This window comes from Mytilus californianus, unplaced genomic scaffold (genome assembly GCF_021869535.1).
Source record: "Mytilus californianus isolate M0D057914Y unplaced genomic scaffold, xbMytCali1.0.p SCAF_8, whole genome shotgun sequence".
Taxonomy (NCBI): domain Eukaryota; kingdom Metazoa; phylum Mollusca; class Bivalvia; order Mytilida; family Mytilidae; genus Mytilus; species Mytilus californianus.
The window spans coordinates 89273175-89345263 of NW_026262734.1; the positions used below are offsets into that span (position 1 = coordinate 89273175).

At 31.8% G+C, this 72089-nt stretch overlaps 1 protein-coding gene across 4 annotated transcripts; it reads left to right on the top strand.

The window, feature by feature from the left end:
• The first annotated feature begins 13882 nt into the window (after window positions 1–13882).
• Window positions 13883–49438, top strand: LOC127711184 (uncharacterized). 4 transcript variants are annotated; one of them, XM_052217149.1, is made up of 5 exons: window positions 13883–14188; window positions 14877–14942; window positions 46517–46609; window positions 47497–47628; window positions 48851–49438. In XM_052217149.1, exons 1-5 carry the CDS (start codon window positions 13886–13888, stop codon window positions 49169–49171), a joined length of 915 nt encoding a protein of 304 aa, XP_052073109.1. In that variant the 5' UTR covers window positions 13883–13885; the 3' UTR covers window positions 49172–49438. The 4 variants fall into 4 exon arrangements, with proteins under 4 accessions (XP_052073109.1, XP_052073110.1, XP_052073112.1 ...); XM_052217150.1 differs by lacking the exons at window positions 46517–46609; window positions 47497–47628; window positions 48851–49438 and adding exons at window positions 16401–16493; window positions 18795–18923; window positions 20144–22779; XM_052217151.1 differs by lacking the exons at window positions 13883–14188; window positions 14877–14942 and adding exons at window positions 42206–42515; window positions 44769–44834 and having other exon boundaries at window positions 48851–49437.
• Window positions 49439–72089: the final 22651 nt, after the last annotated feature.

A 72089-nucleotide genomic window follows, 5' to 3' on the forward strand; every position in this document is an offset into this window, starting at 1 on the left:
TTTGTACTTTTACAATTAACATTGCAAAATATGGTGTATTTCGTATCAGTCGAGTGACTTTTGAAAGTCTGGGTGTGCAGTATTTGCTTGCAAGTCAGACATCGTGTGTTCTCACAACCCAACAACCGATGTCTGACTTGCAAGCAAATACTGCACACCCAGACTTTCTAAAGTCATTCGACTGATACGACATACACCATATTTTGCAATGTTAATTGTAAAAGTACAAACACCAAGTATCTTCTTCAGTGTAAATGTGGCAAACAGTATATTGGCGAGACAGAACAACCATTTCACAAACTTATGAATGGTCATCGTAGTGACTATGACTGTAAGTCAGACCTCCCTCTCAGTCGACATTTGAGATCTCCTGGTCACTCTAAGGCAGATCTGAACCGACTGACTATCAGTATCATTGACCGCAACGCTTCATGGTCCAGAGAGGAGAGAGTACCAAATGGGATCAACGAAAAGAGGTAGTTAAAATCAAGCAGTACTAGATGTGTTAATTCATTTTGAAATAAATAACTACGCACTCCCGCCGGTTGTAAATACTTAATTTGTATCTAGTTCACAAGATTATAGGATACTAAAACTGTAAACTTTCCATTTTTTGTTTTTAATTGATTTGGATGAAGTTCAAGATTATTGAATTGTAACTTTAAATTTCTACAAACGTTGCTCGGTGTTTAATTTGTATGATGGTCAAGAGTTTTTGAAAATTATCATAGCTAGTGACATCATTTTACAGCAGGCTGCTCATACTGATGAAGGATATTTTTTATCTGAAATATTTATTGAATTTTGTATTTTTTGTTTCATTTTTCTGTATCATTGTTTTTGTGTTGTTGTACACTTTTTTAAGGCGTATATATATATATATATATATATTATATATATATATATATATATATATATATACAAGTCTAAATTGAAAACAACGTTCAAACCTATATATAAAAAGTGCCTAGAAAATCAACCTAACAATGTTAGAGTAGATTCGATTCTCCCCCACCGGGGCTGGAACCTGTACTTTTTACTTCATACTTCTACGACAACACTGCCTAGCATTGCGCAGACGCCTTATCCCCTCCTCTAACTATAGCTGATAAAAATCAGCTTTCTTTTTGGGAGGTGTTACCTTCTCGTAGGAATTAAACAAGGACATCTAGACGCAATACACAAAGTATTTTTAAGTGTACAGAAATGATCATCTACTCTTCTCATCAGTATAATTACAGGATGCTGCTCTTTTTTTAGAAGCATATAATCACTGTAAATTTATATGTGTGTATGTCTGCCTATGTGTAGTGACAACTGTAAATTATACCTTGTCCATCGGATTTCTTATAATTAAGAAATACCAGGCGTTTGACTATTTATACAGTGCCAAAAAAATAAACCTTAAAATGTTAGCATGGTTAGAGTAGATTTGATTCTTTACTTCCTCCCGACCGGGCCTGGAACCTGTACTTTTAACTTCATACTTATTGCGCAGACGCCTCATCCCCTCCTGTAACTCTAGCTGATAATAATCAGCTTTCGTTTCGGGAGGTGCTACCTACTTGTAGGAATTAAACAAGGACATCTAGACGCAATACACAAAGTATTTTTAGGTGTTCAGAGATGATCATCTACTCATCTGTTCAGTATAATTACAGGATGCTGTTCCATTTTTTGAAGCATATAATCACTGTAAATTTATATATATGTATGTCTGTATGTGTAGTGACAACTGTAAATTATACCTTGTCCATCGGATTTCTTATGATTAAGAAATACCAGGCGTTAGAATCTTTACAAAGTGGCTAGAAAATCAACCTAACAATGTAAGATTAGATATGATTCTTTACTGTATATATATATAAATATAAACAAGTCTAAATTGAAAACAACGATCAAACCTATGATTGCGTGGATAAAAACCGCAATTTTTATACGTGTGCATGCAAAACAAATTTCTTGATAGAGAGGTCTAAATACAGCACAAACAACATTTTCCAAAAGACCAAAAAAGTGAAAAAGTATATTTTAACAAAGCGCATTTGACTAACGGGTCGAAAACCGATGTTCTTAAACCCTGCTGACTGCCATTGACGATTGCCAAATAAACAGATCACAAGATGTTACAAAATGGATCTTTTAAAATTATTAATTTAATACCAAGCAGAAAACAATAAACTAGCGGAAAAGATGGTATACCGCAAACAAAAGGTGCAAAAATTAGTACACCATATCCGGATTTCGACAATTAATGTCTCTTCAGTGATGTTAGGGATCGAAACGGTATTTGGAAGGCCATATAATGTACCTCAATTTAGGATAGACTCTTGAATTTTGAAGAGTCGAAATATTAGAAATAGGATGAATGGATCATATAAACCCGAAGGAAAATATAATACAAGCCCAAACTAAAAAATATAAACAAGTCTAAATTGAAAACAACGTTCAACCTATGATTGCGTTGGATAAATATATATATATATAACATATATATTTATATCCGATAAAAAATTTCTAATTAAATTAAAAAATTGAAAAAAAATCTATTGAATTAAAAATTGGAAAATATTTTTTGATGACTGCTTTATACTATGGAACAAAGATGAAAAAAAACTTCTAATTTTCAAGACAATAATTACATGTATTAATAACGTAAACGCAAAAATTTAGTTTATGATGGAACACAGTAAAAATAAGTTACCATTCTTAGATATACTAGTAATTAAAAACAATTGCCGCATTAAGATGGACATATATTACAAACCAACAGATTCAAAACAATATTTATTATTCAATGCATGCCATCCGAACCCTACAAGAACGAATATACCTTTTAATTTAGCAAAACGAATTTGTACCATATTATCGGATAATTATACACGAAATATCCGTTGAACAGAATTACCTCAATTACTTAAAGATAGAAATTATCTGAAGGTTCCGAATTCCGTTTTAAACAAGGTAAAATATCTCAAATTAAATCTGATTTTACGTGCGCTTCTGAATCCCTTCTATGCATAATGACATGTACTGGTTGTGGAGAAGATTACATAGGCCAAACAGGACTGTCACTTCGAAAGAGAATGAACGTTCACGCACAACAAATTAGCATACATAATTATAGACACATACCACTAAGTGGACACTTAGATACTTGTGCTAGCAGGAACACCATCAAACAATTTTATCAGTGTGCTGATGGAACGATACAGAGAATCAACAAAGAGACATTTTTCATACATAAATATAAACCAAATTTAAACCGATAATTATATTTTCTAAATAACGGACATATTTTAATATTATAACGTCTGCATAGGGATTGCATAACAATTTATTTCAACGTTACCTCCATTGTTGCGAAGTGTGATTGTAACATGACGTTACCACTAACAACGTTATTTTGAAAGATTGTATATATGTTTACCATGAATATCTTCTGTGAGGAGTGAAACCGGTAGGAACAATGTAAACAATGTAGACAATGTAAACGATTTTTAATACAACGATAAATATGCATTTTCTTCTTTTTTATTTTATTGCCAAACATCCAAAATTATCCAAGATCTTTCCCAAACCTCCTGTCTTAGCTTTTCGGAGATCACCAAGTCTGTAAGACTTATTTGTGAGAGCTGATGTCTCCTCTAATACAAGCTCTTCAACTGCAGGTTGGTGCAAATCGTATGGTAACAGACGATGTCTGACTTGCCAACAAATACTGAACACTCAAACATTTACTTGCCACTCCACTGGGTCCGTATACACTATATATTGCAATGTAACTTGAAAAACTCAGAATGTTGTATACCTTCTTCAGTGTTGATGTGGCATGCAGTATATTGGCGAGACAGAACAACCATTTCACAAACTTATGAATGGTCATCGTAGTGACTATGACTGTAAGTCAGACCTCCCTCTCAGTCGACATTTGAGATTTCCTCGTCACTCTAAGGCAGATCTGAACCGACTGACTATCATTATCATTGACCACAACGCTTCATGGTCCAGAGAGGAGAGAGTCACTCGGGAAAGATTGTGGATCCGAAAGTTGAAAACGTTAGCACCAAATGGGATCAACGAAAAGAGGTAGTTAAAATCAAGCAGTACTAGATGTGTTAATTCATTTTGAAATATATAACTACGCACTCCCGCCGGTTGTAAATACTTAATTTGTATCTAGTTCACAAGATTATAGAATACTAAAACTGTCAACTTTCCATCTTTTGTTTTTAATTAATTTGAATGAAGTTCAAGATTATTGAATTGTAACTTTAAATTTCTACAAACGTTGCTCGGTGTTTAATTTGTATGGTGGTCAATATTTTTTGAAAATTATCATAGCTAGTGACATCATTTTACAGCAGGCTGCTCATACTGATGAAGGATATTTGTTATCCGAAATATTTATTGAATTTTGTTTTTTTTGTTTCATTTTTTCTGTATCATTGTTTTTGTGTTGTTGTACACTTTTTTAAGGCGAATATATATATATATATATATATACACAAGTCTAAATTGAAAACAACGTTCAAACCTATGATTGCGTAGGATAAAAACCGCAATTTTTATACGTGTGCATGCAAAACAAATTTCTTGGTAGAGGGGTCTAAATACAGTACAAACAACATTTTCCAAAAGACCAAATGAGTGAAAAAGTATATTTTAACAAAACGCATTTGACTAGCAGGTCGAACAACTGATGTCCTAAACCCTGCTGACTGCCATTGGCGATTGTCAAATAAACGGATCACAAGATGTTACAAAATAGATCTTATTTTTAATAATTTATTACCAAACAGAAAACAATAAACTTGCGGAAACGATGGTATACCGCAAACACGAGGTGCACAAACTTGTACACCATATCCGGATATCGACAATTAATGTCTCTTCAGTGATGTTAGGAATCGAAACGGTATTTGGAAGGCCATATGAATTTCCTCAATTTAGGATAGACTCTTTTCTTTTGAAAGAGTCAAAATAGGATGAACGGATTATATAAACCCGAAGGCAAATATAATACAAGCCCAAACGAAAAAATATAAACAAGTCTAAATTGAAAACAACGTTCAAACCTATGATTGCGTAGATAAAAACCGCAATTTTTATACGTGTGCATGCAAAACAAATTTCTTGATAGAGGGGTCTAAATACAGCGCAAACAACATTTTTCAAAAGACCAAAACAGTGAAAAAGTATATTTTAACAAAATGCATTTGACTAACGGGTCGAACAACAGATGTTCTTAAACCCTGCTGACTGCCATTGGCGATTGCCAAATAAACGGATCACAAGATGTTACAAAATGGATCTTTTAAAATTATTAATTTAATACCAAACAGAAAACAATTAAATATGCCTGTAATCAGATAAACACGTTACCTCAAATACACAATTTAGAAATTTAGACTTCGTTTTTTGTTAACATAGATAATGACGTCACAAATAAATTGCATAATAACATGACCAACATCGGAGGCGATTCCATATTTCAGCTTGCTTTTCAATAGAAATAGTGAAAACAAAATTTCATCAAGTAACTCTCGCAGACTGTAAATGACCCGACACCGATATTGCAAATGATTTTGCACATGAGGGCGGATATGACTCTTCCATTGAATTTGCATGGGATGCAAATATTGGTCAAGATACAGGGCGGTTACTTGCCACGGGCAAAAATATTACTTAAGCAAATTTGCGCTTATTATTTATGCAAAATTAATTTGTTGACTTCAGGATTGGGTGTTCTTTTGTGTTTCATCAAAGAAGCATTAAATTGTACTTTTTATATATACCCTAATTAAAAAATTAAATTAAATACGCAACCCCGTCTTGAAATCCAATTTTTTGTACAGGAAGAGTGAAAAGCTTTTTGCACGATACCTACCTATTGCAAGACGAAACTCAACTCACCTGATAATTAACGGATAGTTTTGAAAAAAAAATGATTAAAAACACGCCGATGTGTCTGTCTTCTCCAATTCCATGTAGAAATAAGTATGAACTAAACCAAACATGCCTTCAATAAGATAATAACGTTACCTCAAACACACAATTTGGAAATTTCGACTGCATTTCCTTGTTAACATAGATAATGACGTCACAAATAAATTGCATAATAACATGACCAACATCAGAGGCGATTCTGTATTTCAGCTTACTTTTCAATATCAAATTGTTGAAAAAAAAAAATGGAAAACCTGCTTATTTTTATGTTCAGGCCTCAATTAATAAGACAACGACATATGATTTTTTTACTTAATGTTTATAGTTACAATAAACATGATATATGATTTATGAAATGACTTTGCACAAGTAAAACAAAAAATGATTTCCTAAGTAATATGAATCAGAATTATTTTATTAATTTAATTTGTAAAAAAAAAAAGTATGAATGTTATACATGGCAAGCTAACGACCTGGGCAACGTACACTCACTGGTCCTATCACGATCGACAATTTAACCAATTGGTAGGGTTGGTCAGCTCAGCAGTGGTAGATTGTATACATCTATACAATCGCAGATATTTCCGGTCAGAAATGAACAATAAATCAGATGCCTCGTGTAAAGAAAGTGACACCGGCTTTGGATTTCAAAGAAATCGAATTCTTCAAACAAATCTTTAAAATGTCTGTAAATTCAATACGCTAGTACTCATTGTTTTCTTGTGGCAGTCCAAATCTGCTGTCCGTCATCCATATCCTCCCACTTTGCAATTCTTACCCATTGAATTTTTTGTTAATTTATAACATGAAAAATTACACTTGCATGCCGGCCCTTCGTGAAGTTTTTGTACTTTTAGGAGATGTTTAAAAAATAAACATGAAACTTGTCTAGGTAATATATATTCTATAATATTTTAAACACGCACGCTTTTAACAAAACTTGTATTTTATTCGGGAAGGAAACATGCTCGCACGTGTTATTCACTACCATTTTTTCTATCGGTTTAAGACACCCTGTTTTAAAGATAAATATATGTTTAAGTTACCTTGGTTGTTCATAAATACAAAACATTAATTGTTACACCATTAATAAAAAGAAATTGTAAGCGAAACGAGGAAGTAAAGGTGAATTTTTAGGATATGTAATATATCCCTATATGGACCATCATAATAAACGAATAAGTAATGATGACTTCTCTCCCAAAAGTGCTTCCGATCTAAGTAATTTGAAAACCCATCGAAATCAAAGTTTAAATTCGTTCGTCTGTCGTAAAACGGATCACGGATGAATCGTTATCACATAAATTACATTGTTGATATATCTTTTAAATAGTTTGATGTTTTTTTAAATCCATAATTACAATTTTATATTATATGTTTTGTAAACAACATATAGTTATCAATACCAATAAAACATGATGATGAACTGCACTGTAAAACCTGTTAAATATATTTTTTAACTCTATCTGTAACTATCTTAATAAAAATGTGGGTTGCTAAATTTTAAAGTCGGTAAACCAGCAATTTTGTCTGGGCGCAGTTTCATTCAAATCATTATAACTAATTGCTGAATAACGACTAGATTTGAATGACAAGAATCTGTGTAAATAGAATTACAACTAAAATTAATCATGCCAAAAAACTCATTATTCCTACGATAAAATGAAAAAGTCATTGGAGTCAAATTCTCAATCAAATTGTTTTAGAAAAAAATCACAACAATACAAGACGTCTCATTAGTTTGTATTAAATAAGTCTAGTTGATGCTTCGTCAACTTTCGTCAGCTTAATTTCACTCCCATTTGATATTAATTCCTGTAACTACAAATTTTACTACACCAGATTCGCACTTTGACAATTAGTTTCTCCTCAGTAATGTCCGAGACAAAAATATTTGAAAATCCAAAAATAATACAGTGGTTGAACAGCTGATCAAACCAAAAAGTACCTGCAGTATAGCGAAATCCAGACAACGTATCGTTATAACATCAAATTTCAATCAAACAATGTCTGTATTTTCATGCCAGTACCAAAGTACTGTCTACTGGACTTGCGATACCCTCGGGGATTTACAGTCCATCAGAAAAGTTATCAACCCAGTGGTAGTAATAACATTAACGATACGATTTTACTGCACCAGATGCACATTTTGACAATTAATGTCTTTGCAGTGATGCTCGAGGCAGATATATTTAGAAATGAATAATTTATTAACTAAGCACTATGCTGTCAAGTTATGCTACAAAAATCTGTTTGATTAATGCTACTATTTATATGGAAAGATTTTTCAAAACAATAGACCTTAAGAAGTCGTATTGCTCACCTGTTTTTATCAAACTAAACAAAGGAGTGCCAATCTGCCTAAGAATAAGGCAGTGGTGAAAACATGACAAACAAAAACCAACTCAAGTTGACATTAATTTATGTTAAAAATGAATACTAGTGCACGAATATAACATTCGTTTCCTTTTCCTGTTCTGGTAATTCAAGATATTATTTGGTTGAAATGCACTGAAAATTAACTAAGGGGAATTAACTCCGTAAATTGCTATTATTGTAACCAAAATTCATCTAGAGATTACTCAAGTTACCAGACACGCAGAAACGAAAGACCTACCATTTCTAACTCAGGATGAGGGTAACTTTTTTTCGACCATGTTTTGATTTTTTTCAAAATTGCCTGATTCTTACAAAGACTGGTACTTAATAATATTTCATTTATTTGCAAAACAAAAACAACATAAACTCAGATGGCAATATGTACTTTACTGAATTCAGTCAAAAAAGAGGCAAACAATTGCTTTAATTAAGCTGTTAAAAGATATATTGGAATTTTGGTGTTTTTGCAATTACCTTAGGTATATAGCAATCCAACACAACTTACGATCATGGTACATTGTCTATCCGTTTTGCTTTGACACTGCCGTACAATAATTGAGTTTGAACCAAAGATTCCCTAGGTTTAAATCATCTGGTTTACCGGGGTAGTTATGATGAATAAAATCATTTTAACCAGAATTTGTAACGCCTTTTCCTCTATCGATACCTTCAATGGAATCCAAGTGGTCTTCTATTACTTTTTGAAGTTGAAACACAATCAAATCATTTCTGTAAATTTTGAAGAGCTGCTCATACGGTGTTATAAAACAGAAATGTGTGCTGCCTCTTCAGAGTTGTTTTTAAACCGACAAGAGTGTACATCGTATATAGTATTGTATTTTAGCCTACTTTTATTGGGAGTGATGTGGGTTATGCAGTTTTAGAAAACTATCCATCACTGTAATAGTGCCTGCTGTAATAGTCACCGTTTTAATATCGTAGAATGTAATATAGTCCACTGAAATATCGTCCGTTGTCATATCGGTCCACTGTAATAGTCTCCACTGTAATATCCTCTACTCTAATAGTCTCCTCTGTAATATTCCCTGCTATAATAGTCTCCACTCTAATATCATTCAGTGTAATATCCTTAACTGTAATATCAAATGTTGTAATAGTCTCAACTGTAATATCCTTTACTGTAATAGTTTCCACTGTAATACCGTCCGCTGTTATTTGTCTACTGTAATATCATCCACTGTAACATCCTCTACTGTAATATCCTTCACTGCAATATCCTTTACTGTAATAGCGCCTGTTGTAATAGTCGCCGTTGTAATATCGTAGGCTGTAATATAGTCCACTGAAATATCGTCCGCTGTCATATCGTCCACTGTAATATCGTCCATTGTAATAGTCTCAACTGTAATATCCTTTACTGTAGTAGTTTCCACTGTACTATCGTCCGCTGTAATGTTGTCTATTGTAACATCCACCACTGTAACATCCTCTACTGTAATAGTCTCCACTGTTATATCCTTCACTATAATATTGTCCGCTGTAATATTCTCTGCTGTAATAGTCGCCACTGTTTTATCCTTCACTGTTATATTCTCCGCTATAATACTAGTAGCCTCCAGTGTTATAGTCTCCCCGATTTCTAGAAAATTACAGATAAGAGTTTCCTGAAGTTTGTGGTGTGAACGGGCTTTACCATGTGAGTCGTTTTCAAATGTTTGACTCATCAACTTTCAGTTTACCAATACCTATATTTTCTACACATAATGGTCATGCATGAAATTCATTTAATCGTCACATTATTCTAGGGAATTACAAAAAAGAGCTTCTTCAAATTTATTGTCAGGCTTCATGTGGAAATGCTGTACCCTGTGATATGTTTTCACATTCATTGCGCATCAACCTCATGTTAACCAAATTCCTAAAGCGAGCAGTTTACTTGTTGCTTTTAATTGTATGAACAATATCGCACGCTTCGTCAACGTATAACTTGAAACATCTTGTACACCATCGTTATCGCCATTTCGTTCGAAAAACTGCATTCAAATTGTCAAAAAATGAAAAAAAGTATTTACATTTAACTATTTTTGCGAATACCACTCAACGCTCTAGATTGGGACTTGGTGCAATTAAAAAGCTAATAATGTGCAATTTGAACTTATTCCATTTTATTCAAAAAAATAACCGTATTGTTATATATTTTAATTGCATAAATGATTCCAGTTTAACAAATATTTTTGATAGAATTATGACTATCTTTCGAACAAGATGACGTTTGTCTTCAATTTTATAATGATGTTGGACTGCTTTTCTATAACTGTTTTTCTAATTCCTTAAAGTGCATGAAATACATGTCCAGACTAATGTCCGTTAGGCAAACAAAATTCAATAAATATCATGGCTTTTCGGGGCTACATGTACAATGCATATACTACAGTTGAAAATAGAAGTTTAAAAACATTGACATAGAATATGACCAGGTTATGAATATTAAGCCAGCGTTTACACGCTCTGTTGTTTCTCTTTTATTTATGAATAATTTTGTATTATGGTGACTTTGAGAACGAATATAAATATTTTGTTTATGACATTTATTCACTGAATAATTAAAGAACTAACAATAAGAAATTATTTTTTATTTGAAAAGCACCCTGTTCTTTAACATATGAATATATCTACAAACCTTGTTTGTGAACGCTGTAGCAACAGTGCATTGGTAACAATTTTGTTAATATTTAGATAAAAAAAAAGAGGGGGGACTATTTCGACTCATTTTGTAAATTTTAAAGTATAAAGTGTTGTCTTCTACAAGGGCTTATGGGGTTTGTAATTGAAAGACTTATTTCAATCATATTTGAATCGCACTCGCGTGGTCTGAAACTAGTCTTGTAAAATCGTAACTAACTTAACATCATTTTTCCTACATAATGATAAGTTAATATTATACATGCTCAGTAGTTCATTATTATTTTCTTAAGAAAAATAATGAGATATTTTTTTTTACGAAGGTTTTGTCAATATCAACTACTAGTAATAGATTCAGGTTTTGAGGAACTGCACCTGATGAGAAACTGTCGAGTTGGTTTGAATAATGGAAATGTGCAGCAATAACTAAGGAAATATTAACATTTTTTACGAAGAAAAAGTCAAGTATTTTCAATTATATATAAACCTTGTTTGTAAACGCTGTAGCAACAATGATTTGTAACAATTTTATTAATATTAAAACAAACACTGGTACTATTTTGACTCAATTTGTCAATTTTGAACTTCAACGGCTTTAGTTTTTCGTAATTGAAAGAATAATCTTAATCATAGTTTAATCGAATCGCACTCGTGTGGTGTAAAATAGTCATGTATGAATCGTTATCACTTTAACATCTTTTTTCTACATAATGTTAAGTTTATATCACAGTAGTTCCTTGTTTGTTAAAAACAAAAAATGTAAAATATCTTATTTTTGAATGTTTTTGTCAAAACAATCATACAGATTCAGTTTTGAGGAACTAAACCGTAAAACCTGACAAGGAACTGTTCAACCAGTTTGAATAATGGAAATATGTATCAATAACTGAGGAAATACTAACATTTTGTACAAGGAAAAAGATGTTTGTATTTTTAAGTATTACTCTTTAATTGTCTATTGATGAACACAAAACAATATTTTAAATAAAATAACATAAATTTACATTTCAACAGAAGATATACGTTATCCAAAGTATAAAACACAATATCTTTTTCTAGATTAAAGGACTAAATAACATCTTTTTTTAAGACTAGCAGTCTTTGCGAATAGGTAAGCATGGATAGAAATTATTACTTTAATTTATTGGCAGAGACAACGTTTGTTTAAGAAAGAAAATGATGATTAAGCCGAGGCTACGATAATGGCATAATATAAATTGTATTTTTTTCAGATAACTTTCAAGTCAAATTCTCCGCAATATCTGCAATGAACGGCATATGCCTTTATAATAAAAATCGTCAAGATGTAGCAAATAGGTACACTAACTGAATACCTTGGGTTCTTCCAAACGTATGAAATAGAAATATTGTTGAAATAAATTTAGAACCAGATAAGTTATAAAATGCATACTAGCATTCGTAAAAAAAATGGTTACTGCTTTAATTTCTGTGTCACTTAGACATGTACAACATCTCACGTTATGGATCTTTTTTAAGATCTACATAGTTTAATGCACGTCGAACTCAGGAGTTGCTTTGGTTAAATATTTTAAGTTCTGAATCCTTAGCCTTGTGTAAGCTTTAGTATCGACACAAGGTTAGCTATGCTCAATTTATTTTTAAAACTGAAATATATGTTCTACATTACCGATATATTACATTTCCTATTGCGTCTATAGATAGTCTGTAGATCTGACAGTGGCAGTTGAGCTTCACGTTTCATTCCGATCAATCTACTTTGCAAAACTAATATATTATATTTGATAATCAAATTTGCTCATGTCCATAATATGCCCGAAGTATTAGCCACTGGACATTATGCTAATAACAGTGATATTGAATAATTCTATAGCGATATCTATTAAGATTATTGAATTTCATGAAATTTACTTTAATAGACATCATCATTCCACCTTCAAATTGCTGTTTACAACTTCCCGAAAAGGGTTCGATGTGAATTCCGGTTAGGGGATTTTTTTCGAACAAAATATTATTGTTCACATGTTGCTTATCTATGTTTTTTCACGTTTATACCTCTAAAATTATTTGACGGGGTTCGTGTTATTCAGTTTTAAGTGGTTTATGTACTGTAGTGAACTTGTTTGTCTTTACGTCGTCTTTTTTTGGTTTGCCATGACGTTGTCAGTTTCTCTCGACATGAGTTTTGAATGTCTTCTTGATATCTTCCGCCTCTTGTTGAGCAATATATAAGGTGACCGCATACATGTATATACATTTATAAATAAGGAGACATGGCATAGTTCTCTATGAAACAACTATCCACCTGTGAGCAAATGAATCGGAATTAAAGACCAAAATACAGGTTTCATCAATGAGCAAATCTCATACCGTGAAGTCAGCTAATAAAAATACCGACTTGACAAAATGGATTAGTATTCAATTGAGAAAGAAAGACCTGGTTAGTTTTAAAACAATAACAGAAAATCCAACTGTATAAACAACAATGACAACTACCTCATTACAGGCTCATGACGCTAGCGATTGTGCTTTTACTTTAATTACATTCAACAATAATGTTCAAAACTATACGAATAGAAAAATAAGGTATACATTTGGAAATGGTTAAATTCATTGATTACAATGAAGAACTAAACTCTGTATAACTGATACTGTCCACTGTCGTCAACAAAAGACATGTTCCTTAACTATATGTCAGTATGATCAGGTTATAATCGTATAAAATACATTTAAAACTGATAAGAAATAAAAGGCATGAATAGTTATATGCATTGATTACAATAACATAAGGACTAAAAAAAAACCCTTTACTGATAATGCATACTGTGTCAACAAAAGACATGTGACTTGACTAGATGTCAGTATGATCATGTAACATCCGTATCTAATACAAGTTTGCTACATACATGTAGTTTTTATCATGTGCAGAGTAAAGATGAATCATAATGAGCATATTGATCCTACTGCAACTGATACAGTTCCACCAAATTTCCATCTGTCGCTGGGTGTTGACAAGCTCAAGATGTTTGCTGGAATACAACTTGGTATTGGTATTGCCTGTATGATTGTGTGTACCGTTGGACTAATCACAAATATGAACAGAAATGATTCGTGTTGTTATGATTATTCGTGCTCGGATCAATATTCATATAATTCCGATTATAGTCCGAACCGCAAATGCAGAGGTCGTACAACAATTATGATTTTATATGTGACCTGTTTATGCCTTTCTCTCTGGGTAGGTATAATTGGAACTATATAATCCGTCTTCATGCTGCGTTAGTAAAATCAATTTGTGACGGGTTAAACCAAGGTTTAGCGTAGTTCAAGTTTAAAGCACAGTACAGTTATCTCCTAAATATTCCTAATTTTACCAATGTAAGCGTTTGTGCAATGATTTTGAAAAATATGACCGTTACATTAAAGTAGACAGCAAAGATGACCAGCAAGTCAAGATCTACGAATAAGTCTAATGACTGCTATTATTTATCATCTCCATGGAGATATTGTAATTTCATTTTTAATTTAACCGATTACTTTTTTGTTGTTACTATTTCCTCTAAAGCACAATAAAGAAGGAAACAAATTAAACACCAAAGATGATCAGATACATTGTAAACCTAACATTTGTTTCTGTGATCTTGAAAAATATTCTTCGTATATAGAAACTTAACAAAAAACTTTAATATCTGATCTGAAAACAAATACCTGCAGATACATGTCAAAGTAACCAAAGATGTCTCATTACTTTTAAATAGACTATGCTACTCTGTTTGTATTTGGTAAGTTACGGTTTTTACCTTTTTACACTGTACGAGACAAAGAAAGTTTCAAAGCAATAACAATAAACAGGAAATTGTTTCGTTATCAAATTTTTCACAATTTTACCTAGTGAGTATACGTACAAATGCATATTTTTATTTCAGTATTTGTTAACAGGAATGATTCCACTTTGTATGACAGACTCCCGGAAACCCAGATGGAAATGTTTGGTATATATATGTTCTAAAGTCAGAATATATGCTTCTTGTAATTGTTGTTTACATTGGATTCTATTCCGATAATATCTAATAACAAATATAGTGTACTCAATTGTCTAAAGAACCCGGATGAGCTTTTGAAAACGTTTACGTAACTAGGATTATTTTATTTATATCAAATATAAAGCAATACTCAGTAAACCCTATTGACGGTTTGGAAAAAGTAAAAAAAAAAAAAAAAAAAAAAACCGAACTCCAAGGAAAATTCAAAACTGAGAGTGCCTTAACACATGGCAAAATCAAAAGCTTAAACTGATCAAACGAATGGAAAACAATCGTTATATTCCTAACTTGTTACAGGCATTTTCTGATGTAGAGAATGGTGCTTTAAACCTGGTTTTGTAGCTAACAGTTGCATAAAATTACATTATGTGTGACTTAAACAAACAGACATTATAGGCAAAAATGACAAAAAATATGGATTCTGCAGTGAAAATTGTACATGTATATAAACTCATCATAGATACCAGAATTGCAATGTTGTATTTGCGCCAGACGCGCGTTTCGTCTACAAAAGACTCACCAGTGACGCTCGAATAAAAAAAAGTTAAAAAGGCCAAATAAAGTACGAAGTTGAAGAGCATTGAGGACCAAAAATTCCTAAACGTTTTGCCAAATACAGCTACGGTAATCTATTCCTGAGGTAGAAAAGCCTTAGTACTTCAAAAATTCAAAGTATACGATACTATTAATCCCTATAAAACAAACAACCATGTCAACAAAGAGAACAAAAACAACAATCATTGATTCTCGTTAGACAATTTAACAATTGAATAATATTTTCTTCTGAAATTTTTATCTCTGATAAGTTTTAAACCACTAGTTTTATGATGGGACTCATTGCAAAGGTTTGGTTGTTACCGGGCTTCTGGGAATCAGTGGCTGTATATAAAACCTTTTAGACTTTTGTAGACCAAAAACATCATGTTAAGGTCATTGATATATGAAATTAATGATTGGGTATGTTCTTTGTTTACGTGCCGGCCTAATGTTTGTGTCAATTGAAAACTACTTTCAAATCTTAAGTTTAAATTATGTCATCGAACAATCTTCTATCACGTAGCACCATTTTTTTTTTTTTTTTTTTTTTTTTTTTTTTTTTGTATTTTTTTTTTTTTGTTTGTATTTTTTTGTTTGTTTCGTTTGTTGTGAATCATATTTGTAAGGAATGTTTAAGAGATTCCATATTGGACTACTATAAATTTCCTGCAAACAGTTTCCTTAAATATTACAGTGATTTCTCTTCTGTTATCTTTTCTAAATAAAGTATACAGATCACATACAAACAATGGTAATGTATGTATTCGAATTTCTCTTGGAGTTTCATTTGTATTGAATTGGTGCCACTTGATGCACAAAAAGTATGCATGCTATTTCTGATTATTATGTCAAGATATGTATATTCTCTAGAAAATAACGTTTTTGGTGTTCAGCATTATATCTGCAGTAGTGTTTTCTCCGGCGATGTTGAGTATTGGACTTCTCAGTATTTTTATCGTCACTGTAAGTAACTTAATATTGATACCACAAATAATAAGTGACATTTTTCTTGGAGCGGAAAACTAACCTTATAAAGTAAATAAACGTATCACTTATCCGAGAAATAAATAAAACTAACATCTATTAACATGCCTCTTAAACTAACAATCAGTTGGACCAATTATATGAGCGCAAAAAGTCTATGCTGTTACCTGAACTTGAATGACGTTCTATAACCGAAATAAAAGTAAATTTTAAAAGTAAACAGGCAATTAGAATTGATTCATTGAATGCATACAACAAAACTCATATGATTCAATATGACGGGAATACTTGATCATTTCGATATGTCTAAACAGTGTTTTTGTCGTCATTTATGTGGTGTTGTATAAACAAAACTATGTACCCTATAGTACAAATAGCTTAAGATCAAACGGCAAATAGGAGTGATACAGATGGTATCAATAAAGAAGCATGTTCTTGTCATTATAGGACCGAGTTTATATTTCTTTTAAAAAAATTGAGAACAGAAATGGGGAATGTGGCAAAGAGACACTAAACCGACCAGAGAGCAAAAACCAGCCAGAGGCCACTAATGGGTCTTCAACATAGAGAGAAAATACTGGACCTGGAGACGGGCTTCAGTTGGCCCCTCAACTAAAATGTATACTGGTCCAGCAAAAATAGACGTTACACTAAACTCCAAAACATATAAATGAACCAAAATTGAAAAAAAAGGCAAGAGGTTCCTGACTTGGGACATCCGTAAAACATGCGGTTTGGATCAACATATATTGTGAAATCTTAACCCTCCCGCTTCACCTCTAGCAAAAGTTGAATCATAATGAGCATATTGATCCTACTGCAACTGATACAGTTCCACCAAATTTCCATCTGTCGCTGGGTGTTGACAAGCTCAAGATGTTTGCTGGAATACAACTTGGTATTGGTATTGCCTGTATGATTGTGTGTACCGTTGGACTAATCACAAATATGAACAGAAATGATTCGTGTTGTTATGATTATTCGTGCTCGGATGAATATTCATATAATTCCGATTATAGTCCGAACCGCAAATGCAGAGGTCGTACAACAATTATGATTTTATATGTGACCTGTTTATGCCTTTCTCTCTGGGTAGGTATAATTGGAACTATATAATCCGTCTTCATGCTGCGTTAGTAAAATCAATTTGTGACGGGTTAAACCAAGGTTTAGCGTAGTTCAAGTTTAAAGCACAGTACAGTTATCTCCTAAATATTCCTAATTTTACATATAAATGAACCAAAATTGAAAAAAAAGGCAAGAGGTTCCTGACTTGGGACATCCGTAAAACATGCGGTTTGGATCAACATATATTGTGAAATCTTAACCCTCCCGCTTCACCTCTAGCAAAAGTTGAATAAACAAACACACAGCAACACGACAGTAAAACTCAATTAATAGAAGTCCGACTCCGAAATTAGAAAAGGCAACAGAAGAAACTAAGCAAAATGACAATAATCATCATTGATTCACAAATGCATTACTTTTCTTATCTTTGTGGTAAGTAGCTTTTAAAAAATAAAAAAAAAAAAACCTCATCAAAGTTATACGTCGTACAATTTTTTTCATAAACTCGTCATTGATACATGTACCAGAATTAAGATATTATACACCAGAAATACAAAAAGACTCATCAATGACGCTCAAATCCAAAAATCATAAGGACTAACAAAGAACGAAGTTGATGAGTATTTAGGAACTAAAATTTCAAATTGTAACTTACTGATTCAAAATCAAATGAATTGCTTCTATACTAACATTTAGAACATATTTATAGGGATATTAAGTTTGTAGTTAAATGAGTAAATATTTACGGTATTCCCTGTTTTATTTGTTTACCAAACCACATAGTTAGAAAAAGGGATATTGAATTCACAATGTCCGTCCATTTTTTTACTAAACTTATTTAAACCATTTAAACGAATTGCAACGTAGTTTGCCATGCAATTAGACAGTGATAGTTGGAACGAATGATCATTCATATTTGTCAGCCCCGGCTTTGCATATTTTGTTTGATATGTTGAATTAACTTAAAATGGTCTGTCACCCAATCTTCCGGTATTTTTAAACCACATCTATATATGGTCATCAGATTGTCTATGATTTGTTATAACGGGTAAAAAAAAATTTCGGATCTTTCCGACAAATACCTCCTTTTTTCAGACATTTTGAAGAACAAGTGGTTGTAAGTGTAGGGTAACTCAACTAGCATTCTGATTATCTTTGTGAGTTGTAAACAGTTTCTGTTGAATACTGTAATGTGTATGTTTTATCTTTTAGTTGGAAAACAACGGAGATATATTAACAGTGTCAGCAATCATCGACGCATGCGCCGTTATAGAAATGATAGTAGCCATTACGTCAGCCACATATTGTTGTTGCTGTTCACAAATGTTACCAGGCAATCAAGTCAGTAAAATTCATCTTTTTCGTCAATTTTCATGTAGGGTTTGGACAAAATTTACTGTTGATTTTTGCCCTGTCCTTTGCATTAAAACTAAACTTTATTATTACTTTTTTACATTTAGGCAATGGCCAACACTTTCTTTTTCATTTTTATTTGTGATAATGATTAAGTCTAAATATAAACAAAATGTGTGTTATAATTACTTATTCAAGACAAATGTATGAAAATTCGATAAAACAGAAGCTGCATACACCTAGCCAAAAATCAATCGTTTCTTTGTATGTGTGTAACATACATTAGTTATTTGAATTTTATACCCGTCGACGGTTGACATATGATTATATTTCTTGATTTTGTAGAGAGATATCTTAAACTGAGACATTTCTATTTGTCTTAAATGCAAATTAAAAACAAAAGTTGGTTTAGAAACACAGTTCCTAATTTGTTTAATTCTGATTTACGAATAACGACAAGAAAAGGAGAGTAGATTTACACGTTTTGTCTATTTCTTGTTATTTTGTCGGTAAACACCATAATTATAAATTTAGCCAACTTGTGAATAATTAAACATAAATCAGAAGGAGGGAGAAACATTTAACCCTGATTGTGAAATCGACCTATTATAATTTTACCAAAAATAAAATATTCCATTTCCAACGTTGACGCTTATCTTGGGAGTAATATGTATACTACAAGTAAAGTCCAGTTGATGCATTAAATATTTAATCTTAAAATTTAAATGATAAGTCTCGTACTAAATCAGAATTGAAACATAAGTTTCCGTTATTTGTTAGTCAGACTTAAACTTTATATTAATGGATTGATGAGTAAAAAGGGATGTACACCGCTTGTTTAAAATAAACGGACAAAGATTTGGTTTATACAATGGAAGTTCACTTGATGCAGTAAAATTTGTACCGGTAATGCTATTGTACGATTGTACGATGAAAACATGACATAATCATGTTAAAATCTGTTTTTATAAAGTTTAGCTTTATAATTCTAAATCATATAATTCATATATGCAAATGCGTTAATTACAAAGAGAGACGCAAGAATGTCAATACAATATCTTTTCTTCATAAATAAAGGAAATTATATTTTGTGTTTCTACATTAATAGGGAAATAAGTATCTTTTGTCATATCGATATTGCAACTCAGTTTGAATCTAGTTTTAGTCACCTCCGGGACATTTACTATAAATTTTGTTTTATTTTACAGCAAGATGTTGTCATTTTCAACCCTATACAAGAACGAGTAATACATGCCGTGACACAGTTCCAAGGACCACCTGTTAATCAATACGGTGTATTAATTCCACAAGGGTACCAGCAGCAACATTTCACGCCGAACACACATGTACAAATAATGACCCAGCAGTCTCCAGGTCATGTGTTGCCGCCAGGGATGCAAGGACCGCAAATTCAACATCATAACGGAATGGCAAACGTTAACTTAAGTCAGCAGCCAGCGTATATGCAGCCGACATTAGGATTACAACCAAATCAAGAGGTCGACAGTCAGCAGCAACATTAACATGTTTGACTAGCATAATAAAAACTATAGATTTCTTATTAATACTGAAATTGCTATTTATTTGGGGACATGTTACATTTTCATTTAACTTTTTACTATTTTGTTTTTACTTATATTCATACATGTACCTTAATATTTCATGCATACTATTTTTTAACAATGTTTAATGTAACAAAAAAATAATATCAACAGTTAATTAAATATATTGTTAGTTGTAATTATGGCACGAAGAAATAGTTCGTCAAACGTTCAGTTATATTTTTCACTGCTTTTTGGTCTTAAATACAAAATACGAACGATGTACAAAAACGTTAATTAGTTTTTTCGTCAAAACATTTCCGTTGACATTTGCTTTTTGATATTGTCTCCTTGTGTTTGACATATGTACAAGTATTCTTAATCAACTAAGATATTGACCATGCATTTTAATATCTGGTTGTCATCCTTTTACGCAGCACAACTGCATATATTGGTTTATATTCAAGCCTGTTTTTTTGCCGAATTGTTATGGATTTTAAGGTTCGAGAGCTGGTATGGTTGCAATTAAATACTCTGGCGATTAATAGACGGGCCATAAAAATAAACAACGCGGCAACATAAAATAGAAATAGTTTGTTAACCACATCAAAACTTGATTCCTTTCAGATATTTCTAGATTATTACACAGTATTTACGCTATGAGTCCTTGTGTCAATTCAAAACTTTCATACCGGATGAAGACTTTAGCAAATGGAAGACGCCATGTAAAGATTTATTTATCTCATATTAAGCCTATGAAATTTAAAACAGACAATGGAATAAACAGTTGAATGTAGACATCTAAGTTATTCATTTTGCTTGCCTTTTATTCGTTTTAGGTTTTACGTTCTGGAATATATGTTTTGTATTTCTAACGTTCCAATAGTTCCTCAAGAAATCACATGAGGCTTTCTCCGACAATCATCAAATATGTATTGTTTCTAGAAAGGACGTCAAATATATATTTTTTTCACGTGAGGGCAAATTTTGCTCCTTCATTGAAATTGCATGGGATGCCAATGTTGACTCGATTAAGGCCAGTTATTTTACCTGGGCAGATTAATGACTTAGGCAAATCTGTTTTTGACGTATTCTTTACTGAATGTTTTGTAAAAAAATATGTCGTAAAAAGTAATTCATAACAGATCTTTATTAGCTGTGTATTTTTCAAGTGTCATTCAAATGTGTCCTGAAATTTAACTGCCTACAAATGTTGACAAAGGTAACGCATGGTAACAGGTCTTATTCCGATTAAATGTTAAACCAATTGGTAGAGGGTTTCCGTTCGACAGTGAATACAATCGCAGCTACATCGGGTCAGAATTGAACAATAAATCAGGTACTGGGTGTAGAGAAAGTTGCCCCAGCTTTGGCAATTAACTCGGACGTTTTCAATGAATCTTAAAGGTGTCTGTAAATCCAGTATATTTTTTAGTGGCAGTCTTAATCAGCCGACCATCTCCAACATCCGCTCACTAACATGTTTAACCCCGCAACATTCTGTTTGTATATGCCTGACCCAAGTCAGGAGCCTGTAATTCAGTGGTTGTCGTTTTTTGCTATGTTACATATTTGTTTTTCGTTCATTATTTTATACATTAATTAGGCCGTTAGTTTTCTCGTTTGTTTTACATTTGTCATTTCCGGGCCTTTTATAGATGACAATGCGGTATGGGATTTGCTTATTGTTGGAGGCCGTACAGTGACCTATAGTTGTTAATGTCTCTCTTGTGAAGAGTTGTCTCATTGGCATTCATACCACGTCTTCTTGTTTTATATACAACTTGACTAGGTAATAAGCACATGTTTTAAAGCTTTACATACACTTTTTTTTAACCTGTTTGATAACGAAGTCAAACAAGAGCTAAACGAAGTTTTACCATTTTCGAGAAAAACAAAACTGATATTTATAAAGAGGAAATCCGGAAAAGCCAGGAATGTGTAAATAATGTTTTAAATGCATGTCGGTCTCATTGGAACTTATAGCACATCTTCTTATATTTATGTAACATAATGTTTGTATCTTACTATAAAAAAGCAGAAAAAGCACTTGCTCTGAAAAAATATGAAACAAGGTATTTGTATCAATTTTATAGACAATTAAAAAAAAGGCTGCCGAGTATTATTTCGAATGAGTTTGTTCATTTTTGACTATAACATTTTGTCTTTTACAAGGGTTTATATGGTTCTTAAAAGAATGAATAATCACAATCATAGTTTGAATCGCACTCATGTGGTGTAAAATTAGTCATGTATGAATCGTTATCACGTCAACATCTTTTCTCCATATATAATATTTATCTTGCTACTTGATCATGTTGATTGTTGAAAATAAAAATAATTGAATATATAAATTTTAAAGTTTTTGTTAATACTAACTACAGTTTTAGGTTTTGAGGAACTACACGGTAAAAACTGATGAGGAACTGTTAAACAAGTTTCAATAATGGAAACAATTATGAATTACTGAGGAAATATTAACATTTTGTACAAGGAAAAAAGAGGTGCATTTGTAACTAGTACTCTTTAACTATCTATTAATAAACACACAACGATATATTAAATAAAATAACATCAAATTTACATGTCAACAGAATTTGAAGTTATAAGTTATTCAAAATATAAAACACAATATCCTTTTCTGGATTTACAGGATTAAAAAAATCAATTGTCAAAACTAGCAATCTCTGCGATCAGGTAAGCATGTATATAATTTATTGTTTTCTTAAATTTACTGCCATATAGTTACAAAATGTAGATTATGTGTCTTGTATGGAACGTCACAGCTGTCTTATGTGGTACTCTGATATTACGTTATGTTGTTTTATTATTCCTTGATGATATTTTGTCTTTACATAATATGGTTTTGACATTACGTAATGATGTTATGATATAACTCAATATGATTTGATTTGTTTTGATTTTTGGTGTTTAAACGCCACTTTTAAGCACCGCTTTTGGGCTATTTCGTGGCGGCCAGTTTTTATTGGTGGAGGAAGCCGGAGTTCCCGGAGAATACAACCGACCTTCGATAGGAAGATTGGAGACGAGTGCACCCTCACGAGCGGGATTCGAACTCACAGCCTCAGTGTTGACTAGCTAGTGATTACAGTAGTAACTACTTAGACCACTCGGCCACCGAGGACCCCTTAACTGAATATGGAATTGTCATTACTTAATGATATTTCGATATTAAATGATATAGTTTCGTATTGACTTGATATAGTTTTGTCATTACTTAATATGGTTTTGTCATTTTTCGATGTGGTTTCACAATTATTTAATGTAAGCAATGTGGTTTTAACATCACTTGATGTGTATGTGGCTTAACGTAATGTAGTTATTTCATTACATGATATGGTTTTGTTATTTCGTAATGATGATTTGCCAATTCTTTATATGGCTTTAACATTAAGAGTTAGAATTCAAGGCATAATTAGAATTAAAGTTCGAGTTAGCATTGAGTTTCGTGTTTAACTTCGAGTTTGAGTCACATTTGAAGGCAGAGTTCGAGTTACAATTCGACTTTAACTTTGAATTTGAGTCACCTTTTGAGGTAGATTTCGAGTTAGACTTCGAGTAAGACTTCGAATTTGAGTCTGATTTAGATTAAGATTTCGAGTTGAAATACGAACTAAATGTTAGTTCGTATTTAAATTTTCTATTGATGATCGAGAGCTTTTACTCGGGCTTCCGAAAAGAGGGCTTAGGGGTATGCGCACAAAAAATAAACAATGTTACAGTATAATAAACACAACATAGAAATCGAAATAAAGTTAGAAGATGTGGTATGGTTGTCAATAAGACAACAATCCATGAGAGTTTAAATGCAGTATATGTAAGCCAGTATATGCAACCGTACGGCCTTCAATACACCGTATAGCCGGCTATAAAAGGCCACCACGTGAAAATGTTAAACAATTCAAACGAGAAAAGTAACGCCTAATTTATAATAAAACAATTTACGAAAAACAAATATGACAAACATAAACCAACGACTACCATTAGACTACAGTCTCCTGACTTAGGACAGGCACATAAAGAATTAAGCGGAGTTAAACATTTCAGTGAGCGCTCAGCCCAAACCCTAACCTGGGACAATAGTAAAACAGCACAACATAAGAAAAAACTGTAATAATCAGTTGCAATTGGTTTGATTCGATAGATCGGTATAACTGGCCAATATGAATTCATCAAAATCCGGGGGTGATCCCGGGTGCTCCGGAAGGGTAAACATATCCTGTTCAATGTGTGGCACCCGTCGTGTTATTCGTGATAGTAAAAACCGAGTGATATGTCTAATTCGGTTGGTCACATCCGAGAAAAAGGGGACGGGATTGTGTTAACTACAATTGGAACATATCCGTCGTCACCTGTGAAACAGATATTCCAATAAGTTTTTTTTTTCGATTAATGCGAGGTAAATCAGAGAATGCAATTTATAAAAATAAAATATTGATATTTGTATATGTTCAAATGATCATACACGCTAAAAAAATCGGAGTATTCTTATTTTAAAGAATTGTTACTTTGTCGCTTAGTCCGATCCCCCTGTTTCCCTTGTTGCAGTCAACATTACATTTTTAAACTGACAGCAACAATCTCAAGCGAGACAGAGGGTTCCGTGGTATTCTTCACGAATTAATTATAAGACTGCTTCCATTTGAGAGTTAAGTAGAAAAAAAAAACGACCGGACCAAGTGGTGTGAGGATATCCCCCTTATATCCGGAATATTAATATTTTTTTAATACTTTTTTTCTTATTTTTGTCTGCCGTTCCCCTTTTTCATACCAAATAACTCAAAACAACAAATCGAACTTTAATTTGACCTTTAACTCAATGGATAGCGACACTCATCCGAAGCACATTAAACATATGAAATCGGTTTAAAAATATAAATAGTTGTTCCCAAATGGTCACGTGGTTTTACCCCCATCAAGTAATGTGATAACCACATCAAAGAATGGAACAAACACATCATGCAGTGTGAAATCTTCCAATTTTGAAACATCATTATGTAATGTTAAAGCCATATAAAGAGTTGGCAAATCATCATTACGAAATAACAAAACCACATCATGTAATGAAACAACTACAAGATAATTCAATTAAAATATAATCATATATACATTACGTTAAGCCATATACACATCAAGTGACACAACCACATTAAATAATTGTGAAATATCGAGTAATGACAAAACCATATTAAGTAATGACAAAACTATATCAAGTCAATACAAAACCATTTCATGTAATATCGAAATATTATTAAGTAATGACTATTCCATATTGAGTTATATCATAACATCATTAAGTAATGTCAAAACCATGTTATGTAAAGACAAAATATCATCAAGTCATATAAAACAACATAACGTAATATCAGAGTACCACATAAGACAGCAGTGGCGTTCCAAAGTCTTGCGCCGAGGCTACGATGATGACATGATATAAATTGTAATTTGTATGCTCCTACTGCAGCGTACGTCCCAAATGTAGTTTCCGTTCTCTCAATTTAGTTTGCCTCAATCAACTGTTATGAAACTAATACACAATGCTTTTTACAATAAAACACAGATCAAGTTTGAATTTGGGTACCGTCAATTTTACAATTCTGGAATCTTATTCCTTTATAACGTTATATGCAGATGGTGGCATCATCCGTGTTTCATGGGCACATTCGCCATTAATCAATTACTATAGATTTCAGGTAAAATTCTCCGCAATATCTGCATTGAACAGCAAACATGTATTCTAGCTTTTGGGCTCGCTTGAAACTCGAGGTGATAAAGTCAGTATCAAAAAATAAAATGCCATCATTCCTTTTATACGCAATTTGTTTTTTACAATATTTGTTTTGGTTGAGAATATGAACTAAAAGGATTTTATTAGTATAACAACCTTTACGAGTATAAAACGTTGTGATAGTTGTTCGGGTGTATGAATGACGTCACGGATTAACTTAATCACGCCACGTTGTTGCACTGATATTTGACGTCATTGCCTTATATATTCTAATGTCAAGTCTTGTTCATGATCTTAACGAACATAAGGCAGTAAGATCAAAGGCGAAATAAAGAAATTTCCGATAATTATTCCAAACATATGAACAAACAGTATGGATAAAATAATTTTAGATCCAGATTAGTTTTGAAATGCCTATTCGTTGAAAACAAAACGTGGTTGCTGCTTTGATTTCTCTGTATGTACAATATCTAACGTTATGAATTCTTTTTAAGATTTTCATATTCTAATTCACGACGAAATCATGAGTTTCTTTCAAATTGGTAATATGTTTTAAGTTGGCAGATTATGAATCCATAGTTTTGAAACTCGAATATATGTTCTATGTTTCCGAAAAAGTACCTTTCCTATTTCTTCCAAAGTGGTCTGTAGACCTGCCAGTGGCAGTTAACCTTTTCGATTTGTTCTGGTTAATCCATTTTGTAAAACCAACCAATTTGTTCATATCCTGAATATATATGAAACATTAGCCACAATACAACAAACACAAAGTATGAAATTTAATCATATACTAGTAGATAAATATATATAGAAATATTTATATATTGCGATTATTGAAAATCATAAAATTTACTTTTTATAGATGACATCATTCTATCATTGAACCACTGTTTACAACATTCCCGATTAGGGTTCGACCATTGAATTCTGGTTGAGAGATTTTTTACAAACACACTATCACTGTTCACTTATTACTAATATCTCGAGCAATTTTTAATCTCAATTTTGACCTCTCCCCTCCCCCGGGTTCGTGTTATTCAGTTTTAGGTTTTTGAAGTACTGTTTTGTGATCTTTTCCTCGTATTTCGTTTTTTATCCCTTTGGCATTGTCAGTTTTTTTCGACGTAGGAGTTTTAAATGTCTCCTTGGTATCTTCCGCCTCTTTTTTTAGCAATATTCAATTAACCGCATTAATTTATAAACTAGTACATATACAATTAAAGTGTTTTATTATTGCCAACTATCCACCAATAATCACATGACGCAGACGTTTGAAATTATAAGTCACAGAATTGGGAACACTATTACCGTATAGTAAACAATAAAACAAAAACACCGACATCACAAAATGGAAAAGTGAAACTAATGGCATGATTATTGATAAAATGAAAACGGAAAACGGAACTGTATACTAGACAACAACAACAACTACTTCATTACAAACTATTGATGCTGGATTTGTTCCTGCTGATTGAAAACAAAACGAACATCATACCATCAACAAGGGAAATGTTGTGCTAATAACTGTGCCTTCACTTTAATTGAACTCAGCAGAAAACTATACGATGAGATTTATAAGGCATGAATGGTTATATGCATTCATTAAAATGTGGAACTAAACTCAACTTTACTTATACTGCATACTGTCGTCAACAAAAGACATGTTCCTTAACTGTATGTTAATAAGATTATGTACGAGTCGTATATAATACAATTTTGCTAAATAAATGATTTGAATTTTATTTTTATCATGTACAGAATAAAATGAACCCTAATGAGCATATTCATGCTACCACAACTGATACAGATCAACCTAATCTCCATTTGGCACTGGGTGTTAGAAAGCTGAAGGTATTTGCTGGAATACAGATTGGACTTGGTGTTGCCTGTATTACTGCGTGTACCGTTGGAATTATCACAAGTTTGAACAGAAATGTTTCCTGTTGTTATGATTATCCGTGCTCGAATGATGACGAATTGTTTTACGATTCCAAATATGATTCTGGCCGCATATGCAGTGATCAAAGAGCAATTTTTATTTTAAATGGGACCTGTATATGCCTTTCTCTCTGGGTAGGTATAATTCTAAAAAAATAAAAAAAAGAACACGTTATAAATTGCATACGGCCGAAGCAATTTACCGGATTTACCTTCATCAGGATCGTTACTTATAGAATAACTAATCGAAGAATTCAAATAGAGAAAAGTATTCAACGAGTGATCAAACAACACATTAATTCACGAATGCGCGTATCGCATGAGTTAATTATCAGTGTTGCTCGGTCACGAGTTGAATATTTTTCGATATTTGAATTCTTTATTCTTTTAATTACATTGGCAAATGGATATTTTTTATGAAATTAATGTAGAAAATGTAAGGAACTATATCTTTTCCTACGCATTCACAATTTGTTTTTATCCGACGTTATCGACGTCTTGACAACTCCTGTTGTTGTATGACGTCAGAAGTGTGAAATAACCACTTTTATTTCACATGTGAAATTATCGGTTTTTATTTCACTGGCAAATCAATGTATTTTATTGCAACCAATGTAATAATATATAATTCCAGCTGTGTGATGCTTAGGTAAATTCATTTTGTGACGGTTAAAACCAACGTTGTACGTACGTCTAGCTTAAAAACCAATACAGTTTTCGCCTAAATATACATTTTTGTTTCCAATGTAAGTGTCTCTGCATTAATCATGTTAATCTTGAAAAATATGATCGACAGATACAAGTAGGGACAGCAAAGATGGTTAGACAGGAGTCAAGATCTACGAATAAGTCAAAGATAGAAATTGTTAATCATCTACTAGAAAATATTACCCTTAAAGTATGCAAGTTTTTCAGAAAAATTGAAAATATTCTAAGCTTGCGTAGAATTTGACCCTTATTGCCCCTACTCTTTTAGCCATTTGTTTTGGCTATTTCTCTTAAGCACAATTAAGACCGCAAACTGTAAACAGAAAAGATGATCAGTAAGACGAAATATTTCAGTTACTGTGATCGTAAGGTCTGTACTTGATAAATAGAAACTAGTCAGTACACTTTTATATATTTTTGGCATACCAACACCGGCAGCTAAAAGTTTTAGTTAACAACGATGTTAAACTACTCTTTAATAACTATCTTACTCTATATTTGGTAAGTCGTGGTTTTTACCTTGAACACTATGCGGTACAAAGAAAGTTAAAAAGCATAACAATAGACAGGAACGTGTATTCCTGATCAAACTTGGTCACACTACAAAAACATGCATTTATTTTTTATTTCAGTATCTGTTTACAGGAATGTTTCTACTTTGTATGACAGATTCCCGAAAACCCAGATGGAAATGTTTGGTATGTCTATGTTCTAGAGATAACAGTACTTTTTTGTTTTAAGGATGTTCGGTACTCTTGTATTTGACTTTTTGTCAGATATTCGGAATCTTCTAGTTTTATCCATGTTAGTGCCAATAAAAATTTTGCCAACTAACCCTCACTTTTTTTTTCATAATTTTATTATATATTGTTTAAAAACCCATTTTTGAAAATCTTATATAATCCTTGTTATTTTTTCCCAGTATTTGAAAGAAAAAAGGTGCCAATGTTTAATACATGAATAGTCTGGAGAGAAACATTTCCCGCCAAATTTTCAATGGCTTATATCTCGAAAACAAGCTCACGGACCCTTCATTTTTTTCTGCTTTTTTAGTTCATTTGAGTATATACTATCAATTTATAACAGTCTTATAAAAAGCTTGTTATTTTTAAACAGAGTAGCGAACATCCTTAAATATTTAAATATTGTTAATATTGGATTATATTTCGAAAATCAGAGACTGTATATAAAACTTTTAAAATTTATACCGTATGTAGGAAAACTAGTACTACTCAAATCAATGAGTATTGTAAAACACATTTCCTGACAATACATTCATGTTTATGTAATATTGGTATATGAAGTTATTGATTATGTATGAATTTTGTATACGCGCTGCCGTAATGATTGTGTTCACCTAATAATTGAAAACTAGTATCATCTTTTAATGAATTTCAAAATAGAAACACGTTTTTTTATATTTCCGTTCGTTTTAAATCTCATTGTTATCTAATTGCTCGTGTCCATGTATGTTCCATTGTCGTTTGTTTTTGTTGCACTTCAGTGTGTCTGTTGTTTCGTTGTTTCCTCGTATAAATGATGTGTTTCCCTCGGTTTTAGTTTGTGACCCAGATTTGTTTTCTCTCAACCGATTTATGACTTTTGAACAGCGGTTTACTACTGTTGCCTTTATTTTAACAATTATTTCAGGGAATTGATATTGAACAACCATATTTTTGCTTTAGTTTTGCCGTTATTTGTGTTCTGCTACTTATTTTAAATACAGTATATAGATTACATACAGGAAAAAAGTTTTACAAGTATTCGAATTTCTTATGGGGTTCAGTTGTTATGAATTGATGCAAATAACACCCAAAATGCATGCATGATTTCTTATAACTACGTCAAGATATATATATATATATTCTAGAAAATAACGTTTCTTGTGTTCAGTATTATATCTGCAGTAGTATTTTGTCCAGCGATGTTGAGTATTGGACTACTCAGTGTTTTCATCATCAATGTAAGTAACTAAATATTGATATTCACAAACAATCAGTGACATTTTTCTAGCAACAGAAACACTTTCTAGCGAACATAAATGTTTACTGCCATTCCGTGAAAAAACGAAAATTTTAAACTAACCTCTATAAACTTGCCTCTAAACATTACAACTAATTGGACCAAGTATATCAGCCAATGAGTCTACGATGTTGTGTTTTTTTTTTTGTGGTAAAAACGTTCTATTACGGAAATGTAGGTATTTTGTCTGCGTAAATAACACTGCAATGAATAAGTGAATGAAATTATTTCACTTAATGCATCAATTTCATATAATTCAATATCAAAGGAAAACTTAATTATTCAGAAATGTTTGATAATTTGTTATCTGTCGTCCGATTTATGTCGTATTGTAAAACCCCATGTAGTACAAATATTTAAAACCGCTTTGCAAATAGGAGCTACACTTGTGTTAGCAAAAAAGCATATTTTTGCACTGTAGGACTGATTTCATATTTCTAACAAACGCATTAATTTGTGTGGTACTAAGTAACTTTGATAGGGTTTCAAAAAATGAATTAAGCAAAATATAGTCATATATGGTCAACTGCTTGACCAGGATTTGCTATAACGGGTAAGCAGTATTCAGATCTGTCAGACAGATTCTTCCTGTTTTCCAATACTTTGAAGAACGAGTGGGTGTATATGTAGAGTTACAACACGTACATTTTAGGTATCTATGTGAATTGTTATCATTTTCTGTCGAATACTAAATTTCAGTGATGTGTATGCTTGTTTTTTAGTTGGAAAATGACGGAGATATAATAACAGTTTCAGCAATCATCGATACATGCGCCGTTATAGAAATGATAGTAGCCATTATGGCAGCTACATATTGTTGTTGCTGTTCAGAAATGTTACCAGGCAATCAAGTCAGTAAAGTTTATCTTTTTTATCAATTTCACTGTTGACCGATTTTTTTATTGTCCTTTGTAAATAGATTTAAGAGGATGTGGTATACGTGCTAATGAGACAACTCTCCATCCAAGTCTCAATTTATAAAAGTAAACCATTATAGGTCAAAGTATGGTCTTCAACAAGGAGCCTTGGCTCACACCGAACAGCAAGCTATAAAGGGCCCAAAAATGACTAGTGTAATACCATTCAAACGGGAAAACAAACGGTCTAATCTATATAAAAAACATTTATGACCTACATCAAAAAACGACAGCTACTGAACATCATATTCATGACTTAGGACAGGTGCAAACAATTGCAGCGGGTTTAAACGTTTTAATATGAACCGAGCTTTACCCTTATCTGAAACAATAGTGTAACATCACAACATAGAATGAAACACTATAAAACATCAATTGAAATGGCTTAACTCAATCAAAAGACATATTAACACAAGTGAACATACACTGAACAAATAAAGTTGATCTATGATACAATGTAAATACAAAATCGATAAAATAAGGGATGAATAATTAAATTCACAGTATTTTACCGCTGTGAAATGTTAAACAATTTCAGAAAAACAACAATAACCTTGTACAAAAATCCGCCTTTTACAATAATATACACAGGTAAATGAAAATAATTTTGTTGTTAGGTATACAGTTTAAATGGAGAAAGAAAATATTTTTACAAAATAAATAATTTTGATGTTCATAGTACGAAGAAGTGAATGTTCTTTTATAACTAAACTTTAATTTAACTTTGTTCAACGTTTAACATTTAGGTCATGGCCAACGCTTTTTTTCATTTTATTTGTTAATGTTAACGTCTTAATAGAACTGTCTTACAATTTAACGAAAGGCACGTACGCTTGACGAATCATACGTAAGACCCGTCTGAGGGATACTTTATTTTGAATATTCTTAAAATGTAACATATTTCTGTAATCTTAATCAAGGCTGTTATGGGACTAAGATGGCGTTTCGTCTCAAGCAATGTTTGTCCAGGAAGGACTAAAACACTGTGTACAACATCATACATGTGTCAACCCTGATGACGTGCTATGTAAAAAATAATTAAAAAAAATGGATGAAGGAGATAGATAACTCAATAAAATTTGCTAAACACAGACTCGTCAGAAGAAGAAAATGTTCCTCAAAAATTAAGCTCACCCCCACCCCCCTCCCGCACCTGATTTCTTTTTTATTTCATGAAAATTTAATTTTACATATTTTCATTAACTAACCTACAAAAAAAAGGATTTCAAATGTATCGGCCTATCCGTCCCATCACAAAACAAATAATAAACGAAATAATTTTCCTAAATTGTTAATTTTGAAACCTCTTAAAATAGTAAAATCGTAAAGATTACACCCATAAGTTATTACAGGGCTCGTTTAATCATCCATATATTCAAATGTGTATATAAATGAAAAAATCAAGATCCATAAATATTTGATCTAATACCAGAGCTCTAGGGCGGATATTGAATTGGGGTGCACCCGATCTATCTCTACTCGGCTGAATTATTCCTAGCCTTAGTTTATTGTAGCATACTCATTATAAAATAAAAATAATTGTAAATTTTGTCGTTAAATTAAGAGTACTATGATACTGCAGGAATTTCAATAAAATGTAAATGGTTTCAACCAGAGATGTATTGTTTTAACATTTAAAAAAGCATGCGTAAACTCTTCCCGCTCAAATGTGTGTAATCGTTGTTTAAACATAAGAAACGTATCGGACGTAAGTGTATATTAAACAAGTTAGCTTTCCTTCCAAATATTAAATAGATATAAGAAGATGTGGCATGCCTCTTTTATTCCCGATATGCTTATATTTTAAAAGATACATTACATTCAGAATAGATGAACGTTTATTCGGATAAAACATAGACTTTAAATGTTTTCATACTAATGTAATACATGCTCCCTTTATGTTCGTTAGTACATTTCGTAAATATGTAAGAAAGTTCTAATAGAAACAAATGTGTGTTATTATCACTTATCAAAGGCAATGTATGAACCTTCGATGAAACAGAAGCTGCTTAAGGTAGCACGGTAGTATTTGCATTCCAGAACTTAGGTTGCTCTTTTTTGTACCCTACTTAAGTCAATGTATCTGAACAGTGTGATTGGACTAAAAATACAGTATCAACTGAACATACTTTCCCAAACTGAGGGATGAATCAGGTGTAGAAAAATATGAAATAATTTTACATACAGGTAAAATGAATTTTTGAGAATTTTTGAGAATTTTGTATTCACTGCATGATAAAAGACCTAAAAGCACTTAGGTTTTCAAAGATATCAAAAGAGGTAAACGGTCATGATACATATTCAAATTCATTTCTGAATAGTATAAGGAAAGTACTTCAGTTAACTGTTTATATAGAATTTTTGGCAGTGTTAGAAAGTGGTGAAAATTCTAAAAAGGCTATCATTATCCCTTATGGGCCAGGAAATACTACCGTTCTCCTCAAACCTAAGTAATATTAACTGTTTCCTTTTATTTGCGCAACATACATTTTAATTTTATACCTGTCGACGGATATGAATATTGTCTTCGTTTTGTAGAGATTAAAAACTTAGCCTGAGACTTTGTTATTTATCTTGAATGCAAAATTAAAAAAGAATAGATTATTTAGAAATGCAGTTCCAATTTTGATTAACTCTGATTTGTGAATAATAAAAAAAAAAAAAAGGTTTACGTTTTGTCTGTGTCTTTTACTTTTATGTTTAATCCAAAGACTATTTTATGAATAAATGAATCCAAATATTATTTTATGAACAAAATCCAGGAACCATTTATGAATAAACGAATACAAAGATTATTTTATGAATAAAAAATCGAAAAGAGAAAGAAACTTTTAATTCTGATTGTGAAGTCGCCCTAACTAATTTACCAAAAACAAAATATTATATTTCCAATGCTGAAGCTAACCAGGTAAGATTATGCATACACAAATAAAGTACAGTTGATGTATTAAATATTTCATCTAAAAAGATCGATAATTTTAGTTCAAATAAAGAATTAAAAGTTTTAGCTATTTGTCAGTAATGAAAAAAACTTATTTTTTATGTAATCAGGATACAAATAAGCTATTTGTCAGTCATGATAAAAACAAATTGTATTTAGGGTAAACATTAGTTATTTGTTTGTCATGATAGGAGGTGCTTTTTATGTATTCAGGGTAAAAAGGAAAGAACATCCCGTTTTCAAAATAAACATAAAAAAATCAATTATTTAAATGAATAGAAATAAGAAGATGTGGCATGAGCGCCAATGAGCTAACTCCCCATTCAAGTCACAATGTGTAAAAGGTTAACCGTTGTAGGTGAAAGTATTGCTTTCAACACGAAGCCTTGGCTCACAACGAACAGCAAGCTATAAAGGGCCCAACAAATGACTAGATAAGTGTAAAACTATTCGAACGGTCTGATTTATAAAAAAAACAAAGAAACGAGAAACACTGATGAACCACATCAACAAACGACAACAACTGAACATCGTGTTTCTGACTTGGGAATTGTGCAAACAAATTCAGCGAGTTCAAACGTTTTAACAGGCAACAACCTTCCATCTAACCTGAATGCAACATCACAACATAGAAAGACACACTATAAATTATATATGTGAATACAAAATTATTAAAAGATGGGGGGGATGTAAAACAATATCATAAAGATAACTATAACCTTGAACAAAAGGACTTTTAATAAAATAACGTAAACAGAATAGTTTTGTTGCAAGGAAGTTGATGGAGTACGGGAACATTGTTTACAAAATAAATAGATTTGTTGTTCATAGTACGAAGACAGAAGTGACAATTTATCGTCATACTAAATACTGATGAAAGGTAATATATTAAAAATAGTGAGACGAGATATAACCACAAAAATGTGTAAACATTGAATAAAACAATGCATTACAATTCAAATCAACAGGTCAAATTAACACGAAAGTACGATTTGATAGTACTCGCAGTTACTGAAAGCTGGTTAAAAATAAAAAAAAAAGATAATTAATAATTAAAAAAATCATACATCAGAAGTTCACTTGGTGCAATTAAATTGTTAACCGTAATTAATGTTATTATAAGGAGGGGGAATCCTAATTAACAATGTTAAAATCATTTTGTGATAGACCTGAGCATTTCAATTTAAGTCATCTAAATCAAATATGCAAATGCGTTTATAAAGAGGTGGGATGCAAGAAAATTTAAAACAAATGTATATTCTTCATATATAAACTAAGTTAATTGTATTTTGCGTTTCTAATTTAAATAGGTAAATACGTATCTTTTGTCACATCGATATTGCAACTAAATTTAAACCAAGATTCAGGCATCTTAGGGGCATTAACGAAAAATTGTGTATTTTGTTTTGCAGCAAGATGTTGTCATTTTTAACCCAATACAAGTACGTGTTATACATACCGTGACACAGTTACAAGGACCACCTGTTAATCAACACGGAGTATTAAATCCACAAGGGTACCAGCAGCAATATTTCATACCGAACACACATGTACAGTTAATGACCGAGCAGCCTACTGGTCAAGTGTTGGTACCAGTGATTCAAGTACCACAAGGTCAACAACATAACGGAATGGCAAATGTTAACTTATGTCAACAGCTAGGGTAGATGCAGCCGAATTTTGGGCATCAACCAAATCAAGTCGTCGACAGACAGCAACAAATTTAACAAAAATAAAATAAAAATAGATATCTTGTATTATATACTAAAATTGTCATATATTTTGGAAAATGTTATATTCTCATTTTACTTTTTACAATTTTTCTACATTTACCTATATATATTCATACCTTACCATTTTATGAATACATAAATGACTGATTAATATAACAAACAAAAAAATTAAGTAAGCAGGTAGATAAATGTTGTTTTGATTTGTTTTTATGACCCAAAGAAACAGTACATTATTTTAGGATTAAACTCCTTTTTAAAGAAATATATTGAAGACAAATTAGACTCATTCACTCACAAATATGATTGAGAGTGACTTGGTCCAGTTTATTCACCGATAAATTACTCTTACATGCGTTTTATCCTTATGTTTTTAAAATTTGAGATAAGGAATTTAATTTCCCCACTCGTAAGCTCTATCACACGTAAATTCCATAATTGTGTCATTGAATTGGCTTGGTGCAGGAATTTATTTTTGTCATAAAAAATATACTCCAGGAATCTGCTATCTGCTAAAAAATAAACTACAAAAATATCTTCAAATGAATATGTTGTGTTTATTGTGTAGTTTAACAATAAACGCGAAGTTGTATCAATATTTTAAACGTCCAGCTGGTTTTTTGTGTTAAAGTCGCCGCTCTCTTGTTTACATTGGTAACGAAAAATAGTTCCGTCAACGTCGTCTATCAAAATACAATATTTTCAAGATCCACTGCCGGACGCAGTCTCGACCAATCATATAAACGTATTCCGTATTATGCAAATTATATAGGAATTATATTTGTATGTGTTTTCATAAACAGCCTTCTTGTGTTTGACTTCAGCACGAAGATACATGTTTAACTTAGTTATTGATTATGAATTTATTTCAGTATCCGCTTTTAATCCTTTTTATGCAATACAACTACGTGCATTGGTTAATCATCACGCCAAGTTTAATTGCCAAATTCTGATGGATTTCAAGGTTAGAGAGTGTTTATGGTTACAATTAAACAACCTGAAAAAAGCTGTTAACAGAGTTTTGAATATGGATCAAATGACTGTCACTGGACGTCAGATAAACAGTCAATCAATACAAAAGAACCTATCGAATTGATAATATGTTAATCAAATTGATAAATTATTATATCAAAATAATAATGTGTTATATCAAATTACTAATTTGTTATATCGTGGAATTAATTTTTCATATTGTCGAAATGTACTTTTATATTATTTATTTATGTATTTCTCTGTCTTGAGGGTTCTTGCATTTATATTCCTGTCATGTAATGTTGTCAATTTAGCAATATGTTGTATATTGCTATAGGGCGCGAGGTTTGACTAGCAACACAACCAGATTCAACCCATCATTTTTTTCTTAAAATGTCCTGTACCAAGTCAGGAAAATGGCAGCTGCTATCTTATAGTTCGTTTATGTGTGTGTTGCATTGTCGTTTGTTTTTTGTTGCACTTCAGTGTTTCTATTGTTTCGTTGTTTTCCTCTTATAATTGATGTGTTTCCCTCGGTTTTAGTTTGTAATCCGGATTTGTTTTCTCTCAATCGATTTATGACTTTTGAACAGCGGTATACTACTGTTGCCTTTATTTATATTAAAATATTAGTTTGTTACATCAAATAATCAATGTGTTATATATCAAATTCGAAAAGGTAAATAAGCATGGCCTTAAAAGGCTTCCGTAGGATACGTTTTTGTTTTGTTTGAACGCTCCACTGTTGTCTTCGGTTTTATAAACGACATTCAGAGTAACTTTTTGTCAAGTACGTCTGCATATTGTTCATAACTCTCTGAACCGGAAAAGGTACGATATCAATTTTTCATGTGAGGGCTAGTTTGGTTATTTGCAAAAATGTTTGATAAAGAATTATTCATTACAGATATTGAGTAAATGTGTATTTTTCTAGTGGCATTCAAATTATTCAAACTGTTTAATGGCCTTCAAATATACTCATTTCTTTTTCACCCGTAAATTTTTTGTATATTTTCAAAGATATGTACTTGATCTAGTTCTCATTATTCACGGCAAGAAGATTGTAGCCTTCAACATGTTCAAGAGTATTTAACTTTCTTTAAACTGGTACTTATATTTCTCGTCTGTTAAATGTTGACGTAGTTAACGCATAGCCACATGTTTATCCCGATTTAACCAATTGGTAGAGGTTGTCCGTTCGACAGGGTGGAATGAATATAATCGCAGCTGCTTTTGGTCAGAATTGAATAATAAATCAGTTATTTTGTGTACAAAAGGTGGCAGCGGCGTTGGATGTTAAAGAACTCAGATGCTTCATATAAATCTCAAAGGTGTTTCTAGGTGTCCTGTAGACATTTTTCTAGTGGTATCACTCATGCCCACAACTTTGCAATGTTTACTCATGCATTTTTAAAATTTATTCCGCCTCTTCAAATCCAGGAGAACGTTTCACTGATACGTTGGTTCTTATATATATACCTTCAAGTTCGAGCGGAAATGTTTCATATAAATGTAGATATAAAAAATCTGATTAGTTAATACGTATATTTAAAGTTCTAAATACACTTTGTGAGAACTTGATTTGTCCCAAAATAAAAAAAGTGCAAAATGCAGTTTAAACCTTTTCGAGAAAAAACTCCTGATATTCAAAAAGAAGAAAAATGGGAAATAGTGAGGGTGGGTTGTATTTCCTGGTCTGTATCATTTCAATACGTGAATATGGAATTACAACTTATCTTCTAAAGTGTTTCCGTTCTTGGTAATCTGAAAACCCATCAAAATCCAAGCTTAAATTAATTCGTCTATCGTATAAAGAGTCATGCATGAATCGTTATGATTGATATCTTACTTTTAACATAATATTCAAATAGAATTGCATTCATTTTTTGTTAAAATACATAATTACATTATTTTTTAAGTGTTTTTCTTGTAACTTAGGAGATGAGAACAATACATTAAACGGTCACGAGGAACTAGGCTGTAAAACCCGATGAGGAATACCTGACTCAGTTGTTAAATAGTTGTCGTTTCAATAATAGAAATCTGCTTTTATTGTATTCTAACTAAGGAAATATCTTTATAATTTTACAAGGAAGAAACGTATTATATTCATGCAATACCCAAACACAACCTTATTTGATGAATACAGTACATTTACGGACTATACGAATTGACACAGAATTTTTGTAAGTACCGCATCTGATTAATATTTTTGATGAAGACTTTTAGAAATTTCATACTTTGAAATCAATATTAACGATCCACGTAAACATGATTAATAAATGCAATAAATATTTGTTTGATAAACTGGGATTTGTGAGTAAATTTGACACTGAATAAAATATTACACCCCTTATTAGCAGAAAGAAGTTAATTAGCCTGATTAAATAAATAGAAATATTATTTTCGAATCAAGTACAGTTCATTTGTATTTCACTGTATACTAGCCTGCATAAAACATTTGATAACATTATGAGACAAAATGTTAGCGTAATTTTCATCAAACAATACACCCTTGATAGATTTATATTATGAATCTCAACCATCAAAATTAACATTTTATTTGCATGACATGACTTTTGTGTGTTCGAATGTTTTAGTCAGTTGGGTTGTATGTTTGTGATGTATGTGTAGATTTTCGACTGCTGGAATCCAATCACTGTTCAATATAACCAAATATATGATGAATTTTTAACAAATTGTATCAATATAACGGAAGTATAAACAAACTGTCATACAAGTGGGTGGTTAAGTTGCTATTAAACAAGGTTTAATCCACCATTTATCTTCGACAAATTCCTGAGATAAAGTCATATAAAACGAGTGACTGGTGAAAAATAATGTTTATCGAATTCTTGAACCAATGCATGTATAAATCATAACCTTAGTTTTCTGTGAACGATTTTATCACATTTTTCGCATCCATATCGTATAATCGTCAAAAAAAAAAATTTCTCTCGGTCTGTTATGATGTGAAAATATGGCAGCTAATTAATTGGCGTGTTTTGAAGCCGTAGTTTACCGATTGTCACCTTGGTAAACAATCAACAAAGAAGCATGGATATTGAGCACGTGTATAACATGTACAATAAGATAGTAGTTTATTTCAATGACAGATCCATGCATATTGTGATCACCGGATTTTTACGAGAAAGGTCACACTGAGATCACTGCATACGGAAAACATATCGGCGAATTGTTTACTCGAAGCAAACAATTGAAAAAAAGTAAATGTCTTCAAAATTTGGACAAATTATAGAATTTTCTTGAGAAAAAAGTATATGTACATACGTTTTATAATAAAAACTAGCCATTTAGTTACAAAAAACTTATGCATCATTTTCTTTTAAATTTGAAGTTTTATATGACTGTAATCAAATACATGTACCTTTTTATTTACAAATTAAAAAGTTTAAAACAATTTCTGTTGAGCAACATATAGTTTTTAAACATTTATTGAAATTTTGTATTAAGCATTAAAGGTCTGATTGTGTTCCAGAACAATACAAATAATCTACGTTAAAATTTTCAAATGGAGCATATTGATTGGATGTTTGGTTAAACAGATATTAAAAAGAGGCCTAGTTTTGAACATTGACGTGTTCCTATTTTCTACGAATCTAATTACTAAATTCCTTTATACAATATCATGATCATGTACTGACAAAAATAACAACATGCACCGTATTGAAAGTTGGCGATCATATGATATTATACTATATTTAAACAATTAATAAATAAATACAAGCCTTATGCTTGCAAAGAAAATATTGTGATATTCATTATGATATTCATCATGTCTTAAAGGGTTCTATTTTAGGAGAGGATATACGCAAACACAATACAAACAAACAACATGTACTATGAGATATACGCAGACTGAGACAACACAAACACTAACTTTCAATGTTTTTATATGGTAGGGTTGTTGTTCTGTTGACGAATACTCGTAATGCATATAATATCGCAATGCTAAATACAAAAAGTATCGCTGGCCGTTCAAGCAATGTTGTCTCAGTAACTTTGGTGTGTTAGTACTTAGTTGCTTAAGTCAGAAATATATTTGAAGACCAATAAGATTCAGTAAATGGTTGAAACAAACCTTACAGTCTTTTGACAATGAGGAACGTTTAAAATCAATAAACTTGCTGAAATCAATTAATCTACTTGATTGGACAGACTCAATTTATTTTGAACCTAGTCCTTTGAAACATAATGAAAGATTAAGCATTATTTGATGTAAGTTACATCTTAAAATAATCTTATTAACTTTGTGAAAGAGGTTTGTCTTTAACTAAAAGAAGATGAAAACTGACGTATATAGCTGTTTTTAAAAGGAAAAGACTTGAAAAAAAATGAAAACATGAAAAAATACAAACATTTACATCGTGACAGGGCATTTGCTTATGTCTATTTTTAGATAATGTGTACGCAATAATAAATGACATGGGTAAGTCATTCGGAAGGCTTTTAAAAAGTTATCAAAGGTACCAGGATTATGATTTAATACGCCAGACGCGCGTTTCGTCTACATAAGACTCATCAGTGACGCTCAGATCAAAATAGTTATAAAGCCAAACAAGTACAAAGTTTTAAATCAGCTACTAAAAACACCGTGGTACGCAAACGTGTACAGTTGGTTCTAATTAGATGCTAAAACGAGGTAGATAGGTGTGAGTATGTTTGAATAATGCATCCATACATTGCTATATTAACAAATTTTCATTTTCGTTTTTTTTTAAAAAGCAATATGAATCTGAATAATCCTTCAACACCATATACAGTCCCTTCCAATTTCCGTTCGGCACTAGGTGTTGGAAAGCTTAAAGTTTTTGCTGGAATACAGATCAGTTTAGGGGTTGCTTGTATATCTGCGTGCACAGCGGGTGTTATAACAAATATAAAGAAAAAGGTTATGTGTTGTGATGATTATGCATGCCAGAAAAAGTATCAAGAACATTTTACATTAGACGATCTAGTTAATTCATATTCACGACTCGGATGTAACGAAAAAACAACAGTACTGATTTTATATGGGACCTGTATATTCCTGTCAGGCTGGGTAAGTATTATTTTAGCATTTTTGTTTTCAGAAGGTTTCCTCATTTCATTCTTCTTTCAAAAAATAATAAATAAAATCGAATGAAAGGTGTTTAGAAGTCTGGACAATTTAAAAAAAGATGTTTGAAAATTTTTAATAGAACTACATAATTTTATGTAATATTATGAATATGGCATTCTAACAAAACGCTGATGTTACAACGTCCTTATGCAAATTTAAATAAACGACATTTTGAAATGTTTTCTTCAGATACATTTTGGTATTTAGGCAATCAATGTTTTAATAGGGAAGATTAAAAACGTATAACAAATAAGACAAAGCAAATGTATTTATAAATCTTTAGAAGGGAAAGTTTATATTGTAAAAGAATATACCAGAGTGATTTTCAAAAATATTTGAATGAAACACGTCAAGGACAAGCGAACAATTTAAACGAAAATGTACAAAATATTTATCCCTACACAAAGAAGCACAGATTCAGTAACATAACTCTCGTTAAAAACTGAAGTAATTCTAGGTGTCTGATCATTTCCTGCTACCATTGTGCTACAAACTTTACCAAAAACAACCATTGCCCGTTGCGTGTTTCCTGATTTCAAGTTTATATACGGGGGATGAAATATCTTGAAATAAAGAAACGAAAACAATTTTATTTTGGGGCCAGGTGAGGACCACCTGCGGATGCGGGATTTTCTCGCATCGTTGAAGACCCATTAGTGACCTACGGCTGTTGTCTGCTTTTTGACATATTCCCCATTTCCATTCTTAATTTTATTATCAATGTGATATTAAAACATAATCAGACTTTGGAAAGATGCTTAAAAATGATGCCCTGTGCTATAACTGTAAAGCTCTCCGTGAATAGGTTGGACTCATTCCAACATGTCAAAGTGGTAATCTTTTATAATTATTCACCTTATTAATGATATAATTGATAATACAGTAAATATGTAATCGGTATGTCGCATTCCTAAAACATAGATATGTACAAAAACGCAACCGTACAAAGACCAAAAAAAAGTTTTTCTTTGTCAAAAGTCATTATTCGAAAGAATCTCAAAAGAGAGGGCAAAACATACCAAAAAATGAAATCACAAAAATACTGAACTCCGAGGAAAATTCAGAACGGAAAGTCCCTAATCAAATGGCAAAATCAATAGCTCAAACACATCAAACGAATGGATAACAACTGTCATATTCCTGACTTGGAACAGGCATTTACTTATGTAGAAAATAGTGTATTGAACCTGGTTTTATAGCTAGCTAAACCTCTCACTTGTATGACAGTCGCATCAAATTCCATTGTATTGACAACGATGGGATGTATAAGTACAGAGCCACGTCATATATGTATCAAAGAAACATAAAAAGGCATATAGACAAAACACATAGCAAAAATGGAAGACAAGCATACAAACATGTTTAACAATAGCACAATAACGGGATGTATAAGTACAGAGCCACGCTATATGTATCAAAGTAACACCAAAATGCATATAGACAAAGCACATTAGCAAAAATGAAAGACAAGAATACGGGAATATCATAAACAATAACATAATGATAGAATGTACAAGTACCACAAGTATCTTATCTCAAATGATTCAGAAAACATTTAAGTCTAAAACAAACTGACAATGCAATGAAAAAAAATCATACACAACAGCAAAAGACCAGACATACAGCGGGTTACAAAGACAAAGCAACAACTCTCCTCGATAAAAAAACGGCATTGATCTCAGGTGCTCTTGAACTGTAGGTAGATCCTGGTCCGCATGTGATTAAGATATATAATTGCAGACTATAACGATGTATACAATATAAAAAAGGTTTATTAAAGCTACATGTCTTATTGAATGTAACTATGGCCAATCTCAATGAAGGTTACAGAAACAATACAACACATACAACTGATGGACGTTTAGATGATTTCTTATCAATTTCACAACATAAGTTTATACAGATCGACTTGTGTAATACAATGTACATACAACATAAAATTTTAAAAAATCATCACATTTTCTAGTCAGTGAGTTCAACATGGTATTTTTAAAACTTACAATGTGTTTTTCGATGTAATTGTATGTAGAATGATACAAAGAAAGCAACTTTAGTAAACTTCATTCCTAACGCCGTCATATACCGCATTTGACATTTATGCACAATTTTACTATTAATTCTATAACCATGTATCTAATATCTAATGATTTTTCTGGCATCATTGTTAAATGAATATACATACTTGTATTTCAGTTTTTGCTAACAGGAATATTTCCAATTTGTATGACGGATTCAAAGAGACCCAGATGGAAATGTTTGGTATAAATTTTAACGTTACACTGCATGTTTATGTAAATGATGATAAATATTGTGTTCTACTTCGGATACATTTGATACAGTGTACTTAAGCTCATCTGGCCAAAAAGCATGCGTTCAGTTTTTGTAAAAAAACTTGTGATGCTTTTTTTCTTCATAAGTTCAAGTCTGTAGTACACCTTGATACCAAATTAAACAAAACTCGTGTTGATTTACTTCGGGTGTCGTTTTTATGTTGTGATCGATCAACCACTCTTATCGGCATGGCTCAACTTCAGTATACCATGTTAGGAATGCTTTTCACAGCTTGCAAATCATATTAGGTATTAAACATCTTACTAAGTAAATATGATTGTGTAACACGGGATTGCTTCCCCACCAATACAACCTTTTTTGGTCCAAATACCCCGTTTTTTTCTTTCGTCAGACTTACCCACGTTCAAAATGGGAATTATTTATTTTGCCTTTTTTACGTGGTGTATGCATACAATGTTTGTCAGTAGACAGCAACCCTTAAATGATTTATCAGTGAAACATGGTATCTTATAAATCAATACTATGTTTCGGGTGGATGGACCATATACAGTGGTTCAGATATATATGGTTATCAGGCTTTCGGTTTTCTAACTTTGATTGTTTTACATTTTGTAAGATCGAAGCCCGTTATGGCGTACTATGTTGAAGACTTTACGGTATCCTTTAGAAGTTTACATATGCATAACTTGGGTTCTGATGGATCGTTGTCCTATTGGCAATCATACCCAGATTTCGAAAATAAAAACTAGTTTGTGTTTGGTAATTTTAAACCTTGTATAAAGCACTATATTTTGTTATACATCTGAATTTATAAAAATACTACGAATTTTCTACCCCAGGAGAAAATTAACTAAGCTGTAACACTTCTCGGAATTTCGTATCATTATTGCGTTTCAGTTGCTGACTACTTGGTCTCTTTTTTTATTCGAGTGTAAATCGATGAGTCTTTTGTAGACAAATCATGTATCAGGCTTTCAAAATATTAAGCCTGGAAGCTATGATGAGTTCATTTAGTTGTCTATTTCGAATATGTGCAGCTCTGATTGTGACAAAAAATTCAGTTAACTTTCAGTCGATGACCCAATGATTATTTCACATTATCAAAACGGAATTAATTTATTCTGCTATTATTTTTATATTAATTGTAAATGATTGTAGGATTTTCATTCAATACAATTTTAAGATGCATAACTTTTGAATGAAAATTATTGTGATTTTTAGTAATTGACCATCTTGTAAAATACGAAAACATCATTTTAAAGATTTTAAACGTCCAAAGCATTCTTCTGGGTATCACTCAGTCAGGAATTCAAAAAGTGGAATATCAAAGCCAAAGATGTATTAGAATTTTACTCTCTGTAAGTTGTATAGAAGCTGTTCAACAAAATCGGTTTCATATTCCGGATTACTATTGACCTGCATGGCATTTATCTACATTTTCTTTAAAAAAAAACATGTCCTCAAATTTCCAGCAGCAAGTTATTTGTTAATGCTCATCATTCTATGTAATTTTTATATTGATAACCTGTATTATTTAAGATTTTTTTCTTATAATATTTCTTAACTGCGGCTGTTCATTCAATATGTCTAATCTTATATTTATTTTTAAGTACAAAACACTTATTATATTTACTTTTTTTTTTCTCCAGAAAATAACGTTCATGGTTTTCAGTATTATATCTGCAGTAATATTTTGTCCATCGATGTTTACTATTGGAATTCTTAGCGTATCCATTATCAAAGTAAGTATCATTATACACAACATATACCCTACACAAACCACAAATAATAAGGGGACATTTTAGATATATTTAATGAAACTATATAATAGCTTATTTTATCATGCAAATGAACAAAAGCAAAGGCTTCAACACCCAGATAACATGAAATAAGGTTGGCCATTCATAGATGATGTAGACTGTCACATGTATGTATTTGAGATCTGATGCTTCCGTGAGTTATAGTTTTTTTCGTTATTGTTACTTCCCTAGCACATGATGTTTTGAAATAACAATTATTATATTGAAATTTTTAAATGCTTATAGTTTGGTAACATGTTCATAGGACTTAGTTCTTTTCGATGCAAAATTTGAAAGAATTGATCTTTGTGTGCAAAGAAATAAGAAAACTTGGCTAAGATCATTTTTAGGCAAGTATCTTTTTAGAAAAAATAATTCGTGGTAAAACAGAAACTGACCCATGCACGGAATTTAACTTAACTCTAATGAGATCCAAGGATTAAAAATTACCATAGATCTGAATTATGTCCAAATGTTGAATGACATCGATAGGTTTGTTTCTCTGATAAGACGGTTTGAATTCGAGCAACTTCTTTAGTACTTATTAGTTTTACATAAAAACGAGACATACGACTGTAAAGGAGACACAGAGAAATAAAAGTAAGCATAAGAGACATTATGTCATTATGTTAGTACGTGATGTGTCCTTTTCTAAGAAAGACAATCATTGCTTTTATTCAAATAAAAAAAAAACTTAATATACTGCCTCAATATTTTTTTCAAAATCTATGTTTTAATTATTCATATACAAAATTGGTCATATCTATAGTTGAATATAAATAAATATGTATCTTTACCTTTGTATACATAGTTAATGTTTGTTATTGTAGGCGGAGGAAGTCGACGGAGATATCATTACAGTTTCAGGAATCATTGATGCATGCGCCGTTATAGAAATGATAGTAGCCATTACGTCAGCGACATATTGTTGCTGCTGTTCCCAAATTCTACCAGCCAATGAAGTCAGTATAAAAAACTTTAGTTTACTACTTCTTTTTATGTTTTAATCGGTACTCCAAGACAATGTAGAAATTATTATTCTCTAATATAAATGAAAATTTCAAGCCTTAAAATACACGTTTTCTTTTTGTTTGAAACTTATCAATGACAAATATCTGGAAAAATTCAATGCAACAGGAGCTGAATAAACGTATTTTACATCATCAATTTTCGTTTTACTTTTTGTAAGCGCGGTTATATTTTGGCTGTAATTGTACTAGTTGACTAGTTGTAGGAAATCCATTAGTAGTCCGAAATTGACATCAGTCCACCATTGGAGGAATATTTGGTTTCTCATTACGTAATATTTGATTACATAAGCCGAGACGATTTCATGTGTATAGTACGCACGGTTGAAAAATGAATTGAATAAATATTTATTTCTGATAAACAAGTGGATAGTAGTGCTACAATATTGCCAGTTTTTCATCATGGTGTTGGTTTCATCCGTAAAATTTCGAAAAAAAGGGAAAATACTACAAACATGCAATAGTAAAATATCTAATATTATTCTTAATGCTAAAGCCAACTATTGATAGAAATTATATGCTAGTTAAGTGCATTTGATTTACACACCTTATTTAAGGTGGTACCTAACACTACAGGGAGATAACTCTGTAAAAATCAGCTAAACGTTTTAATTACGTTGTATTCTTAAGGAAATATTAAGATTATCAATGATCAAAATTAGTGTTTGTCAAACTGCTATATAACCAATGAATTTTTTCTGATAAAATGGTTGGTTCAAATTTTTTTAAATTTAATATTTTTGTCAAAGGGTCAAAGTAAATATTTTGTGAAAATTTTGTGAAAATTAAACGAGCCAAATTAATATTAGTCAAGGTGTTGGTGCCACCTTAATTAATCAAATATCTAATGATAGAATTAAAGCTTATTTATATGGTATGCTACATTTGTGTGTCAAACATTATTGTAATTAAATCCAATAATTTAAGTATATCCATTCTGATATACAGTGCGTTTATAACAAAATGGAATGTATGCAATGTTATGCAATATATTAAGCCCAACTTCAGAATGCATATTAATTTATATATATCTAGTCATAAGGAAGTAGGTCATTTAATTTAATCGACAACATGGACAATGCAACTCATTTTTCAGCAAACTTAATTTATTTTTGGGGCTTTTGCTAAAGAAAAGATTTGTTTTTTTTATTTACAGCAAAATGTTGTCATTTTTAATCCAGTTCAAGAACAGGTATTACATTCCATGACACAGCTACAAGGACCATATGTTAACCAACAAGGAGTATTAATTCCACAAGGATACCAACAACAACAAATCATGCCTGGCTCACATGTACAAATAATACCTCAGCAAGTTCATGGGCAAGTATTGCCACAATCGATACAGGGACAACAATATCAACAAAACAACGGCATGGTTAGTTCACATACAGATCAGCAGCCAGCTCATGTGTGTGTGCAGCCAGGATTAGAACACCAACCAAGTCAAGGCGTCAATGGTCAACAACAAATGTAGCTTGCGAAGTTTTAACTGACAACAAACAATTTTGTTTTCGCATACCAAAATTATGAGATTTTCGTAACTGTGAAACGTTTCTTTTCGGTTGTTTGGACATTTTCAGAAATAAGACTGTTGTTTTTAATGTAAAAAAAATAAATAATTCAGTTATTCAAATGTGTTTTGTAACCATAAGTCACAAGTTATAAATCATTCATTTGTGTATTTCTTTGTATCTGCATTGAAATAAAATAATACTACAGTTAACCTTTAAACATTTCTATTGCAATACATGCAATATGCTGTTTTTAACATTATGATTTCAAATTATGAAAAAAAAATTTACTCAAATGCTAGTCGTAGGAATATTTGACAGTCTGTACCGACAAGTAAAAAAAAATTAAAACATGTTATAAATTTCATGAAGAACCTGGAAACTTTGCAAGACTGGCTGAAATCCAGCAAGAAAGAGGCAATCAAAACAAATGATAACATGTTACTTTATTTTAATTCAATTTAAAAAAGATGCTTTTTTGTGACGTTTTGGATTTTAATGAACGTAATCTATGAATTGCTGGTAAATTATTAAGTCAGTGATTTCGATTACCACAAATTACTTAAAACCTTTACTAAATTTTTCCATAGATATAAAGATTTAGTTTTGAAGTTTGGATGTACCTGTAGAAAACTTATTTCAAACGGGATAACACATCCTCATTTTTACGGAGATGTTGTTTACCAAGCCCGGAAATTTAGAATCAATCCTTTAGATAAACTTATTCTAAAATGTTACCAATTCAACACTGTAATTAGATCTTTGAATATTGTTTTTATCGGTATCAATATAAATTTCGTTATCAGTAGATTAAAAGTAAACTGAATATAATTGTTATATACATATGCACATTTATGGCTCTACAGTCAGTCAATACCTGTATCTTTGCATTCTACATGGTGATGTTTTTCTCTGACTGAATGAGGTCTTTACACTAAACCCATTAGATGTTGGATGTGTACTGATTGATAATTTAGTCTTAGATGCATGATTTTTTTTTTTGTATTAATTGTTATTGGCTTTGAACTAGCTGTCAGTAACTGTGAGTACTCTCAGATTTGTACTTATTGTCTTTTTGTTATTGGGTTGTACCAGTACCCGACCACGTCCACTATGTGTTTTTGTTAGAATTAGAAACAAACTATAAAAATCATTTGAAAAAGGATTACGTCCTTAGATGAATACAGTGGTTGTCGTTTGTTGCTGTATTCCATAATTTTTTTTTCGTACATTATTTTGTACATAAATTAGGCAGTTAGTTTTTTCGTTTTATTTGTTTTCCATTTGTCATTTCGGGGCCTTCTATTGCTGGCTATGCATTATTGGCTTTGCTCACTGGTGAAGGCCGTACTGTGAGCTATATTTATTAATTCTCTGTCATTTGGTCTCTTATGAAGAGCTGTTTTATTGTCAATCATACCATATCTTCTTTTTTATATTTATTCTCATTTTCTCTTTTCAATCTTTTTCTGAAGGTCATTTATGGATGTCGAATGCATCATATATAACAATTATGTTGAAAAGACAACTGAATGACGCTCAAAACTTGGACAGAAGATATTCATTGAGCAATCAAAAATCACAACTCCAATTTAAAACAAAGCACACATAATCCGCGTGAAAAATTCTGGATGAACACAGGCGCTTCGGATACAGATTGAAAGAATTGGTAATCTTTTATCAATTGATAACAATGTTTAAAACAATTAGAACAGATCTGCAAATGTCCGTTTTTTTGCATGTCAAAACATTTCCAAATACAAAGTTCATCTTAAATCACCGTTTAAATGCTCTGTCTGCGTAAATGAATATTGTTTATATAAGACACTCCAATGTATCATATCTATAGGTAGGGGTAAACATCCGTTATTTTTTTCATCCTTTATGGATACCCAAACGGCATATTTTGTTAATAAGGAACAAAAAGGTAAAACATGCTAGACAGAGGAACAAGTGATCAGTATGCTGGAGTTTCTTATTGACAACATATTTGTTGAATTTGGAGGTAGACTTTTTCAACAAATGGTCGGCTTTCCTATGGGAACGAACTGTGCGCCTCTCCTTGCCGACCTCTCTCCATTCTCATATGAGTCGGAGTTCCTTCAGACACTGGTCAAATGTCAAAAACATCCATATCAAAGAATCCAGATCATTTAAATTTACATTTAGAAATATTGATGATGTACTTTCCATTAACAATCCAAACTTTTCTGATTGTGTTCCATTAATATATCCCCCAGAACTACAAATTAACGAAACAACAGATTCGGCTTCCGCTGCTTCATTTTTAGACTTATACCTTGTATTTGACATAAGCGGTCATCTCAGTACCAGTATCTATGACAAACGAGACGATTTTAATTTTGAATTTCCGCCACCTTAGTAGCAATATACCAACTTCACCTGCATATGGGATAAACATTTCTAAACGCATTCGGTATTCAAGAGCTTGCAGACTACTTAAACTTTGTAAAACGTCACCAGTGTCTGAGCAGAAAGATGATGAACCAGGGGTATGTCAAAGAACGTCTTGTATTTTTTTTTTAAAGTTATTCGGAAGATACCAAGACCTTGTTGATAATATTCCGTATCAACTTCACAAATAATACACGATGGTCGTGAAGTATAGATTACAGGTACTGACGTTGTTTATCATCTTAATAACGTGTTATAGAATCCTTAATTTGTCTTTGTAAATTATTACTTCTGCAGATGTTTAGTTTATTTTTGGCAATATCCATTTGACGTGGCTCGGTACTTATACATCCCGTCATTGTGTTATTGTGCTATGGTAAATTTGTGTAGTCTTGTCTTTCGTTTTTGCTAATGTGCTTTGTCTACATTCCCTTTTGTTTATCTTTGTTGACATATTTGCTTGTTTTTATAGTGATTCAGATTATAACACAATGTTGACTGCTGTACCCCTATTTTTGACATGTTTACCTATTATGTCTGTTTGTTTTGTTCACACATCGATGTCAATATAATGGAATTAGATGCGACTGTCATACAAGTGAGAGGTTTAGCTAGCTACATAAGAAAATGACCGTGCCAAGTATGGAATATGACAGTTGTTATCCATTCATTTGATGTATTTGAGCTTTTAATTTTGCCATTTGCTTAGGGACTTTCCGTTTAGAATTTTCATCGGAGTTCAGTATTTTGTTATTTTATTTCTAAGTAAATCATCTTCAAATTTACCGTCTTGATATTGCCTACCATATAACATCCTGATATTTTGCCTTCTATAAACCGTCTAGAAATTAGTTTTTTGTTATCAGTTATAAAAGACTGTATACATTATAATTAGTCGAGTATCGTGCATCAAATTGCAATCATTCAGAATCACAACACTGAATTACTGATGAATATATTCAGTTATTGATTTTTGTAAATCATTTCTTATTCGAAAACCGTGTTATCGAATATTCTCACAAGACAACATTGTCAAAGAGAGTGAATGAGGACCAATACCATGACTTCAATACCTAATTATACCAAGCCTATCTACCTTCACTGACAAATTGTAGTTTCAACTGACAAAACATTAGCAACATGACACAACTATATTTTCAAATATTGATGAATGAGATCGACTTGCTGTTTTTATTGATTTTATAATTTTTCAGAGAGAAGGATCATTTTCTTTAAGGTCGTTTAAAAAACTCGATAGAGACTATCATAAAGCTTCTGCGATAGACATTATATACTTTATATCTACAACAGCATTGTTTATTGGTTCTATAAAAGCAATTCGTATACTAAACTGTATAGTTCATTAAAGATATGATTATTAATGTACCAGTAATGCATAAATATTGTGATTTCTCAGGGTAATACATGTACAAAAGTAATCTAATAATCCCTTCATAATTATTCACCAACGGATATACACAAGAGAATCATACATTTGTTTTTTGGGGAGTTGTGTTCCCAAACTTTCAATTTTCTTTGACATGTTTGATATGATTAGAATAATGTCGTTTGTCGTTTTTTTCATATCTCTGATTGGTCGATTAATTGTTACTCGTGTGACATTTTTGCCAATAAACATCGGCCAACAGAAGAATAGTAGATTTTGACTGCCACTGGGAAAAACAAGTCCCCCAAACGTTCTAAATATGTTGGCATTTGATAAAAGCAGGTATCATAATGATTCCAGTTTCAGAGAATTTTTTGTTTGAATCTGATGTTTTGTTTTACAAATTATGATTTATCTCTCCCTATGCCAAAATATATGTATCAACGTTAGTTGTGAACTTTAATAAAAATAAAATTGAGAATAAAAATTGGAAATGTGTCAAAGAGACAACGACGGACAAAAGAGCAGAAAAACAGCCTTAGGCCAATAACGGGTCCCTAAACACAAATATGTATTAGGTCAGTGAAAATGGACGTCATACTTAACTCCGAAACATTCAAATGAACTAAAATTTAAGAAAACATACAATACAAACAAAGGCCAGAGATACCTGACTTGGAACAGGGGCAAAAATGCAGCAGGGTTAAACACGTTTTGTGAGATCTCAACCCTCCACCTGTACATCTAGACAATGTAGAATAATACCAGTCCAGTTGACAATACTTAGGTTCAAGCATGCAAATACGGATATTGTTTGCTTGAAACTTCCTTTTATTAAATTATGCAAATCATTTCAAATTTAAGAATATATTTTCGTTATGCAAAGTTCTATTGATCGTTTTTGATCTTGGATTTACATTAAGTTCTTCTTCAGATAGTTTGGCATCGTCACTGATGGGGATTGTGTAGACGAAACAATCGTCTGGCGTACACAATTCTAAGCCTAGTATCTATGATGCGTTTACTTTACTTAAAAGAGAAAAAGGGTTGTTCGTGTCTACATTTATTTTGTTATAATGCATTTGTACTGTACATGTTGTACGAAATTTAATCAACTTAATTTGCAAAGATATGAAAATATTATGTTTAACGTGCAATTTCAAATCTTTGATAAAGTAATGATTTGTTTAAAGTCCCTTCCTCTATCATTCATAATAATCAGTTCTGAATGTTAAACTATCTGAATATTATCTGTATGTAAATAGATAAACATAATTATCTTCGTACAAATATTTGTTTTGACCCCTGTGAGTACAACAAAAACTTGTAATCAAGAGCTGTAAGCTTGAATAAAGAAACAGATTAAAATTCATTAACTGTTCAAAGCCAAATTGGATATATCAGGCGTTAGAAAAGTGTCGTTATTAACTTAGTTAAAAACCAGGCCATATTATATTTTCATTACAAAACAGACGCAATTTTGAATTGCGTTTTAACAAATTTTCAATCTCATACGACCTAGAACATACCTGTAAGCTAAATATGATAAAACTGATAGGACAAACATAAGAATGAATTTAATCACAGAAAACTATTCAATTTGAATGAAAGTTAAATGCTTGCGCTAAACAACAAGTGAACATGTAAAAGTCGTGTTGAATTACCACATTTGTATTTACGATCCACAAGACAGTTCATATTTTTGAATTCTTCTTCAACAGGTAGACATGTCTACCTATCAAAAGTAAGAATCAAGGAATCTTTTTTGTTTGTACCAATTGCCACATGCTTCCTGGACATGCATTTATATACGCATTATTCTTGATCTAACCTAAGAGGGGTTCGACATAAAAAACAAAACGCTCGTGCCTAAAGCTTGAACTCTACTTACATGTAATAAACATCGTGCCACTTAAAAAAAACTTTAATAGTATACTTAACGTGCAGTGGAAAACAGTGAGTGTGTAATCGAAACTGACTAAACAATAAAACCACAACGGACGTTTTGAGAAAAGGGTCGACAGAAATGTCTATTACAAGGCTGTATTCGCATAGCCTTGTAATAGTTAATACATTCTATGATATTAACATGACATTGTATTTGTAACCTATATGTATAATAACACCACTTCTTGTGAGTCTTATAGTGTTCTTTATGAACTTTTGATATTTTGTTTAGATAGCCTCATCTTTAAGATCCAAGACAATGGTAACTTTCCAAAAACAACTATTATACGATAGTTCTACTTTGTACGAAAAAAAAACTTTTATAACTGTGTGTCTCGATTTTTTTCAGATATGTTTGTTTTTAAAAAAATGTTATCTTATTAATACTATGTTTAATTTTGTGCGTGATTTGAACCCGTAACATTACAAGTTATTTTCAAAATTTCAAGTTTTACAGAATTTAGGATCATACAGAAATTCAAAATTCATAGTCATTAGAGATATATGAAGTACTTCAGTACAAGCACTTTTTTGTATTATAGTACTCAAACTATAGACAAGGGTTCTCTATTTATTTAAGGAGGTTGTTCCAACTTGTTGAAAGTTAAAACAGAACTTCTCTTTAGCAAATACAATAGACACGTTAGATTCCCACATAAATGTTTATATCTGAGTCCAAAAATTATGACATTCCACTTTTAAACGTTATATCCCCAATTTACTTTAAAACAAACAGGAGTAACATAATTATTCCCAGAACGACAAGCCTAATTGGAACGCAGTGTGTTAATTAGTTGAATTACTATTTAAAGTGAAAGCAGTAAGCAAAACTTTTTTACAGTGTGTACAGTATGGGTATTATAACATACATATATATTTTTAGGAGTTTAGTGCGACATCCATTTTCTATGAACTAGTACACATTTTAGATAGGGGCCAGCTGAAACCCGCCTTCGGATGCGGGATTTTCTCCCTGTGTTTAAGGCCCATTCGTGGCCTTGTGCTGTTCTCTGCTCTTTGGTTGGGTTGCTATCTCTTTGACACATTCCCCGTTTCCATTCTCATTTTTATAACACAAAGAAACAAGTTTATATAGCCGAATAACCTTGATTGCCATAACAACTATCTTATCATCGTTTAAATGTATCGATTCTAGAACTTCTAATATAAGTATTGAAGCATTTTCATTATTTCATTTTTTTTATTTTACCTTTCACTATTCAACATATTTCTCTTGAGTATTTTCGTTGTTTTGTTACTATCACTTTGTGCATGTTTGCTAATACCAAATAATCAAAATACAACATAAGAACATTTAGTGTCCAATAATCATTTTCTCACTATTTCGAAATTACCGAGGAACAAAAGCAACAGCAGTTGAAAATCGAACAACAGCATCGTGATATTGAGTCGCTCCGTAACAGTGTGGATGACACGCTGTCTGTGTTAACATCTCAAATACAAAGTAAATTCGTCGTTCTCGAAAAAAACGAGACATGTCGGGATGTTGATGAACTCGAGAACAGGTTTATGAGACTGGAAACTAATTATACGACTGTGCTGTATGAACTAAAGATGGCCAAAAGACGATCACAGAAAAACGACAAATCAGTTTACTTTATTAAGGAATGAAACACTTCGAGCTGTTGATGAGCTAGAAAATAAAATTGTGGAACTGGAAAAAAACAATACGACTGTGCTGTATGAAGAGAAGATTGCCAAAGACGAAAACAACAAAATGCAAAATCAGTTTTCTTTCTTAAGGAACGAAACATATCAAATCGATGACCGATTGAAAAATGTCGAACAATTGAAGAACATACAATCACTTCAAGATTTGCAGACTCTAAAACAGCAGATTCAAAGTATCAATGCACAAACAACGTCACTTAGTCATAATCAGTTCGCACGAAACCAAGACTTTTTAGCAGTATACAATCTGACTTCGCTTCGCTTCGTTAATGCAGACGATCATCTAGATACCTTGGAAAACTTTAAAAATGTTTCTTTGTTGACTACAAAGAGTCTGCAGCAGAATTTGAAAGATCTAACCCAAAACACACGAGGCAATGAAAATACATCGAACCCTGCAACGGTCACCAATCATACAAAAAGTACGTATAATACACGAAGAGAAATGATTATTTAGATATAAAAAAATTAATTTGTTAATGAAATGAATTAAAATATATACATTGCTTGTGGATCCTTGTTGATGAAATATCTAGTTGTATGATACAATTTCGTTTTCAAAATCCAACACGAATAAGAGGAAAACTTTAATAAATTGAAATATCAATGAAGTTGAATGCAGTTTATACATTTTGCCTGTAATGATTCTTCTACAATATAATCTTGTTTGGTTTTAGTTGCAATAACAGCTTGCAAACGAGACGATGTAAGGGACAATGCTGGATATATTGTGAAGTTTCACAAAGTGAAAACAAGCCTTTGAATAAGTGATCTTCCATCCTTTCGAAGCAGCCGAAAATTTAAATGTGAACATGAAGGTTTATATATTGTGTCAATATCGTTGACTGCATACACCACAGGAGTCGATTGTATACTGAAATTGAATACACAAAGGTTTTTGAGTTAGACAACAAAATACGTTACCAAGGAGGTGTTACCACTGTAGTTTTAAATCTCCATGTTAACGACCTGGTGTGGATTGAACTTAGTGGTGTTATGAACGTTGAAGATGTTGGTTCATGCATTACTTTTACATTAATTGAATGACCACTTATAAGATAGGCTAAATTGTATGGGTTTACAAATATAATTTATGTCAAATGAATGAATGAAAACATTTACAAACTCAAATTATTAACCAAACTAATTACAGACTTAAAAGTAGTCAGCACTGCTGCGTTTACATTGATTATAATTGATATGGTCATCATTGTCATAATGATAAATAATGTTGTCTATCAAACTTAGAATTTTTCGAAAAATTACGGTTTTTCTTCACCAGGAATATATTACCTAAGCTATATTGGGAATGACGTTTCGGAATTTGAGGTCCTCAATTCTCTTAAAATTCGACTTAATTTAGCTTTTTTAACTGGCGTAAACAATTTTAATCCTGGTATCTATGATGCGTATATATAACAGAAGTACATGTATATCTTAGGAATATATGGATGAATGACTATAAAAGCTATCTGTCAATGAGGCAGCAGCCAAACCACAAAACAGTTAAAAGACATGTAGAGGGCAACATATGATCTTCAACAATAAACTGGTGTCTAAACACTATGTTTAGTTTTGGATCGACTAGAGTCTTTTAACTGGTATCTAATTTAATCAGAATCCATTAGTATACTGAAGTAGTAAAATAGCCCGGTAGTTTGTTGAGTATTTAGTGAAATTGTCAAAATACTTCGTTAACTAGCTAATCAATTCATTAATTGGTATATAAAAAATCCGAATACAGTATCACTATTTTGTTCAAAGAAACTTATTGTTACAATTGTTTAGATTTCGACATTTCTCCCAAATTTACAATTTTTCAAAACTACCACTATATTACAAATAGTTGTTTTTTTACATACAATTCATTAGCTTTTGTAAATGACAGAAAGGTACCGAAATAAAAAATATTGATGAAATTAAAAGTGATATCTTTCAATAGATTTTCCTATTGAACAAAGCATTGTGTTTGTTATCTTATTTCAATCAACATGATTAACAAGATAAAGGTCCTATTTACATTGTTGTAATGCAAATAAGTGCATGTAAGACCAATTACACCGATAAGCTATATACGCGGAATGAGTTCTGAATTTATCCTTTTCGCATAGATAGACAGGCAGGTAGGCAGACGAATAAACAGACTGACACACAAAAGATTTTTTTTATTTAGATTACATTTCTTAGTTTTTCATATCTCGTATTTCGTATTGTATGAAAAGATATTAAAACCATGCAAAGATCAAAAACTGTATGTTAGTACCTATTCTGTACCCATACATGTATTAATTTTGTTAGGATAAAACGAATTGCACTTCAGTGTTTTATTGTTAGATTATTTGCATTGATATATTATATTTATGAATGAAAGTTGGTGCTGGGTATACGCCAATAAGACAGCAATTAGTCCATGTAACAGGGTGAGCTGTTACGGTTAGAAATTGTAGTACTACTTATTCTGCCAAAAATGCTTCTAATTCAATAGGATTTTGTAGACGCAGATATAGTCCTCTTTTTTACCTTTTCAATATAAAAAAGAAGATGTGGTATGATTGCCAATGAGACAACTCTTCACAAGAGACCAAATGACACAAAAATAACCAACTATAGGTCACTGTACGGTCTTCAACAATGAGCCCATTTTCGTTGTATGCTTAAATTGAAATAGTAAGCAGATATGGGGAGTGCGGACTTTAAATTGTCCTTATGATTACCCTTTTGTTACTATACGAACAAAATCACTGATTCTACAAATTTCGATCATAAATTAAATGAACGGTGATCCATTAGTTGAAATCATTGTATCAGTTCGTGTCTGTAGTGTTTTCATTTCTTAAATACGTGGATGTTGTGATCCCCATTATTACCAAAAAAAAAACAGTTTTATATATCGAAAAGTTGTTTTGTAATCTATTATAATTAATATAAGAAAGAATATGTGGTATGATTACCAATGAGACAACTCTCCACAAGAGACCAAATGACACAGAAATTAACAACTATAGGTCACCGTACGGCCTTCAACAATGAGCAAAGCCCATACCTCACAGTTTAAGTCTGTTTGTGAACATTTGGATGAACTCAGGAAGTGAGAAGAAGCCAAAATATTCATGTCTGACAAACAGTTCCACTATCGAAACATTTTGAATATGTTGGTATCATTGATGTTTGAAAATAGGGCTGACATGAGCGTCCAAGTTACAATACATGATAACAAATTGTAAGCTCAGTCATTTAATTCAAACAGTTACAATTGTCAAGCTGACATGTATCTTCAGACCCACTTAAAATGGTTGTACTTTTACATCCAACTATCATAGAATGATAAAAAACACAGTCCTAAACAAACCTTAAATAGTGAAACTGATCAACGTCAGGTCATATCTTTTTTACAGTCATGTACTTCTTTTATACCACATACTGCACCTCTATCATTTAAAAAAAAAGGAGAAGCATACCTTGTCACAAAACTTTTACGTCGACCATGCGACACATTACAAAACAAATGTTATGGTTACTGATAAACTGAACTAAGCAAAAAATTTCAAAATGCGCTGATTTCGAAGTGAAACTGATTTGAAACCCGTTTAATTGATATGTTTTATCAAATATTTAGCATGAATGCTAGTATTGTTGTTTCCAGCATTAAAATAGAGAAAAACTCTAAAAAAAAAAAAAAAAAACAATGTTTCAATTATAGGTTGCATTTGTCTTAATTATTTTTAGAAACAGGCAACTAAAAAGTGTAACCAAATCACATAACCTAAATTTAGGCAGTGGACGGCGAAACTAATGTCAATAATGTGTCGTCTTCTGTGTGTTATTTCATTTCGTATATACATTTATTTTATTTCCTGATTTAAAACAATTTTCTTCAGCTCTTACTCCATTTCCTATAGATATTCACATTCGAAAACTATCTGATTTGTTCATAACTTTGAATTTTATCAAAATATTTCCTGAAGAAAACGACATTCACTTATTATAATTCTTCATACAACTTCTTCCAGATTGTTCCTTTACGTGTTACATTAAAAGAGGGCCGAAAGATACCAGAGGGACATTCAAACTCACAGATCGAAAACAAACTGACAACGACATGGCCAAAATTAAAACGACAAACAGACAAATAATAGTACAGATCGATTAAAAATAAAATGATCGATTTTAATGTTTATTAACTGAAAAATTAAAAAAAAAATAGTATTAAAACAGAATGTCTATTTAAACAATTAGCTTAAGGGTTCAGGTTATGTATGCTTTTTCATAATATAATCTTGGTTTTGTTTGTTTGTCAATGAGGGGGGGGGGGGGGCACAATTCATACTGACGTTCCAAATGTCTGAGTTCCAATGCGCCCATGGAAACTACAGAGAAACACAATTGTGTTTAAAGTTTTTGAGCAAAAGGGCATTGCAGATTTGCTTGAATAAAATATACCCTGTTTAGACTTTGTTAATGTGGTCAAATAGTATGATGGTTGTTCTGTATTGATCACGACGTCAAAACAATAGTTAAACATCATTACAAACAATGGTTAAACGTATATTCTGTTCTGACATTGAACATACTTTGAAAATTTAAGCTTCAAAAATAATCTTATTTATTTGTGTTTATTACATTGTGTCAAATCTATACCAGTCTCCTCGTGTATCAAAACTATCTTATCAAAATAAACAAGTATAACACAGTTAATATATTGATAAAAACATGTAATTAGGTCTTTCCACTTTTCTGTGGAAAGACCTATTGTATTTGTTCTGATTATTAGGTCTTTCAACTTTTCGGTGGAAAGACCTATTGTATTTGTTCTGATTATTAGGTCTTTCCACTTTTCTGTGGAAAGACCTATTGGTTTTCTTCTGATTATTAGGTCTTTCCACTTTTCTGTGGAAAGACCTATTGGTTTTCTTCTGATTATTATTATTAGGTCTTTCCACTTTTCTGTGGAAAGACCTATTGGTTTTCTTCTGATTATTATTATTATTTTTTTCTTCTTCCGCCACTTTTTTCTGACGGTGCTTTTTTGTTTCGCAAGATGTTGCTTAGATTTTTTGCATATGATATCAAACAGTTATTACGATTTTGAAACTGACCCTGTTAAGCCGAACACTTTTTATTGTAAGAGTTATCTCCCCAAACACTGTTTTTCTTGTGTACAAATCTCCTTCGCAACCGTTAAAGATTACGACAAAATTATTTCACCAATTTGCTTGTTATATCTTCAGGATCTTAAAAATAATTTTGACCGAAGCGGTCCGGAGACTACATATGGGAGTTATTTCCTCTTTTGTATTTTAAATAAGAAAACTGTAGTTGTAGCTTGTAAACCATAAGTGATAAAGACCTAGCGTCTTTTGATTTGAGATCCTTGGTCCAAAAAAAAAGATAATAGGGTCAAGGTCAAAGGTCAAGGTCATTTCTAAATTTGGATTTTGGCTTATTTTCACCACTTTTCAAACACGATATAAGATATCGACAACATATTTTTACTTAATTGCAAGTTGCGACATGTCGTAACACATACATATTGGTTAAAAGGGTGCGCTTACATCAAATTAGAGTTTTCTCCCCTCTTTATTCAAAAATATGCATATGGTGATATAACTCATGAACCAAATATAATTAAGATCTAGGGTCTTTTGATTTGAGGTCCTTGGTTGATGACCTTGAAATTAAGCCCAAGGTCATAGATAAAATTGACGTTCTAGATTTTGACCTTTGCTTTTACCTCATTTGTATACATGATAAAGCCATGGGACTTTTTGCATTTAGTTGCAAGCCATATGACCTTGAAAAAGGAACCGAAAGTGACCCTGTGTAAACCGGAAGTAGCTATTTTTTTGTACTTTTTGAATGTAAAAGTATATAGAACCATATATTTTTGGAATCAGTGTCAATTAAACAGTTAATTAATACCGGAAGTAACGTTTTTCAAACCGGAAGTAATAAATTATTTCCCTTATTTAAAAAATATTGTATAGAAACCATATATTTTTGGAATCAGCGTACTATAAGCTATCATTTGACGCTGTTAATAACATTTTAAACCAAATTTTTACTATTTTCATATCAAAATACTTGTTTTTTTGTGGAAAGACCTTCAATTGTTCTCTGAACAATTGGTTTTTAATTATTATTATTATTATTATTATTTTCTTCTTCCGCCACTTTTTTCTGACGGTGCTTTTTTGTTTCGCAAGATGTCGCTTAGATTTTTTGCATATGATATCGAACAGTTATTACGATTTTGAAACTGACCCTGTTCAGCCGAACACTTTTTATTGTAAGAGTTATCTCCCCAAACACTATTTTTCTTGTGTACAAATCTCCTTCGCAACCGTTAAAGATTACGACAAAATTATTTCACCAATCTGCTCGTTATATCCTCAGGATCTTAAGAATAATTTTGACCGAAGCGGTCCGGAGACTCCATATGAGAGTTATTTCCCCTTCTGTATTTAAAATAAGTAAAATGTAATTGTAATTGGTAAACCATAAGTGATAGGGACCTAGGGTCTTTTGATTTGAGGTCCTTGGTCTAAAAAAAAGAAAATAGGGTCAAGGTCAAAGGTCAAGGTCATTTCTAAATTTGGATTTTGGATTATTTTCACCACTTTTCAAACAAGATATAAGATATCGACAACATATTTTTACAGAATTGTTAGTTGCGACATGTCGTAACACGTAAATTTTAGTTGAAAGGGTACGTAGACATTTAATGGGAGTTTTCGCCCCTTTTATATCTAATATTAGCTGTATGGTAATATAACTCATTAACAATATATAGTAGAGACCTAGAGTGTTTTGATTTGAGGCCCTTGTTTCATGACCTTGAAATTGGGGTCAAGGTCAAAGGTCAAGGTGATGTACAAAGAGGCAAATTATGTGTTTTTGGCACTATTTAAAGAGTTTGATTGTGTTTAAATGCTTTTGTAGGTTGACATTGACCTTTAACCTTACTACTTGTTAAGTGATCTCTCAAAAGATAAACCCCATGTGTTTAGATATAGTATCTAGGCTTTCAATTCCGTTTTTGCAGGATCCAAGTGGATCCGTTCTCTGTGTTAATCAACTAACCAACCAATCAACCAATCAACCAACCAACCAATCAATCAATCAATCAATCAATCAATCAATCAATCAGTCAGTCAGTCAGTCAATCATTGCATGCATGTTTCCGTCTCATGTGTTTAATACCGTGTCCAAGATTTCCTTTGTTTCTTTTTTTCGCTTGTTTCAAAAGACCCTATCCCACGTGTTTAATCAACCAACCAACCAATCAACAAACCAACTAATTAATTAATTAATCAATCAATCAATCAATAAACCAACCAACCAACCAATCAATCATTCATTGTATGCATGTTTCCGTCTCATGTGTTTAATATTGTATTTACATCTCTTCTGAAAAAAAAAATCCACATGCTTGTTATCAGATGTTCTCAGAAATTACATGTCCAATTGACCCCAAATTTTGCAGTCAGCAGGGTATACATGTATTAAATCTTCATAAAACAACGTGGTGCAGATATCTCTCAAGAATTTTCCTATAGAAAAGAAATTGCAATGCCGTAAAAATCGCTTGCTAGTTCCGTAAATCTCAGTGAAATCCTACAATAAAATGTCCGCTCCTAGATTGAAATGCAAATCTGTGTTACTAACTGCTGCTGAAAAATGTACATTGTATGAAAATAATCGATAAACGTGTTTTAAAGTTACACAGGATCAATTAAATCCAAAGCATGCACTGCTCGTGAACTGTGATCGAAACGTCAATTACCTACAATGACAAAAGAAATACATTGTGTGTATTCCGTCTCTATACATGTTGTCTGTCCAACGTCTCCACCTAAAAAGAAATAAAAATGCTAAGTTTTCGCTATTATAAAGCGTCGTCACGTGACGCCACAATCTGGCGCGGGGCCTTAAATAGAATAAAAACTTTCCGAACTAAATATAGAAACTTAACCAACACAATAATATGGAATCTTGTCTGAAAATGAGGACTTGGGTCCCTCCCCTCTTTTTATTTAGGGGGGGGGGGGGGCTATTAAACCGATTTCTTTCTTTTACTTGTGGTTTTTTTTTTCTTTCTCTCTCCTTGTAATGTGAACAATTGACTGGTTGACGTTAAAACATGCATTGAACAAATAAAACATACAAACAAAAAAACAAACAAACTAATCAAACCAACAAATCATCCAACAAACCAACCAACCAATCATGTTTTCAGAGGGGAAAGACCGTTTACAATTGCTTTTTGAAAGCAATTGATTTATATATTTTTTTTTTCTTCCGCCTAATTTTGTTCTTGCGATAAATATTTGTTTCGCAATATGTCGCTTAGAAATTTGGTATATGATATCGAACAGTTCATGCGCCTTTGAAATTTACCCTGCATAACCAAATAATTTTCTTTGTAGGAGTTATCTCCCCGATCACTGTTTTCCTTGTGCACACATCTCCTCCGTAACCGTAAAAGAAAGCGACAAAATTCTTTTTCTAAATTGTTTGTTACATGCTCAGGAATTTTTGCCTTATTTGGATCGAAGCGATCCAGTGAGATCTTAAAGGAGTTATCTGCCTTTACCAAATTAATTTGTCGTTATGTTTTTGTAACACGTAAACCATAAGCCGTATAAAAAAAAATTTGACTAAAATGTTAGTCGCGACATGATATAACTGGAAAGTTTTTGTCAAAATGGTACGCGTCACTGATTAAGGGGTTCCATGTCACTGAAATAGTAAAATGAACAAAATGAACTAATTATAGCCTGAAACTTTGCAGCTATCATGATGTATACATGCATCTTATCTTAATTTATCAACCAAGGTCCACCATCCTCCACCTCCCCCTCCCCCCCCCCCCCTTTTTTTTCTTCTACTTTGAGGAATCCCATTTCGCCTTGAAGTTCAGTCCTGTACATTTTACTGTAAAAAATGCAATCCTTCTGATGTACAAAGTTCTTAAATAGAAATTCATTCCTGCAAAAATCGGCTCCAATTCATGTTCCTGTTAGACGCGGTCCGCTTGATTGAGAAATAAAATTCAATGACGTAGAAAAATCGTAAATATTGCTGAAATCCTACAATCAAATTTTTTAATCCTGCATTGAAATACAAATCTGTGCTCCCGTAAACATGTGTACGTAAGATGCATGTCATCAATGACCTGTAAATAATAAAACCAAAAGTGATCATGTTTGTCCGATCAGTACACATGTGCTCTGTTCAACGGTCTCCCCTGAAAAGAAATTAATATTCCAGACATATATATTCGAGGGTCACGTGACTTCACAACACCATCTCGCGCGCGGACCTAAATTTAGAATAAAACATTCCATATCCAAATAAGGAAAATAAAACTTCCAAGATCAAATTTACTCCGTTTTCCTACAAATTCAATCAAAATGCATACACAACAAATAGATGAAAAATGGAAGTCCGAGGTAACATAGAAACTAGAGAAAATTTATAAACGAATGATGCTAGGATCAATTTTTATGAGGACATCTCAGGCGTCCGTTTGGCTGTGTGGGATGTATAAAGTACGCAGTCACGTTCGGTTAGAATATAGGCGTTATTTAAGTTAGCTGCGTCGCACAGAAAAAGTGCCATGCATGCAATCAATCAATCGCGAGGTAACATAGAAACTAGAGAAAATTTATAAACGAATGATGCTAGGATCAATTTTTATGAGGACATCTCAGGCGTCCGTTTGGCTGTGTGGGATGTATAAAGTACGCAGTTACGTTCGGTTAGAATATAGGCGTCATTTAAGTTAGCTGCGTCGCACAGAAAAAGTGCCATGCATGCATGCAATCAATCAATCAATCGACCGACCGACCGACCGACCAACCAACCAACCAACCAACCAACCAACCAAGCAAAAAAACCAATTTATCATGTTTCGGAGGGGAAAGACCGTTTAACAATTGTTTTTAAAACAATTGATTTATATTTATTATTATTATTAGGTCTTTCCACTTTTCTGTGGAAAGACCTATTGTATTTGTTCTGATTATTATTATTATTATTATTTTTATTATTATTATTTTTTTTTTTTTTCTCCCGCCAAATTTTGTTCTTGCGATAAATATTTGTTTCGCAATATGTCGCTTAGATATTTCTCATATTGTATCGTATAGTTTATGCGCTTTAAAATTTCACCCTGCTAAGCCGGACAATTATCTTTGTAAGAGTTATCTCCCTATTCACTGTTTATCAAGTGTGTGCATCTCCTTCGTAACAAAAAAAGATATCGACAAAATTCTTTTTCTAAATTGTTTGTTACATCCTCAGGAATTTTTGGCTAATTTGGATCGAAGCGATTCGATGAAATTTATAGGAGTTATCTACCTTTATGAAATAAATTTGTCGTTATGTTTTTGTTACTCATAACCTGTAAGCCGTATAAACCTATAGTCTTTTTATTTAAGGTCCTTGGATCCTTACTTTGAAAATGAGGTCAAGGTCAAAGGTCAAGGTCATGTTCTGAATTTTGTCTTTTGCTTGTTTTTGCATTTTCTCCGATATTTTTAATGTTATATATTAAAGAACAAGTGCAAAATGTTTGTTATATTGTGATGAAGATATGATACATTTGGTCTGAGACAATCCAGCGACATCTTATTGGAGTTATTGCCCCTGAAATGTTTTATTTTAAGGTAAATTGATTATTACTTCATATTGGTACATGATAAAGCCATAAGATCTTTTGCAAAATATTGGGTGACATATGACCTTGTAAAATATCAACCTGAAGTGACCTTGAGTGAACCGGAAGTAGTCATTTTTGCACTTATTTCATGTAGAAGTACATAGAAACCAAATATTTTTTGAATGGTCATACATTAATCTATCATTTGAGTCCGGAAGTGATATTTTATAAACCGGAAATAGCATATTATCTCCCTTATTACAGGCATAAGTATATATAAACCATATATTTTTGGAATCAGTGTAAAAAGAGCTATCATATGAGACCAAAAGTGACATTTTCTAAACCGGAAGTAGCCAATTATCTCCCTTTTTACAGGCAAAAGTATATATAAACCATATATTTTTGGAATCAGTGTAAATAAAGCTATCATATGAGACAAGAAGTGACATTTTCTAAACCGGAAGTTGACAATTATCTCCCTTATTTCAGGCAAAAGTCTAAAGAAACCATATGTTTATTGAATCAGTATGAAGAAACCTATGATTGGACGCTAATAGTAGCTTTGAGTAAACCAGAATTAGCTTCTCATCAATTATTTAGAATATTGATGTGGAAAGACCTTCAATTGTTCTTTGAACAATTGGTTTTTAATTATTATTATTTTTTTTTTCTTCCGCCAAATTTTGTTCTTGCGATAAATATTTGTTTCGCAATATGTCGCTTAGATATTTCTCATATTGTATCGTATAGTTTATGCGCTTTTAAATTTCACCCTGCTAAGTCGGACAATTATCTTTGTAAGAGTTATCTCCCTATTCACTGTTTATCAAGTGTGTGCATCTCCATCGTAACAAAAAAAGATATAGACAAAATTCTTTTTCTAAATTGTTCGTTACATCCTGAGGAATTTTTGGCTTATTTGGTTCGAAGCGATTCGATGAAATTTTATAGGAGTTATCTACCTTTATCAAATAAATTTGTCGTTATGTTTTTGTTACTCATAAACTGTTAGCCGTATAAACCTATAGTCTTTTTATTTGAGGTCCTTGGATCCTTACTTCGAAAATGAGGTCAAGGTCAAAGGTCAAGGTCATGTTCTGAATTTTGTCTTTTGCTTGTTTTTGCATTTTCTCCGATATTTTTAATGTTATATATTAAAGAACAAGTGCAAAATGTTTGTTATATTGTGATGAAGATATGATACATTTCGTCTGAGACAATCCAGCGACATCTTATTGGAGTTATTGCCCCTGAAATGTTTTATTTTAAGGTAAATTGAGTATTACTTCATATTGGTACATGATAAAGTCATAAGATCTTTTGCAAAATGTTGAGTGACATATGACCTTGAAAAATGACAACCGGAAGTGACCTTGAGTGAACCGGAAGTAATCATTTTTGCACTTATTTCATGTAGAAGTACATAGAAACCATATATTTTTTGAATGGTCATACATTAATCTATCATTTGAGACCGGAAGTAGCATATTATCTCCCTTATTACAGGCATAAGTATATATAAACCATATATTTTCGGAATCAGTGTAAATAAAGCTATCATATGAGACCGAAAGTGACATTTTCTAAACCGGAAGTAGCCAATTATCTCCCTTTTTACAGGCAAAAGTATATATAAACCATATATTTTTGGAATCAGTGTAAATAAATCTATCATTTGAGACCAGAAGTGACATTTTCTAAACCGGAAGTAGCCAATTATCTCCCTTTTTACAGGCAAAAGTATATATAAACCATATATTTTTGGAATCAGTGTAAATAAAGCTATCATATGAGACCGGAAGTGACATTTTCTAAACCGGAAGTTGACAATTATCTCCCTTATTTCAGGCAAAAGTCTATAGAAACCATATGTTTATTGAATCAGTATGAAGAATCCTATGATTGGACGCCAATAGTAGCTTTGAGTAAACCAGAATTAGCTTCTCATCAATTATTAGGAAATTGATGTGGAAAGACCTTCAATTGTTCTTTGAACAATTGGTTTTTAATTATTATTATTATTATTATTTTTTTTTTCTTCCGCTAAATTTTGTTCTTGTGATAAATGTTTGTTTCGCAATATGTCGCTTAGATATTTCTCATATTGTATCGTATAGTTTATGCGCTTTTAAATTTCACCCTGCTAAGCCGAACCATTTTCTTTGCAAGAGTTATCTCCCTATTCACTGTTTATCAAGTGTGTGCATCTCCTTCGTAACAAAAAAAGATATCGACAAAATTCTTTTTCTAAATTGTTCGTTACATCCTCAGGAATTTTTGGCTAATTTGTTTTGAAGCGATTCGATGAAATTTTATAGGAGTTATCTACCTTTATCAAATAAATTTGTCGTTATGTTTTTGTTACTCATAAACTGTAAGCCGTATAAACCTATAGTCTTTTTATTTAAGGTCCTTGGACCCTAACTTCGAAAATGAGGTCAAGGTCAAAGGTCAAGGTCATGTTCTGAATTTTGTCTTTTGCTTGTTTTTGCATTTTCTCCGATATTTTTAATGTTATATATTAAAGAACAAGTGCAAAATGTTTGTTATATTGTGATGAAGATATGATACATTTGGTCTGAAACAATCAAGCGACATCTTATTGGAGTTATTGTCCCTAAAATGTTTTATTTTAAGGTAAATTGATTATTACTTCATGTTGGTACATGATAAAGCCATAAGATCTTTTGCAAAATGTTGGGTGACATATGACCTTGAAAAATGTCAACCGGAAGTGACCTTGAGTGAACCGGAAGTAGTCATTTTTGCACTTATTTCATATAGAAGTACATAGAAACCATATATTTTTTGAATCAGTGTTAATAAATCTATCATTTGAGACCAGAAGTGACATTTTCTAAACCGGAAGTAGCCAATTATCTCCCTTTTTACAGGCAAAAGTATATATAAACCATATATTTTTGGAATCAGTGTAAATAAATCTATCATATGAGACCGGAAGTGACATTTTCTAAACCGGAAGTTGACAATTATCTCCCTTATTTCAGGCAAAAGTCTATAGAAACCATATGTTTATTGAATCAGTATGAAGAATCCTATGATTGGACGCCAATAGTAGCTTTGAGTAAACCAGAATTAGCTTCTCATCAATTATTTAGAAAATTGATGTGGAAAGACCTTCAATTGTTCTTTGAACAATTGGTTTTTAATTATTATTATTATTATTATTTTTTTTTTCTTCCGCTAAATTTTGTTCTTGTGATAAATGTTTGTTTCGCAATATGTCGCTTAGATATTTCTCATATTGTATCGTATAGTTTATGCGCTTTTAAATTTCACCCTGCTAAGCCGAACCATTTTCTTTGCAAGAGTTATTTCCCTATTCACTGTTTATCAAGTGTGTGCATCTCCTTCGTAACAAAAAAAGATATCGACAAAATTCTTTTTCTAAATTGTTCGTTACATCCTCAGGAATTTTTGGCTAATTTGTTTTGAAGCGATTCGATGAAATTTTATAGGAGTTATCTACCTTTATCAAATAAATTTGTCGTTATGTTTTTGTTACTCATAAACTGTAAGCCGTATAAACCTATAGTCTTTTTATTTAAGGTCCTTGGACCCTAACTTCGAAAATGAGGTCAAGGTCAAAGGTCAAGGTCATGTTCTGAATTTTGTCTTTTGCTTGTTTTTGCATTTTCTCCGATATTTTTAATGTTATATATTAAAGAACAAGTGCAAAATGTTTGTTATATTGTGATGAAGATATGATACATTTGGTCTGAAACAATCAAGCGACATCTTATTGGAGTTATTGTCCCTAAAATGTTTTATTTTAAGGTAAATTGATTATTACTTCATATTGGTACATGATAAAGCCATAAGATCTTTTGCAAAATGTTGGGTGACATATGACCTTGAAAAATGTCAACCGGAAGTGACCTTGAGTGAACCGGAAGTAGTCATTTTTGCACTTATTTCATATAGAAGTACATAGAAACCATATATTTTTTGAATGGTCATACATTAATCTATCATTTGAGACCGGAAGTGATATTTCATAAACCAGAAGTAGCATATTATCTCCCTTATTACAGGAATAAGTATATATAAACCATATATTTTTGGAATCAGTGTAAATAAATCTATCATATGAGACCGGAAGTGACCTTTTTTAAACCGGAAGTAGCCAATTATCTCCCTTTTTACAGGCAAAAGTATATATAAACCAAATATTTTTGGAATCAGTGTTAATAAATCTATCATATGAGACCGGAAGTGACATTTTCTAAACCTGAAGTAGCCAATTATCTCCCTTTTTACAGGCAAAGTATATATAAACCATATATTTTTGGAATCAGTGTAAATAAAGCTATCATATGAGACCGGAAGTGACATTTTCTAAACCGGATGATGACAATTATCTCCCTTATTTCAGGCAAAAGTCTATAGAAACCATATGTTTATTGAATCAGTATGAAGAATCCTATGATTGGACGGCAATAGTAGCTTTGAGTAAACCAGAATTAGCTTCTCATCAATTATTTAGAAAATTGATGTTGAAAGACCTTCAATTGTTCTTTGAACAATTGGTTTTTAATTGATAATTACTTTGTTTCATCTACACACGTAAATCTAACAACATTCAAAATGTACCTCTGGAGTATTTTCCTTTTTTTGCTACCATCGTTATTTGCTTTTTTGTTGGAGCCAAGTAATCAACAAAGTTCGTCCGAAGGACAATTAGTGTCCAGTGACCATTATCTTACTGTTTCGCGATTTCTCCAAGCGCAAAAACAACAACAATTAACTCTCG

What these genes read in the sequence shown, in the direction of transcription:
- LOC127711184 (XM_052217149.1), top strand. Translation starts at nt 13,886, where the DNA reads ATGAATCATAATGAGCATATTGATCCTACTGCAACTGATACAGTTCCA. An exon ending in GTTTATGCCTTTCTCTCTGG is followed by an intron (nt 14,189 to 14,876) that starts GTAGGTATAATT and finishes TTTTTATTTCAG; the next exon opens with TATTTGTTAACAGGAATGAT. An exon ending in AAATTCTACCAGCCAATGAA is followed by an intron (nt 47,629 to 48,850) that starts GTCAGTATAAAA and finishes TTTTATTTACAG; the next exon opens with CAAAATGTTGTCATTTTTAA.